Source organism: Glycine max, chromosome 6 (assembly GCF_000004515.6).
Source record: "Glycine max cultivar Williams 82 chromosome 6, Glycine_max_v4.0, whole genome shotgun sequence".
In the NCBI taxonomy this organism is placed as follows: domain Eukaryota; kingdom Viridiplantae; phylum Streptophyta; class Magnoliopsida; order Fabales; family Fabaceae; genus Glycine; species Glycine max.
Window position 1 is genome coordinate 41338053 of NC_038242.2, and position 72089 is coordinate 41410141.

Genomic DNA, 72089 nt, shown 5'->3' on the forward strand with positions numbered 1-72089 from the left:
CTCTTGATTACAACAGACTTTCTGAGATGAACAGAACGATTTCTCTCCTTTAGAGTGGATGATACAAATTGAAGTTCCTGGATGAACTGTCAATAGATTTGCAAGTGTTTGCCTAAGAGTTGTTGAGAGAGTATTTGGCAATAAAGTTCTCTTAGAATATCTCACTCTTGCTTTTCGAAGTTAAACACACACACACACACACACACACACACACACACACACACACACACACACACATATATATATATATATATATATATGCCCTTTGTGCCTTTTCAAAATGGTTTAAAGAGATGCATCTTTTCAAAAAGTTTTTTCTAAAATTCTACACTGGTAATCAATTACAGATTTCTAGTAATTGATTACACAATTATATTTTGAAGGGTCATGACTTTTCAAATTGAATTTCAAGAGTTTCGTTGCTGGTAATCAATTACACATCAATGGTAATCGATTACAGCTTCTAAATTCAAATTTCAAAACCCTTCTAAAAGCTATTTTTTCAAAATTGCCTTTTGGTAATTGATTACACTGCCTAGTAATCGATTACCAGAGCCTTGGATGTCTTGGAAACACTTTGTTTTGAGGCAAAGTTTGTTCTTGAATTAATCTTGAAGCAATGCTTGTTTGTTGAAACAACCTAGTATTAATCTTGAAGCAATGCTTAACCTTTGAATGTTTGTTGAAGTAATCTTGAATGAAACCCTGTTTGATTATTCTTTGGCATCATCAAAATCATGTATTCATACATTCGCATTCTCCCCATTTTTGATGATGACAATCATTATCAAGTGAATTCTTTTCGACATCATCAAAACCTGCATGATTCACATTCTCCCCCTTTTTGATGATGACAATCATTATCAAGCAAATTCTTTTCAACATCATCAAAACCTGCATAATTTACACTTTCCTTTTCTTTAATTCAACAAGATCATCACAACCACATTTAGAAGCACATGTACACATAGGATCGGGTCGATAACTCTCAAGCTCATCCCAAATTGTTCTTAGCTTTGTAAAATAATCAATAATGTTCATGTCTCCTTGTTTAATCGAAGGTAATTTGTTTTGTAAATAAGAAATTCAAAGCAAATCACCTTGTGAGTATCGTGCTTTCAAATCTTTCTAGATATCAACAACGTTGTCCATCCATAAGATGCTTTGACGAATGGAAGTTCCAACTGAGTGTACAAGCCATGAAATCACTAGATTATTTGTTATTTTCCAAGTTGCATACAATCTATTATTTGAGACCGGTCGAGGAAGGGAACTATCAACAAATTCTACTTTGTTGTTCACACTCAAGGCCGTGAGAACTGACCTGCTCCAATAATTGTTTTTTATTTGATCCAAAAGAGGTGATACTAATGCGATTGTTGGATTTTCACTAGGGTGCAAGTAGTAAGGGCCATGAACACTAAGAGATTCATCTTGTTCTTCACTCATCTTGAAGAATCAGCAGAGTACTAACAGGATTGAACAAGCAAACGAGAGAAAGATGAAGGATAGAGTAACATAATAGAGCTATTCAATTTGAAGGAAGAAATGCCATAATAAAGGTATGAAGAAATGCCATGGATGAACTTAAATGAAGAAGAAGAGATATCTTGTGAAGGAAGCTATTGGAATAGAGAGAATATTTGATCATAGAAAATGGATCAGAATTGTGTTTATTATTAATTAATGAATACAAAGTATTTAACATTACTTATATACTCTCTATAACTACCATAACAGAAAACTAACCACCTCTAACTAATTAGAACATACTTAGTTAGTTAGGTAACTAACAAGTAACTCAAGTTACACTAGGATGGTCAATAGTATTAGTATCAATTAGATAGAAAGATCAATATTGATTAGATTTTGAAAATTAAAAAATTAAATTGAACTTTTTAGTAATAAAAAGATTAAATTAAAACAATTAAATAAAAAGGGACTAAAAGAGTAATTTAACATATTATCAATGTAAATATTTATACTATTAAGTAATCATACATCATCTTAAATTAATATTATATTTAAATTAATTATTAAAAAATTATTAATTTTACCACGTATATAGCAATATATGATTCGATGAAAGTGTAAAAAATCTTTACCAACAAAGATTAGTTCAATTGGCAAGGACCAGGCTTATTCTCATAAGGATGTGAGTTTGAATCGTTATGCCACCAATGTGATAATTTTGTTAGTGGATAATATGTAAGTACCTCTAAACATTATTTTAGCCTTGAGGTTTGTGCATGCCTTTGTGAGTGAAACAAAGAAAACACAAAAGAATGTGGGTTGAATTGCGTGTTGTGTACTTTAAAAACTTTTTGCAATAAAAAGTTTTCTTAAGTTTAAAAGCACTTCATAAAAGGATTGTCCACAACAAGATGTTTGAAGGATGAAAGAGACATTATCTTAACCCAACTATTCTTTTTCATCGAGCCTCTAAAAGTTTTCACAGAGATAAGTCTTTGAAAGATTATTGATAAACTACTAATTGACTTTGTTTGAGCCCCAAATTTTGTCCCATTTTCTCTTGTTTTGATTCTATTTTGTTGTCAAAGCTCACAGGTATGTGTCAAGTGTGAACAATTGAGCAGAGAAGCTAAAAAGTTAAGAAAAAGGCCAAAAGAGAGAAGAAAAGAGGCAGTGCCAGGCATCTTCAAAGAGCACGACCAGTGTTGTACTTGTAGGTCATGCCATTCCAGCATGGCCATGTTGATTTTCAAGAAAATATTCATTCAATGTCACAAGTCTAATAACGGTTGTGCTACTAATAATCTATTGAAATTGGTTTATGTGCCTGTTGGGATAGGATCAAGACATTTTGTTTTATAATTTTGAGCCCTTGCGACAAATACCCATTTTTTGTTATCCATTGCATACCCCTTTGAGCCATAAGATGAATTGCTGTCTTTCTTGTTTGAACCCAATAGCCTAATAGAAAAACAATCTACTTACCTCTCCTTAGGTATAAGAAAACATTTATATTTTGTGGGTTTGAAAGCAAGTTCGGGGAGGTGTTTATGGGAACAAGTGGGAATTCAAAATTCTCTTTGTGGGCCACTTTCATGCTAAAAAGAAAGAAAGTATCACACTTTGACACTTTGTATTTAATGTAGTTCTTTGTAAATTATGTTGTATCCTAGAAAAAGAGAGAGAGAGAGAAAAAAAAAGAAGTTAAAGAAATAGAAGTGTGATAGTTGCAATTTGATTGAACATAGTTGGGAATGCATGAAATTTGAGATTTCTCTATTTGCAAGATAAATGAGAGTGAGTGAGTTGATGAATTGAAAGATAAATGCTTTCATTGTACCTTGGTGCTCTTTTGTTATCTAGAAAAACCAAAGTTCTTGCAAAGCCCAATCACATTACAAGCCTTGTAAAGCCCTTTGTGATATTGATTTGCATACATAACATGTGCTTCATTTGAGAATAACTGAAAAACTAAAGTGTGAGGGTTTCATTGTGTGGTTGAGATTTAAATACTCATATGTGCTGTGAGGAATGAGAGAAACTCTTGGTATTGAGAGAGTGAAACATTTTTTGGGATTATGTCAATGAAGGATTGTCATGCTTGTTGTTTTCTTTAAAATCTTAGTGTTTGCATCCTTGTTATGGTCTCATTTTATGGGCATCGTAGTTGATATTTAAATCTCTGGTTTAGCTCTTAACAAGTTTTTTAAATGGAAAGTCTTATATGGATGTGTAGAATAGGATTGATCACAACCTTTGTTGTGTGCTTGTGTTAAGTGTTGTTTGCTTTTAAGTTAGTTTGGTTTAGTTGTTGTTCTTATGTTACTTTTGCTTGAGGACAAACAAAGATGAGTTTGTGGGAGTTTGATAATTTCCTTAAGGGTGTGTTTGGATGAGGCATTTTAAATTCTAAGAATTTCAAATGTTTCAATTTAAATTCTTTCATTTTCAAAATTTTGTGTTTGGATAAAGAAATTGAATATCTTCATTTTCAAAATTTTTTATTTTGATAAAATAGTCAAATGCATTCTTTTAAAAAAAAATCTATTTGAATAAAACAATTTTTTGAATAAAATAATTATTTTTTTCATTAATAAATTCTATGCACTATTTGTCGAGTGTGGTATTCCAATAAATATGTAATATTTTAATCTCTTTCAATTAAAAATATATTAATTCAACTATTGAAATCATTATTTCATTTACAACCCACTACAAAGTTCTTTAAGCTTACAAGATAGAACTATTTAGTAGTTGAAATGACATATACTAAATGTGATTTTAGAACCAACGTAGCATAAAAAATATTCAAATCAAAATTCACAAGATTTTTTTGACAATAAAATCTGAGGTACGAATTTACAGTTTCACATTGGAATGTTATTTAAAAGCCTGCAAATAAAACTTGTTTTTTGCATAAGTCATTGGCCAATAATGCAATTACACATAAAACTTGGACTAAAGCAAAATTTAGTCACAAAATAAGTCCAACTTCCAAAATAATTCCTAATTTTCTAACTGTCTTTGCTTTAGCAAAGGAATGCCTTCACATCTTTCCTGCACAAGAAAACAAGTTACTCGACGTAACTCAAAATTTCCCTTTTTAGTTCAACATTAAAAAATAAAAAATAATGAAAGACATTATACAACATCAATATACTTGTCATGATATCAAATATACCTCAAATGTACCTCCTTCTCATTCAATGGAAGAGCTTTTATAATCACAAATTTAATGGAATTTTCTGTCAACCAATTTTATGTTGAAGTGCACCATTAAAATTAGGCATATTATCTAGCTCATTCATCACTTTATGTATCACTTCTTGAGCTTCTCTTATCTCCGTCTTTTTTTTTTATTCTCCACTCTTACTTAGGTGAATATTTTGCCTTGTGGCAGAACTTGATCCCTCTAAGTCAATACTCACACTGTGAATCACTTCCTCTTCATTTGCTTCTTTGCTCATGATATCATCCACATCTAATGCATTTTCTGCTTTGAGTCCAGTAGCTTTATCCTTTGCACATAGGTCTACAATACCATCCCAATTAGGAATGACTTTGAATTGAAATCGTTTGGCCTCTTCATGTGACTTGAAAAAAAATAGAAACATGTTAATAACAACACAAATAATAACTACAATTTAATAATAAATAAAATTAAAAAGATGATTGACTACCTTAACATATTCATTCCATGCAATTTCATTTTCAACGGTAATCATGTACTTTGTGCTATCCCAGTCAAATTCGCTTTGACTAAGAATATCACTCACAATTCCATACCATGTTCTCCAAAGCTTAAAATGACTCTTAACATTATCTGCTATGAGTGAACTCCAAAACGCTTGGATAAAATTTGAGTTGCAGTACATTATGCTATTGCCTTCCAGTTTACATCACCTTTATTGCCCAAATTTCTTTGATCTCTAAGCACATCAGCAAGCACACACTCCATTTCCAAATTCCATGTCAAGTAACTTCTTTTGTCCTGACTAGATATCTTTCTTTTTCCACTTGACCTGTTCTTCACATTGCTTGATTCCATTTTTCTAGACCAAAAAAATTGCATATATATAAAGGTAAGATATGTCAAATTAGCATTCTATGAAAGTAAAGTTAATTACACATAAAAAGAAAACAAAATCCAAATTATTATGAAATACAAAAATCCAAAGTATCACACATACATGAGTATAGAGTCAATTATGCATAAGAAACAAAATCCAAATCCACTAAAAACATCTCCCAAATCAAAGTTTCTTCTTATTTGATAGGTAGCAAAGATATTCATTGCTAAAGTGTCATGAAATCTTGTCCATTCCTTAGTTGCTTGGATAGTTGTGACTTTATCTCCGTTATTACTTGTGACTCTTTCCATTTGTTAATTATGCATATTACCATTTGGAATACGTAGACAGTTTTGACAATGCAAAGCATCTTGCAATACTCGAGAATCTCCTACTGACCCTTCCCACCAGGCAACACATACATAAATCTTAAATCTAGACTACAAACTCCTAAAACATTTGTAGAGATATCACCCTTTCTATTACGATATCTAGGCCTATCTTTTGCAGCAACTATTACTAGAATATGTATCCCATCAAGTGCTCCAATCGAATTATAAAAACATTTCAAAATAAAAGATAAGTTGTAATCACTTAAAGTACCTTATAATTACTAACAAATGACAAACTAACCTTAAACCATCTCCATTTGTTTTCCACCAAGCCCTCTAGATTATAGTCATGGAACTTCAAATATTCTTTGCTTACTTTCATTATAGTTCACATGACATTCTTGAATTGCCTACTTATTGTTTCCATGGATCTATAATAACTAAAGTGCACAACTCTATACTTTAGGTTGTGAGCAAGGATACGCAAAAAACATTGCCATGACTTTAGTTATAGGAATATTTCTTGTTTTTAGCAATTTCCCTTTCTCTTGTAAAATTCTACAAAGCTTAAAAAATGCCTTTTTACTGACCCTTAATTGTTCAATGCAATCAATTTTTGTTCCCTTGTATAAACGATTGAGGAAGCTATGCCTTCCTAATTTCAAATTTTGGACAGGTTCCTTAACAAAGTACTTGTCATGATACCAAGTCATTGCACCCAAAAGCATAGTGGCAGCACTAACAATAATGAAAAAGCTTGTTCAAGTTCTTCTTCCTCCTTTTCATCTCTTCTACACTTTCTTGAAGCATCAACTATACTACTTTCCATTTCTTGACTATCCACACTATATAACTAAAAGAAAATTAATATAATAACAAAAAGATGTCATTAGCTTTAATAAAAGAAATTGTTCACAAAAGATCTCTGACAAAGGAAGAAAAAAAGGAAATAACAAATAGTATATGTTAGCACAGAATGAAAACATCCTTTCAAAGAATAAAATCTATTTCAATAGAACAAGCTTAAAAGCAAGACATTGCCTCTAGCAACAACTATGTTGAACCAAATCAAAGAGGAATACAAAACACATCAAAGTATGGTGCTCCTATAGACTAAATAAAATGAATGCAATTTTAAAAGGAACTCACGTGAGAGATTTCGTTTTGAAAACAATTGGAGGAGCAACTGCACCAAAAACACAAAAGAGAATGCACACCTATTTGGAAACAATGGGAAAAAAAAGGATAAAAGCACTTAACAATGTTAGCAAATATTGGATGAGAAAAAGTAGAAAGTATGCAAAACTTACCCCATAAGACAAGTATAAATTATTTTACTTCTTTCAAGATACAACCACAGACATCAACATTCATAATGTACAACCAAATCCTTTACAGAGAACATGGAAAAATAATATTTTATAAGCAAAGGCGAGGCACTTGTGAAGGGAGTTGGGACATGGATTTATCAATGTATCCTCCTTTGTATCCTTAAATTGTGCAAGTGCATCTAAGCAATCTTTCCTTGGAGTGATTTTATTGTTGTTGTTGTTAGTGTCTTATTTATTTTTCCTCTCAAGACTCAAGAGAATAAGCAATAAAATGCCAATTATGTCAACCAATTAGAATCTAGTACATCAATAGATTTTTGTAGTTTACTGTCAACTCTTCTTAACAACTGTGGAATTTATCAGCAAGTGCACTGAGTTATACAAGTAGTATAAAACGGTAAGAATCGAGTATTGAATCACATGGAGTTTGTTTCATTCAGAAAAGTGTTCATTCAATAAGTAGACATTTGTGTAACATCATGAAATAGAAATAAAAACAGGATATAATTGTAATTCTAGAGATAACTACAAAATTAACTAAGTAAACGCGAGAATAAACAAATGATTAAAATGTTGGGCCTTTCTACTGAGTGACTTGATGCAATTAAGGATTTTTCTCTATCAAATGTTGTTTCTGTGTTCTATGCTGAGGACAATTATCCCAAATACCGATGTCTCGCGTGAATGGGCTAATTCTAATTAAACTTCGTTCTCGGATCCCTCGTCGAACTTAGCCTAATCGGACAACATTAAGATCACAACATATTAAAAACTAGAGTCCCTGCACTCCATGTCCAAACGATACAGTTATCTAGCCTTGCTTTATCCAGTTCGAAGGATTCAAATCATTTTCCAATGCTAAAAATCATAACTTTACACACAAATGGATGATCAGATCAAAAGCATGCAAGAATTAAGTGCAGATAGAAGCAATGAACACATCAAAACAACATTAAATAGATAGTAAAGAATATTTACATCAAGACTCAGCATAAATTCTCAACAAAAGCTTTAGCCTTCCATGGCAAGTTATCACCTTTCAGTTACAATAGGAGGTTTTGGAAGCAAAATTCAAATTACATAGTGGTAGGGATGTCTCCTCCACCTCTAAGAACCTAAAAGTCACTCTTAAACCTAGAATCCTCTTGAAAGATGGGGTTTTTGCTGCTCCCTTGCCCTGTTACGTCACTCTATTGCCTAGGCTCTCAAGCATATCCCTATTTTTCGCCAACTTCAGCTTTTAAGGGCTTTCTGTCCTCAAAGGCTCGCTTAGTGCCATTTTCGTGCTAAGCGCGAGTAAGTGATTTTCCACTGAGCGAGCTAGGAGCGCTTAGCGTGAGAGAATGCTTGGCAGATTCTCCTCCAGATTCTCCCAACTCGCTAAGCGGGCTGAGTGCCTTGCTTAGCGAATGATTCTCACTAAGCGCACAAGCCTCGCTTAGCGAGACACCAGCCATAGCAACCTTCTTATTCTTCATCTTTTCACCTGAAATTGAAGTTAAAAACACATTAATTCACATTGAAGGGAATATCTCTGCATAAAAATCAAACTAAACCTAAAAATATGTACAAACCTACAAAGAGAACTATAAATTGGGGAAAAGACATAAATTTCATAATGTTTTTTAATACAAAAGTTAGTCGTAAATGACGATTAACATTTACTCTTATGATTGTTTTACTTAACAAAAAAACATTTTTGAATCTATTATGGTTATGCATGTGGTGTGCTAGAGCTAGTAAGAATGAAACAATTTGGATAATGCTTTTCTTTGGATATTGAATTATTTAACTACTACTAGATCAATTAGATATATTTTTTAAACTTGTTTGAACTTCAAGTATTTTTTTTATCAACAACTTTCCTGTTGTGTTCTCTTCTAATCACTTGCTCCAAACCTTAGTGTAGAGTTTGCCAAGGTTGGTCAAGCTTTGTCATTATTAATCCTTTTATTTATTCTAAAAGATAATGTATTTAGTATTAATGCTTTTGGTTCGTATAATTCTTTGTGCTTTGATTTCAAAATGGCTTGAAACAACAAAATCTTTCAATTTCTGCCTGAATTCTGTTGCTCTTTTTAAATATTGCTTATTCAGTGTGACCGATTCTTCAATTGGCTCACTAGGTTTCTTCCTTGTTTAGTAGAAGAGATCCAAATATGATGAAGTGACTTCAAAAAAATGATATCAAGCTCTGATAAGCAAACCCTTGTGCATGTCTAGATACAAAGAAGGTGGGTGCAAGGGAAACAATTGTGACAACTATAGTTTGGCCTAGTGTATGATGTACTTAAATTGTGCAAATTACAAACTCTTTTTCCTTTTGTGTTTTTGCTATCACTTTTGAAGACTAACATGAAATAATTTGATTAGTGAGATGTATAATTAAATTAATTAGGCATTAAATTGCAATGTGTTGGATCGAGTGGCCTCAGAATAATTAAGAAGGGGGGGGGGGGGGTTGAATTAATTATTCCTAAACCTTTACTAATTAAAAATTACTCTTCTAAGGCTTTTACTAAATTGTTAAGAGAACGAGGAGTAGAAGCGAAACTTAACAGAAAGTAAAAGCGGAAATTAAATGCACAACGGAAAGTAAAAGAGTAGGGGAGAAGGAAATGTGGCGTCCCTAAATTAATGACTGGTTTAATAGTAATAATTTAAATAACAAAAACCATGGTAAATTTTTTTTTTCTTTTTCTTTTTCATTTCTTTCTCTTTTCACCATAACTGGGTTTAGAAGGAAAATCCTCACTATAAAGTCCTGAATGGCCAGTTCACAACTCTATTCGGAGTCATTTCTTTCTTACCGCTCATAATCTCTAAACTATTTTGCTTTTTCAAAAGGAAGAATGTACCAGCCATTACTTTAGGTCGTCACATGAAAATAAAAGAATAAAATACGATCGATAAACTCTTTTACAAATAAAGTTGCTAATGCTTTCTTTTCAAATAGCAAGATCGATTATAAATGCATTCATCATTTAAAGCTGTCCAAAATATAGGAGTTTTACAAAATATATAGTGTCATCCAGAGCAAAGGTGTCCACAGTGTTGGCTTCAGCCACATGTATACAATCATCAAATTCCTATACATCAGGTCTACCCATACAAAAACAAAAGAGTAAACCTAACAGTCAGTCCTAGATACCCCCACCCTCAAAAATATATAAAACTAATCCATGGAACTGTCCACTATGATGAAGAGCCTCCGCTGATCGCCATCTCCCCCGGGCCACTATCCTCCGTAGAGTCTGCCTCAGATGCCGACATGACTTCCTCGGGAGAATCCACCTCAAGAAGTGGATCCTCATCACCCTCTAGAAAGTCAAGGGTATCCACGGCAGGCTCAGGAGGTAGCTCCTCAAGATCCTCCTCTGGGTCTTCCTCGGATGACGTCACCTCGATCACTTGGACTGGCTCCACTAGACGGTATGGTGTAGGCGTGGGTAGTATCCACTCCACCGTGCGCTGAAGCGTCCGTGCAGGTTCATCTGGATGCACCAAAGAAGTAGCCGTGAATCGAATGATGCCCCGAAATCGGCATCTCGTGTTGCCTTCGAGGGTCTCCCAAGCTCCCTCTAGGCACTCCATCTCTACTCGATCACGGATTAGCTGCGCCGCCATCACGATCTACAAGAAAGAAAAGAGAGGGGTAGACTCTTTCACAAGAATCTAACTGCGCTGCACACAATTTGTCTCATAACCACTACATGCAAGTAAAAGGGGTATTTTAAGGCTTTCCATCTCTGGTAATCGATTACACAGCCTTGGTAATCGATTACCAGAGGCTAAACTTGAATTACACAGCCTCAGGACATGAAATATGCAAAAATGCACTGTGTAATCGATTACCCATACCTGGTAATCGATTACCAGTGGCCCATCCCTCTGTGTAATCGATTACACAGGCTGGTAATCGATTACCAGAGGCCTCCACAATGTTCCAGTCCCCTTTCTAAGCCTGGTAATCGATTACACCCCCGTGTAATCGATTACCAGAAGCTCCCTTAGCTTCCTGACCTCGTTTTCAAGCCTGGTAATCGATTACACCCCGTGGTAATCGATTACCAGAGACCATCTTAGCCTCCTGTCTTCAATTTTAAGCCTTGTAATCGATTACCCACCCTTGGTAATCGATTACCAGAGGCCATCTCTCACACATCAATCAAGTTCATAGCTGGCCAGCCACCACAAGCCTCCTTGCTTTGTGGTCTTTGTTCCTTTTATCTGTTGACTGCCAGGAGCTCGCCTGCTTAGGTACATCACAGATTCTCACTGACCGACTATGCCCGGGTTGGGTCGGGATTGGTCAAGCTTGGTTTTGGGCAATAGCACCCCACCTGACGTCCCCAAGGTCTCCTGGCCCCCGCGACATATCTCCAGGTACCACTCTGTGTTCAACAATAAAAGCAGGAAGTTCACCCTTCTACACTTCCTCATCTCAAGCTTGTAGGATTATGGGGTATCCATCACATGTGGTACTAGGTGGCGGTCGGGCGATGGTGCACAACAAGTTTTCCACATCTACAATGCGCGCATAAACCCACCATCCCCTGTTGCCCACCTCCAACTGAGCTCACGTACTCCCACGTAGCCCATATCCTCGTTTCTCTCAACACCAGGTCCCCATCAATCCTCCCAAGCTTCCACAACATCCAAGCAAAACAACATTCAAACAGCACAAGCTATCACAGCCAAGCAAAACAGAGCAAAGGCAGAAAACTCTGCTCAAACACCAACCAAAATCACAGCTTTTCTCACTTAAAGACCCCAGTAACAATTCCTTCGATCCAATTCGTTAACCGTTGGATCGACTCCAAAATTTTACTGGAAGTCTATAGTACATAAGCCTACATTGCGACCGTTGGGATCTACTAGCAAACATCCAGAACTCATTCTGCACTAGACTTTCCACAGCCAACCACACACAAGCATTTTTCTGCACAAAGCCAAAATCCTGCTGCACCTATTTTGACAGCAAAATTCTGCATAAGTGCAGATTTCGAAAATCACACTTCCCCTCATCCAATCTTGCCCAAATCAATTCCTACAAGTCTCAAATCATGTATCAATCGTGTCTAAACCAAAGTCAAGCTTTACAGCACAGCCACACAGAATCTAGGTGTCCAACACCCCTCAATTCAATGGGTTTTCTAGGTTTGAAAAGTGAAATTTAGAATGAGGTAAATTTGAAGCAAACTCTCACCTCACACAAGTCCATAACATCAATCTAAACTTGCTCAAACTGAATTTACACCTAAAATTCCACCGAATCAAAATTTGACTCTTCAACACCCAAATTTGCCCTAGAAATGGCTTTTTGTTCACTTTGGTCATTTGTTTTTCTCTCTAGCATAGTCCAAGCTTTCTCATAATTCCTAAATGACATTTCAAGCTAGGATTAACTCACTTTAACCTCCATTTACCACAGAATTCAGACTTAACCTTCCAACTCTCAAAGCCTCACTATTTTTCCACTCATAACATCACATTCTCACTTTCTAACCCTAGGTTAACTCTACCATTCATCTCTAACAGTTTTCCATAAGCAATTTCAGCATATAAACATCACAAACATCATCACAAAAACCCTAAAACAGAATGGGTATGTCTAACTCATCCAAACATGGCAATTTCAACAAGCTTTCAACAAATGTCTTCACAAATAATCATCACACAGCAGAAACCTAGCAAGACTACCCATCATATCTCCCCAAACCCCATACCCACGAAAATTAAAGGAGAAAGAAGTCCACCCAAACCTGAATTTTCGAAGTCCCACTCGTAGCCACGCACTTCACGACCCCGAAAATGCCCTCCTTTCACGATTTGGGGCAGAAATGATGGCCAAAGGTTGAAGCTTTGCTTGGAGCTTCAATGGAGAATGAAGAAGAAGAAAATGGCAACGTGAGGGAGAGAGAGAGCTGTCTGAAAAGTGTGGGGGCTGAGTGAAGAGAGAGAAAAGCTTTTTGGTTTTAAATAAAAGAGTTTTCTCTTTTTCTATTATTTTATTTAAGCAATGCCACATGTCTCCATTTGAGTGGAGCAAAAAGGGTCCACTTTCCCTTTTGACTGTGACCCATACTCAGCCACAAAAGTGGGAAAAATCTGACCTTAGAAACGCTAAAATCCTGCCTCGGTTTTGCGTGTCGTTTCTCTGGTTCCAGTTCCTCGCGTTTCTCTGCGTCCGTCGGGGCAAGTTTTTGAAAGCAAGCAATATATATATCAAAACGCTCAGAATAGAACCCCGAGCATGGTTCAGAGGTTGGTTTCGTTAAATTTTAAGTCGCACGCAAAACGATGATTTTTAGACTAATTACTTAAGAATTAACCCATAACCTCCCAGTTATGGATTTCTCTTCCTTAATTAGCCTAACCCGCGTATCTTTCCCCCACTACTCCTATTTCTACCAAGAACATATATATACATATACACTAAATAATACTTATATATATATAATCATTCAAAATACATCGTTTCCGAAAACTCCGGGTATAAATTTCTAGGATGTTACAGGAAACAAACACACAAGAGTTTTTATACTGGTTCAGCAACAACTCGTGCCTACATCTAGTCCCCAAGCGACCTGCGATCCTTGAGATTTCTTTCAACCTTGTAAAAATCCTTTTACAAGCAAAGATCCACAAGGGATGTACCCTCCCTTGTTCACTTTGAAACCCTAGTGGATGTACTCTCCACTAGAACTAATCCACAAGAGATGTACCCTCTCTTGCTCTCAGTCAAACCCAAGTAGATGTACCCTCTACTTGTACCACAAAGGATGTACCCTCCAATGTGTTAAGACAAAGATCTCAGGCTGTTAAACCTTTGATACTTTGTGAATGGGGATACAAAAGAATTCTCAGGCGATTAGTCTTTTGAATAATTTGGTATTAGGGAATGGGAAGAATCAAAAGAATTCTCAGACTGTGTCGTTTTGAATTATTTGACAAGGGAGAAGGGAGACACAAAAGAATTCAGGCGGTTAGTGCTTTGTTCTTTTGGAAAAGGGAGAAGAGAGACACAAAAAGAATTTAGGCGGTTAGTCCTTGGCGAATTCTTTTTGGCAAAGGGAGAAGAGAATGAAAAGATGAATAGCACAAGTTTTCAAGATTTAGAAAACCAGAAAAATTCAGAAAGCTTTTGGTACAAAGAAGAAGAAGAAGTTCAAAGAGATTCAAGGCTTGTAAAAGATTGATTGAATAAGTGTAAAAAGTGTTCAAGATTGAAAGAATGAATTAATTGAAAATGCAAAACAAAGCCTTGCTTTTATAAACTCTTCATGTCTGGTCAAGAAGACCATTTAGAAGAGTTATAACTTTTAGAAAAACTTAAAACCAATTTGAAAAAGTCAAAAACCTTTTGAAGAGTTACATCTTTTGATTTATTCAGAAACAATCATTGGTAATCGATTACCAAATCAGTGTAATCGATTACAAAAAGCTTTTATGTGAAAAGATGTGACTCTTCACATTTGAATTTGAATTTCAACGTTCAAAGGCACTGGTAATCGATTACCAAAACATTGTAATCGATTACAACTTTTTGAAAATAATTGGAACGTTGTAAATTCAATTTGAAAACTTTTTCAAATCCATTATGCTACTGGTAATCGATTACAACAATCTGGTAATTGATTACCAGAGAGTAAAAACTCTTTGGTAAACATGTTTTGAGAAAAACCATGTGCTATTCAATTTTTGAGAAAACCTTTTCATACTTATCTTGATTAAGCCTTCTCTTGATTCTTGAATCTTGATCTTGATTCTTGAGATCTTGAATCTTGAATCTTAATTCTTGACTCTAAATTTTCTTCTTGAGTCTTGAATTCTTCTTGATTTTTATCTTGAACTGTTCTTGATTCACTTGAGTTGTTCTTTGATTGTTCTTTGAGCTTTTTGTCAATTCTTTTGTCATCATCTTTTGTTATCATCATTGTTATCATCAAAACACCTTTGAATCACCTTTGATTCACCATGAAACTTTGCTTCTACAATCTCCCTCTTTTTGATGATGACAACTTCTGAAATCCAGAAACACACACACACTTTTTCCTAGTCGATCACTCACATAAATTCTCCTCCTTTGTTTTAGAATTTGTGCTTATCTTAAAATTAAATTGGTTACTCATGTGAGTTCTTGATTTAATCCCATTTCTCTCCCCCTTTGGCATCAACAAAAAGCCAAAGTGCGTATCAAAATTTAAGTATGCAAATATAACTAAACATTCATACAATATTCATGAAAAACCATCAACCAAATCATGAAGTAAGAACCATGAAGCAGCAATCATAAATAGATTAACTATGAAATCCACATAGTCAAATAACATACTTGTTCAACCATACCATGCAAATAAGGAAATAGTAAATTGTTCAAATATCATAATAATATAGCCAAAATACAAGGCTGAAAATCAAAGTACTAATAATATTAAAATATAATTCTAAGATGATGGTGGCGGTGGTGGTGGAAGATCAAAGCTTGACCGGATGCAAGATACATCTTCTTCAACCTTTGTCATTCTTGACTCCATTTCATTGAAGCGCATATCCACTTGCAATTCCAAAGTGTCAAACCTCTCACCAACAAAGGTTTGAAGACTGTCAAACTTTTCCAAAATCTTCGAAAGAAGAGATGAATCTTCTCCCTCATGTCCTTCTTCAGCAATATTTCTAGCACCCTTCTTTATCCAAGAGCCATCATGCTCCTTAATATAACCAAAGGATGCTATGACTGAAGCACTTATAAGGAATGATCTCTTGATTGGAACATAGGGTTCAGAATCAAGAGGGATGTTGAAGTGTTGAAGGAAAAGGGTAACAAGATGAGGATAAGGCAATGGGGCATTCAATCGCAATGCCTTATGCATGCGATATCTAACAAGGTGTGCCCAATCAATTTGTAAACCTTTATGAAAGGCCCACATGACAATGAGATCTTCTTCAGAAACCTAGGCAAGGTTTGAAGATCTAGGAAGCAAAATGCGAACAATAAGGTAATGGTCATATCCGCTTGGTTGGTGCAAACCAACGGGCGGGCATCATGCACAAAAAAATCGAATTTCCAATCATTAATCAGTGCACCCTCAAAAGGCACACCTTCACTAGGAAATTTTGTTAAATCATAAAATAGGGATTGGTCAATGACCATCTTAATCCCATAAACCTCAGACATTAGGGTACCTTCATGGATTTCTAAATTAGAATAGAAAGCTTTGACTAGTTCAGAATAAATAGGTAATTTCAGAGACATGAATGGAATAAGATTGGAGTTTTCAAATGCTTGAAAGCATTCAAAATTCTCATTTGAGAAGAACTCCATATCTATGAATTTTGGGTCTATAATGGAACGAGAGGAAAAGAGGTTTGTGTACCGTATACGTTGTTCCTCTTATGAGAACAATGGTCCAGAGGGAATGAAGGGAGGAATTAGGGTTTCCTGTGACCCGGAATGCCACTGACTTCAACTTGAAGTGCTTTTCTGCTTCTTCGATGGTTCTACCATTTGAGGAGTTTTTTCGGGATTTCAATCGGTTCAAATGAAAGAGATTGAAAAAAGATGAAGTTTAGGCTTTTTGGGGAGTGATTTGGACAAGATTTGAGTGAGATATGGTTGGAAGAAAAATTGGGGGCGAGGGTTTTCGAGAGAGAGAGGAGTTGCAGGTTTCAGAATTTGAAATTTGAATATATAGGTGCAGGGACGCGTTCTAATCGATTATAAAAATATGGTAATCGATTTCCAAAGAGCAACATTGCCAGAAATGACTGCTTGTAATCGATTACAATATTATGGTAATCGATTACCAATGGTTATTTTAGCCAGAAAACAAAAACAAAAGGCTTTCTAGGAGAGAAGAAGTTTTGAGTTTTTATCAAAATATTTTTTATGAAAAATATATTTGAAGATACTTTGTGAATAATTCTCAATCATGCAATTCACATATCATGTCATGCAAAAACATTAAAACATGAAGATAATCAATTTTATCAAAACCAATCAAAACACAAGTAAGAAGAATATTGATTTTACTTAAATATATGAATGAATATTTCATGCAAATAAGATGAAATCAATCAAGCAAATATACTCATGATTTCAAACAATCAAAAAACACACAAATAAAGAATTGTTAGTCATCATAATCAAATTGTTTGAATCAAAATTTCAACTTTAAGAGAAATTTTAATAAGATAATGGTTTTGATATTACCTTTTTCAGGATTGAAGTGTCTAGATCTTTAAAGATGAGGATCATGCTCTTTCTCCTTGTTTTTCATCCTTGAGAGATGTTCTCGTCACTTTCATAATCTTTGGTTAGAAGATTAATCTCCTTTTCTGAACCATCGGATGAATCATTGTCATCCCATGCAATGTATGCTTTCTTAGTTCTTCTTTCGTCAAATCTTTTCTTTTCACTTTTCTCCGACCATTCTTCATTTGACGGACAATTGGCCTTGATGTGACCAATTTGGTTTCCTTTGTAACATCTAAGGACTTGAGAATCATCTTGTGATTTTCTTCCATTATTGAAATTCTGACGCCTGTCAATTCTTCTTTTCTTGATGTATTTCTGAAATTTCTTAACAAAGAAGGAAAAATCTTCTTCATCATCTGAATCTTCTTCTTCATTTTCTTCTTGTATTGAAGAAGAGGCTTTAAGGGCCATGCTTCTCTTCTTTTTGTCATTTTCTTCATTCTAATTGAGGCGTTGAAGTTCCATCTCGTGTTCCTGCAATTTACCAAATAGAGTGGCAAGAGACATGGAGGAAAGGTCTTTACTTTCAGAAATAGCAGTTACCTTGGGCTGCCATTCCCTACTTAAACATCTTAAGACTTTATTAATTAAATCTTCATTAGGAAAGAATTTTCCTAATGATGCAAGATGGTTTACTATATGTGTAAATCTTTTTTGCAAACTATGAATATTTTCATTTGGATTCATCCTAAATAATTCATATTCATGGGTAAGGCTATTTATTCTAGACCTTTTTACATCTGTGGTTCCTTCATAGGTTAACTGGAGAGTATCCCACATATCCTTGGCATTAGTACAATTTGACACTCTAAAGTACTCATTTATCCCTAGGGCTGAAGTGATGATGTTTTTGGCCTTTAGATCGTATTGGATTTTTCTCCTATCTTCTTCTGTCCACTGATCTCTAGGTTTTTGGGTTTTAGTGCTTGTGCTTACATCTATTATAGTGGGTATATGTGGTCCTAATTCTAATGCTTCCCAAATATTTAGATCTATGGCTTCAATGAATATCTGCATGCGGGTTTTCCAATGATTGTAACCCTCACCATTGAAAATGGGTGGTCTGTGAATGGAATTTCCTTCAGGAAACAAGGGATTTGAGGAGGCCATTTATCTTGAAGTGGTTAGACTTTCTACAAGAAACCTGCTCTGATACCACTTGTTGGATCGAGTGGCCTCAGAATAATTAAGAAAAGGGGGTTGAATTAATTATTCCTAAACCTTTACTAATTAAAAATTACTCTTCTAAGGCTTTTACTAAATTGTTAAGAGAATGAGGAGTAGAAGAGAAACTTAACAGAAAGTAAAAGCGGAAATTAAATGCACAACGGAAAGTAAAAGAGTAGGGGAGAAGGAAACAAACACACAAGAGTTTTTATACTGATTCAGCAACAACCCGTGCCTACATCTAGTCCCCAAGCGACCTGCGGTCCTTGAGATTTCTTTCAACCTTGTAAAAATCCTTTTACAAGCAAAGATCCACAAGGGATGTACCCTCCCTTGTTCTCTTTGAAACCCTAGTGAATGTACCCTCCACTAGAACTGATCCACAAGAGATGTACCCTCTCTTGTTCTCAGTCAAACCCAAGTAGATGTACCCTCTACTTGTACCACAAAGGATGTACCCTCCAATGTGTTAAGACAAAGATCTCTGGCTATTAAACCTTTGATACTTTGTGAATGGGGATACAAAAGAATTCTCAGGCGGTTAGTCCTTTGAATAATTTGGTATTAGGGAATGGGAAGAATCAAAAGAATTCTTAGACTGTTTCGTTTTGAATTCTTTGACAAGGGAGAAGGGAGACACAAAAGAATTCATGCGGTTAGTCCTTTATTCTTTTGGAAAAGGAAGAAGAGAGACACAAAAAGAATTCAGGCGGTTAGTCCTTGGCGAATTCTTTTTGGCAAAGGGAGAAGAGAATGAAAAGATGAATAGCACAAGTTTTCAAGATTTAGAAAACCAGAAAAATTCAGAAAGCTTTTGGTACAAAGAAGAAGAAGAAGTTCAAAGAGATTCAAGGCTTGTAAAAGATTGATTGAATAAGTGTAAAAAGTGTTCAAGATTGAAAGAATGAATTAATTGAAAATGCAAAACAAAGTCTTGCTTTTATAGACTCTTCATGTCTGGTCAAGAAGACCATTTAGAAGAGTTATAACTTTTAGAAAAACTTAAAACCAATTTGAAAAAGTCAAAAACCTTTTGAAGAGTTACATCTTTTGATTTATTCAGAAACAGTCATTGGTAATCGATTACCAAATCAGTGTAATCGATTACAAAAAGCTTTTATGTGAAAAGATGTGACTCTTCACATTTGAATTTGAATTTCAACATTCAAAGGCACTGGTAATCGATTACCAAAACATTGTAATCGATTACAGCTTTTTGAAAATAATTGGAACGTTGTAAATTCAATTTGAAAACTTTTTCAAATCCATTTTGCTACTGGTAATCGATTACAACAATCTGGTAATCGATTACCAGAGAGTAAAAACTCTTTGGTAAACATGTTTTGAGAAAAACCATGTGCTATTCAATTTTTGAAAAAACCTTTTCATACTTATCTTGATTAAGCCTTCTCTTGATTATTGAATCTTGATCTTGATTCTTGAGATCTTGAATCTTGAATCTTGACTCTAAACTTTCTTCTTGAGTCTTGAATTCTTCTTGATTCTTATCTTGAACTCTTGAACTGTTCTTGATTCACTTGAGTTGTTCTTTGATTGATCTTTGATTCACTTGAGTTGTTCTTTGATTGATCTTTGAGCTTTTTGTCATCTCCTTTGTCATCATCTTTTGTTATCATCATTGTTATAATCAAAACACCTTTGAATCACCTTTGATTCACCATGAAGCTTTGCTTCTACACAATGCAGTACAATTTTATGGAATAATCTCACTTTAGCACAAAGGCTAAAATTGGTTTGGGATAATAAAAGAGGGAGGTGAAGGGGGAAACTGAGGAACTATCCCTTCACCATTATTTCTGATTATTTTTAATTTTATATATTAACAAACACCCTATGTCTGTTAATCTATAGGAAACAAGTCAATATGTGCATTCAAAATAGTAAGATTAGAAAGAGTTCGATGACTAACTTTGGGTGACAGAGACAGAGTAAAGACAAGTTTGGGTACAATAAATTGAAATCTAGTTTGCTTTTAAAAAATACTTGAGTATAAGTAAATAACTACAACTTGTGTTAACTTAGGCTATAAATTTTAGCCTAATACAAGTCTTTTGAAATAAAATTTTATATTCATTGTGCCTTCATTACACCCTAAATTTTCATTAACAATCCAACTAACTATCATGTGCAATCCATCTACTCACTTCTCCAATAGGTTCCCTTCAAGGAGGATTCATTGTTACTACTTTGTCCAATCACTAACAACCCATCTTTGACAACCTCTAAATAATTCTATCTCAAAATTTAACCCTTCTTAAGTGACAAATTTGCTTTAAAGAGTAAAGTGAGGACTTATTATTTGAAAAATAAACATTTGATATTCAAACAATGCATATGCATGTATTTAATCACAAAATCAACCACTCATTTTTTAATCAATGACTATAACTCCTCTCACTCCCAAAATCTTGCTAGTCAGTCTTACATCCAATAGATCGCCTCGATGGGAATAATTGCATACAATAGCCTAAGTTAGTTGTATTACCCTTAAGGGACATATAAACTAAACCATATTGAAGAGAATAAGAACCCATAATTTGAATCATGGGATGATGAGGACTCTTTGTCATAACATAGTATTGGAGTTTCTTCCACCAAGTGGTCAAAAGCTTGGTTATGTGAGACAACTCGAGTTTTTTTTGTTTCGACCAACTAAAGGCATATCTAGGTAGAGCAAGTCAATGTGAGTAAGGGAGGACCAGAAGTAGCTAGACCTATTGCCACATGCAAGCTGAAGAGTAGGGTGTGGATGTTACACAAGACAAAGAAGGTGCATGAGTTTAACATCTCAAGTAATTCCTAATACAATCATATTGAATGGGATGTAAAAACAAAATTGGATGACAAATAGATAGACTTTACATTGACAATTAATAGTATTGCAGGAATTGAATGTATGATCGTGTATGCAAATCAATGTTGCCTAGCCTGATAATGCTTAACATATGCCAAGAGTTTGTGGGTGGAGAGGAATGAGTGAGAGCAAGGAGGTGTAGGTCAAGAGTGACAAGCAAGACCGAGCATAGAGAAGAGAGAGAGGACCGAGTTGCATAAATTGAAATTCTCTCATTTTTACGAGAATTTTAATTTATTTGTTTTCTCCTGATTAAAATTCCTTGTTAAAATGACATAAATTTAATTTCTCTTTAAAATTATTTATCCAAACATGTAATTTCAACTTGAAGTATTTTAATTACATGGTTAAAATGAATTACTTTGTTAAAAGTCACCATTCAAACACACTCTAATTGTTTTTGGATGTGATGTTTTACTCATTTTATCTTAGCTTTGTAAATATTAATTTTTTACTTTCTTAGGTTGTATCTAATATTTTTTGTCTAATTTTTGTAGAAGTGGAGTGGAAAGTGGAAAAGATTTAGAGCCAATTTTAGAAGAAAAAGCAAACTACAATGTAACTAAGCCAAGAAATGGAGTTAAAGCTAAAAAAATTAGTTGCAAACAAAAAGAACTTATACAAGCTCGAGCTAAATTTTGGAGCTTAGCTAGATTCCATTTTCTTAGGATATGTTGCACTTTGGCTAAGCCAAAATTTTGAACTCAACTAAAAGTCACTAGAACTATAACTTTTGGATCTTGTATAAATAGGTTTGACTATCATTTAGAAAATAAGGGTACTTCATTTGGCACAAGTCAATGATTCCATTAACAGGGAAAATTTCCTTTGGGCTCCATTCTTCGTGTTTTTCCTTCCTTCATGTATTTTGAGGCTACCCATGGAAATGTTGGAGTTAGGTGTAACCAAATTCATACTCTATTGTATCTTTGAAAAATATATATAGTGTATTAATGTTAGTATTTGCTTCTTTACTTAATACTTGTTGTGGAATGACCAACCATGACATGTTTTTGAAAAATACTTTCATAGTCTTGAACTAAAATAAAATACCCTATGAACTTTGTGTATGAGAATATAACTTAGTTTATTGGTTATCTTGAGTCACCAAACTTGCTAGTTCCTTTATTAAGTTTGTGAGGAATCAAAACTTAATAACAGAACTAAGGCTTTTTTCACCTAAGGTATTAGGGCAAAGAAAACATTTATTAACTAATTTTAGCATTGATTCACAACGGGTATATGTATTGTGCATTCAAGTAAGAAAAAAAATGTAATTTGGTGAAGTTTAACCCTTAACAATTCATTTTGTTATTTTAAACCCCCCCCCCTTATTTCAAGCTTTGTTTTAACTTTAAAAAATCCACAAAAAAGAGTATTTTATTACTTTGCCTATACTTGTTCTATTTTTAACTTTCTCAAAATCAACTAAAGTTTTTGTTTTTACTGCTTTGATATTTGTATTTTACTACTTGTATAATTTGATATGCATGCCAAAGAGATGACACACTCGTGGCCCCTAAATAGTCCAAAAGCATATCAAACAACTAATAAGCACTTCTATTTCATTTCTAACCAATTTATCTACCCAATAAACCCCTCAATAATAAATTATCAATGCAAATCAAACCTTCAAAAAACCCAAAAACTATAACTAGACAATAGTACATTTTTATGTCTATCCATCATTCACAAACATCCCTAATAAACTTAATATCACAAAAAATGAAGTATATCTTACCTATAGGGTTTTCAAGCTTGGTTCTTAGGGGTGAGAGAAGGGTAGACACCTTAGCTAAAGGAGTGAGCTTTCTCTTTATCAACCACCAACTCACTCTACTACAAGGTCATAATCAGCCAAAACCCCAACTTAGGTTTTTGTATTCAAGATCTTTCAATCCAAGGAGAAGATGAGGAAGGGAGAAAGGAAAAAGAAGACTTACCAAGCATAAAAGGACATCAAATCCTAGGGGAAGAGGAACAATTCTATCTTTAGAAGGAAGCATTCATAACTCCAACCTCTAGAGAAGAGAGAAAATGAGAGAGTGTCTTGGGGAGAAAGTAAAAATGAGAAAGTGTCTTGGGGATGGAGAGAGAAATAGAGAGCATTTTGAGTAAGTGGGAAAAATGAGAGGAATATGGGTTTCTCTTAGGTTTAGGGATTTTTTACAAGCGAGGGAAGGATAAAAGGAATTAGCTTTTCTAACTTAAACCTAAAGGCCCAAACATAAGCCCAAAACCACTTAACCCAGTTATCACAAGCAACATAAAACATCTAATTAATATTTTTTCAATATTATAAACTAAATTTAATTTCTCTTATGATTTAATTAAAATCACTTGATCATACGTTAAAAAAACCCCAATGTTACAAACCTCACCAACTCATTATTATCTAGAAAAGATTAACGATTATCCTACCATAATGTACCCCCTAAATAGACTCTCAAATTCCCTTGTTTTGAAATCCAATTTTAATGATGAAGGTTCCCCTAGGAAGGGAATGAGGATAATCATGAACAACTATCCTACTACAATTATGCTGAGACAAAGAATGACACATCATCCCTACTCAACAACCTTTCCCTTCACAATCCAATTGCAAAATTGAATGGAAAAAAATGGTAAAAAGAAAGAAAATGTACCTGAATAATTTGCAGTAGGAAGAAGAGAAAGAACTAGGGATACAAAAATCATGAAAGCAAAGACAAATAAAAGGAAACCAATAGTAGAAGCAATTGAAGGAAGCCTTACCCCCTTGTATTTATAGAAAAAAGTTAAAGATTAGAAAACAATCATCTTGCACCAAATGATAACCATGTGGAACCTTTTCTCAAAAAGTCCAAATAAGGATGAAAAACAAAAAAAAAAAATTGAGAAGATACAAAATGAGGAAAATACATTTGGACAATGAAAGAGTTAACACACCCCTTCATAGTCGACTCCTCAATCATTCAAGAAGATCGACTTAGGGGATTGTTATAGCAATGAAATGGGACTAAAGTACCCTACTAAGATCCCACTTATCCACCTCCCCTGTGACTAATCACTAGATTAACTTGTCCACAAGTATGATCATCTCCTAACATCAATCACCACCAATCATGCAACCTCAACTTTCATATCAAGCAACCTCTGTGGACCTAGACCCCACACATAAATAAACATCTACTACATACTGATACTTCTATTATGAAATGTGACAGACTCATTGATGTAAGCTCCATTGGAGCTTGTAGGCCTAAGATCTTCTTCATCAATGGATTCCTTTGCTTCTTGGAAGATGAATGGCAGCGGAATGGAGAAGGAAGAGAAAGAGGAGACGCCACTTCAAGGAGAAGATGAGTCTAGAAGTAGCTCACCACCATAGAAGGCCATGGATAAGAGCTTGGAGGAAGAAGCAGATGAATGAAGGGAGAGGGAGAGAAGAGCATGAAATTTTGTGCTCTAAAAGAGCTTTGAAATCTGAAGTTTAATTTTCAAATCATCAAAGTTAAAAAAAAAATGCACACACATGACCTCTATTTATAGCCTAAGTGTCACATAAAATTGGAGGAAAATTTGAATTTCAATTCAAATTTCACTTGAATTTGAAATTGAATTTGTGGAGCCAAACTTTGGAGCCAAAATTTCACTAATTATGATTAGTGAACTTTAGTTATGGTTCAGCCCACTAGTCCAAGATCAATTCCAAGATTCTCCACTAAGTGTGCTTAGGTGTCATGAGGCATGTAAAGCATGAAGGACATGCACAAAGTGTGACTATATGATGTGGCAATGGGGCGTAGTAAGCAAATGCTCACCTCCCCCTCTAAAATTTAATTGGATTGGGCTTCTACCAATTCAATTAAATTTATTTCCAACCACACACATCTAATATTCACTTAGTGCATGTGAAATTACAAAACTACCCCTAATACAAAAACTAGTCTCGGTGCCCTAAAATACAAGGGCTGAAAAATCCTATATTTCTAGGGCACCCTACCTACAATATGGAGCCCTAAATACAAGGACCAAATATAATGACATCCTAGTCTAATATGTATAAAGATAAGTGGGCTCATACTTAGCCCATGGGCCCGAAATCTATCCTAAGGCTTATGAGAACCTTAGGGCCTTCTCTTGCATCATTGGCCCAATCTTCTTGGAGTCTTCTATCCAATGCCCTTGGAGGGTAGGATTGCATCATTGATGAGAGGCCACCAACTCCCAAAGGCTGTAATAATTTTGGTCTAAACGTTTTGGAAATGAAAAGGTCCATCAGTTTTGGAATAGAGAAGCCAAATTAAATGGCTACTAATGGGTGGTAATGACCATTAATGAGTGGTAATGGCTACTAAATGCATTCTTGATGGTAGAATGCCTATATATAGCACATGTATTTGGTAGCTAAGCTTTATCTCTTACAATTCATCTGATACACCATCTAGAGAGAGTGTGAGAGCTTGGAAGAACCAAAACAAGGAAACTCTTTCACGGCAATGGCTGGAGGTATAATTTGATTTTTGTTTTTCCGCATTTTGTTAATGACCTGTGTTTTGTTTTGTAGTTTGTAACATCACAGGATGCTATAGTATGCACAACCCACTGAATCATTAAAGGTTTATTTATATGTAATTGTTTTTCATATCTTATATCCTTATTCTGTTTACCTTTACAATTTATGAAATTTTGATTTATTTTATGCATGAATATATTCTGATAAATTTTATTCTATGCATATATATATGAAATCAAATGCATAATATTATGTTTCAATTATGAAATTATATATGAGAATCTTATTCATAATTATATTATATCTTGATCTTGAAATGCATAATATGATTTATTCTCATATAATTAAGCTTTATGTCTAAGTGATCTTTATAATTTTGATTAATTATGGATTAGCCACAACATCTATATTTTGATTAAAATTATATATTAAGTTGTTTAAAGATCATATAAGGAATTAGACATAATATTGTGATTAATTGTACTTTATATAATGAATTTTATCTCACAAAGTTTTTTATTATATATTGTATAATTAATTGGGATAAAATGATATATTATTTTTCATGGTTTACCCATAGGCATCATGAGGTATGTATAATTTTTTGATTTTATCATAAAGTAAATATTTGTGATAGAAATTAAATTATTTTCATGTTGTACCCGTAAAGCATGAATTTAAGTATGTAATTTGATTATTCTATTATAAGGGTTAATTGTTTCTTATTGAATTAAAAATTTAGCCCACAGGCAATTTTTATGTCACAAGATTCTTTTTTTTTTTTGTATGTTTACATTGGTAAAAGATACAATTAAGATTAGTATGCCTCAAAATTTGACATAAGTCTTTGAACTTTGCAGCTTCTCAAACTGTTAGTTTTTCGGATATTCAATGTAATGTTCTCGAACTCAAAGGAGATAACTATAAGATATGGAAGGAGAGAATTCTTCTACAATTGGGGTGGATGGACATAGACTATGCTATAAGGAAAGACGAACCACTTGCAATCACTGATGAAAGTAGCCCAACTGATGTTGCGCTATATGAGCGGTGGGAGTGATCCAATCGACTCAACGTGATGTTCATTAAGACCAAAATCTAAACTGGGATACGTGGTTCTATTGACCAACATGAAAAGGTTCGAGACTTGCTTAAGGCCATTGATGACCAGTTCATCACTTCAAATAAGGCTTTAACAAACACCCTGATCATGAAGTTTTCATCTCTTCGGCTCACCAGTGTGAAAAGTGTGCATGAGTACATAATGAAAATGTGAGATATTTCAGCTCAACTTCAAAAATTGGAGGTTGATATGTCTCAGTCCTTCCTGGTGCACTTCATTTTGAACACCCTTTTGCAGGAATATGGGCTATTTAAGATTTCCTCCAAAACAAGTAAGAACAAATGATTTATTAATGAATTAATGACCATGTGTGTTCAGGAAGAAGAAAGGCTTGTAATGGAGATGGGTGAGAGTGCATTGCTGACAGCTGCTTGTGGGAAGAACAAAGCAACAATGTCTCAAGCTAATCAGAAGGGGAATGGTAAAATACCACCTCAAGCTGATATTAAGAAGGTGACAAAGTGTTAGAGATACATGAAGAAGAATTGCCTCAAATTCTAGAAATGGCTTGAGAAGAAAGGTAAATCAATCTCATTAGTATGTTATGAATCTAATATGGTTAGTGTTAATATTAACACCTGATAAATTGATTCTGGATCTACTATCCATATTGCAAATTCTTTACAGGGTATGCAAAACCTAAGGAAACCAGTGGGAAGTGAGCAAAACATTTTATCAGGCAATAAGCTAGGTTCACCTATGGAGGCTATTGAAACTTGCATTTTAACTTTAAGTAGTGACTTTATTATAAAATTAGAAAGGACCTTTTATGTACCAAGTTTTTCTTGAAACTTGATTTCTGTTTCTAGACTTGTACCTTTTGGATATTCCTTTAATTTTAAAGACACATCATTTGAGTTATTTTATAATTTTGAATGTGTTTGGAATGGTATCTTGTCTTATGGTCTTTATCTTCTGGGTTTACAAAATTATGTCACTTATAGTTCAATGCATGTTCAAACTGGTATTCAAAGGTATAATATTAATGATAATTCCTCTATGTTATGGAACCAGAGATTAGGACATATCTCCATTGAGAGGATTAAAAGGTTAGTGAAAGATGGGGTACTCAATACTCTAGATTTTGCTGACTTTAAGAATTGTGTGGACTGCATTAAGGGTAAGCAGACCAACATGTCTAAGAAAGGTGCTGATAGGAGTTCAAGCATATTAGAAATAATTCATACTGATATTTGTTGTCCAGATATGGATGCACGTGATCAGAAATATTTTATTACCTTTATAGATGATTATTCACGATATATGAATGTTTATTTGCTTCATAACAAAAATGAAGCATTGGATGCCTTAAAAGTCTTAAGGCTGAAGTTGAGAACCAATGCAACAAGCAAATAAAAATAGTGAGATCAGATAGAGGTGGAGAATTCTATGGCAGATATACTAAGAATAAACAAGCACCTGGTCCTTTTGCAAAGTTTCTTCAAGAACATGGGATTGTTGCCCAATACACTATGCCTGGTTCTCCAAATCAGAATGGTGTGGCAGAAAGAAGGAACCAAACATTATTAGACATGGTACGGAGTATGCTTAGCAACTCCAATCTTCCTAAATCCTTGTGGGATGAAGCACTAAAGACAAAAATGTATATATTAAATAGTGTTCCAACCAAAGTTGTCCCAAAGACACCTTTTGAGTTGTTTAAAGGTTGGAAACCGAGTTTGAAACATATGCACGTTTGGGGTTGTCCATTTGAGGTGAGAATATATAACCCACAAGAGAATAAACTTGACCCGATGACTATTAGTGGGTATTTCATTGGATATGCCGAAAGGTCTAAAGGTTATAAGTTTTATTGTCCATATCATATTACTAGGATTGTGGAATCAAGAAATGTCAAGTTTCTTGAAAATGACTTGATCAGTGCGAGTGATCAATTGAGGGACTTAGGTTCTGAAATTGATTATATAGAGTCTCAACCTTCCACATCAAGTGAAAGATTGGTTGTAATTCATACCCCCTCAAGTTCAAAGGGATGATGAACAACACATGATTGGCATTCCACAACCTATTATTGATAATCCAGTAGATCAAGTTGATCATCAAATTTCTAAAAATGATGAACAACCAATTGAACAACATGACCCTCAAGAAAATGTTGATGCAACATTAAGGATGTATACTAAAGTAAGAAAATCAGCTATTCCTAATTATTATATTGTATATTTGCAAGAATCTGACTATAATATTGGAGCTGAAAATGATCCTGAAACTTTTTTATCATGCCATGAGTTGTAAAGAGTCAAATTTATGATATGACACCATGAAGGATGAGATGAATTCCATGCAGAGTAAAAAAGTTTGGAACCTTGTAAAGTTGCCTAATGGGGCAAAGGCCATTGGCTGTAAATGGGTCTTTAAGACCAAAAATGATTCATTAGGCAACATTAGAGATATAAGGCAAGACTCGTTGCTAAGGGATTTACTCAAAAAGAAGGAATCAATTACATAGACTTTTTCTCTGTTCACCAAAGTGTTGCTCCCATTGTGAAGGGTGATAGGTTTAATTTGAACCCGTTCCCAAAGAATGACTTTAAGAGGGAATAGATGAAAAACATTATACCATGTTAGATTTCATCTTAAAATCAATTGGCATTAAGTGAAGTTGTCCAACAGATATATAAGCTGCACTCTAAGGATTGAGACAGCCGATGTGAGACTTGGATATTTTAAAATAATTATGAATTTTAATTGTGATATAATTTGTATATTTAAAAATATTTATTTACTATCAATTTTAGTTATATAAAATTGACATTTATTCTGTGTAATGTGCATGCTAAAGTATTAGTTAATTTGTGTAAAAATACGTGGATCAGGTCACAATCTCTTGTTATTTTTCGAATTTGTCTCTTGGTTTATTTTGATATTGCTAGGTTTCTTTGATGAATTTGGCACATTAATGAAACTTTTATGATGACTGAAAATCATTAATTAAAACAGTCAAAAGAAGCTCTCAGGTTGTTTTCTCTAGATATATGTTTGACTAATATATATATGCAAGCGCACAACCATATTAAACATGATATATGTTTGACTAATATATTTAAGGAATATTCTTTAAGTAGTATTCACAAAACAGTTAAGGAAAATACAGAAATTATATATGCAAACAACGCGAAAATACTTTGAAATTATACATAAAATGAAGGAGAAAATGTTAAGTGCGTACTACGTAGTTAATTACTTAGATACCTTATTTTTGTCATACTCCTTATTCCAAACCGTACGTCCTGCACACAATTCAGAAAAGTGTTTTTTCTGACGGTCAAACAATCAATTTTAGCTTATACTAATGTGGTTATGGCCACATAATTAACAAAGAAATATAAATCATCAAATACCAACAACAGAAAAAAATATAAAGAAACGGAAATCATGTGTTTGCAAGGTTATCTTAATTATTCAGCATTGCAGAAGAGAGAATCTTCAGTTGTCAAAATCTTCACGTTATGATTAAAATGCTTTTGAGATCCCTAGCGCTTTTTCCATGAACATGCATTCTCGCTTTGAAAAATCAAAACAAATATCGACCGAACAATCCAGGAACACAACAAGAAATTACCAATTGGAAGAAAGAGAATATAAAATTTATTTAAAAACCCTATAAAAGGCAACTCAACCCTACATAAAAATTTTACACTTACCCTTGTACAAAAAAGACAAAAGAAACTGTAGTAGCAAACTTTAGGAATTGAAAGGCAAAATATTAGGCCAAATTCAAAAGGTATATACACATTATTTGGAAGAAAGCAATAGCAGTAACATATCATCATGCATCGTTCCTTGTCCATGAACATCCGATCAAGGTTTCTCAGCCACCAAATGATATCAGAGGTGAATCAAGTGGTGAGAAATGGAGTTATTTTGGATCCATGTGACGTGTTCATAAACCACAGAAGCTTGGACACAAAAACAACAGTAGCCGCTCCTCTTTATGACCATCTCCGCAGGCATGCATGGCTGAATTTATTATATAAGAGTTATTTTTATCATAAGAGTATTGATTTATAGACACTCAAATAATTCAAACACTTAGTTCACATTCTCAATTTTTCTTTCTCTTTATTTTTTCTTATTTCAGCAAAATTAAATTTATTAAAATAAAGATACCAATGGTACCATATACATGAATTACATAAAAAGGCCACCTATTTTTCTGAAATCAAATAACCTAACATTTTAGTTTATTTTTACTTTATTTTTAATTATCTCTCTTCTATTTTTATTTATTCTATTACTCTCCCATAAGCCAACAAAGCGTTAACCTTTATTGGAAAAAGAGAAGCTTGATGGATGGGAGAAGAAATTTTAAGTGATTAAAAAAACATGAAAAATTTTTTTTTTTCCTTGTTTGATACAACTTAAATAGAGAAGAAAAATTAAAATATGAAGTGGGACCTACCACTACTGGAATCCGTAGCTTTTGAGCCGCAAAGGAAGAAATTCAGCTTCGTTGAGGATGCCAAGCTGACTAAAATATTTTTTATTAAGGATATTTGTTTATAATATATATATATATATATATATATATATATATATATATATATATATAATCTTTTTTTCCCTACCAAATAATCTATAAAATTATTTCATTGTTCTTTTTTTTTTATCGAAATCAAATATATACCGTTTAAGAGAAATGTTTATGGATCATATATAATTCTATTATTTATAAAAAAATTATTTATGACAATTTATAATATTATGTTTCTAATCGATCTCTCTTTCATCTATAACTCAATACCTGAATTAAATAAAATATATTTATTTTAATTTAAAGAATAGTCTTTAAGTTTAAGTTTTAGATTTGTAACTGTTGCATCAGCTATCTTATTTTATTTTGTACCTTTTTCTTTATTTAAAAGAGGAGTGTGAACTCTCTTACCCTTCTTCCTCATTTTCTTTTCAAATTACATATATTTGTAAATTCATAGAAATTTTTTTTGCAAGTCATGAGTTTTTAATACTATAAATTATGTTCATGCATCATTTTCATATTAAAAATTAAAAATATGTTTAGAAGTAATTTAATCACTCTATCAACATCTACTATTTCACTCTATTTCTCCTTATTAAGTGTATTAAATTATCTATTACATTTAATTTTTTTTCTCTTTTGGAGTTTTAATAAATGTTAGGTGTAATAAATTAATCATTTTTGGTTAGACTAATTATTCTTGATTTACATATCTTTTGATCAAATTTTAAGTTAGAGTTTCTTTCTACCGTTGAACGGGTTAAGAAAAAAAATTATTTCTTTTCATGGTTAAACCTTCAAATGTTGTTCATATTTCACACGTGTTTGCAGACATGGCTTTCACCCTTTTTTGGACAACAAAACAATGAAACCAGGTGACAAACTGTTTGATAAGATCAACAGGGCAATCTTGGAGTGCAAGATAGGGTTGGCAGTGATGTCACCGCGCTACTGTGACTCATACTTTTGCCTTCATGAGCTTGCCCTTCTCATGGAGTGCAAGAAGAAGGTGATACCAATCTTTGTTGACATTAAGCCATCTCAATTACGCGTCATCAACAACAAAAAATGGACCCTAGAAGATCAACGGCGTTTCAAATTGGCTATTGAAGAAGCAAAGTACACTGTGGGACTCACCTTCAACTCTTTGCAAGGGTATATATAATTAGTAACAAAATAATTTATTCTTCTTTATTTTTTTCCCATGCACCATTTTTATTTATAATATAATTGTGATTGCAACATCAACTTTTTTTAATGATCTCCGCAGTCACACGTTGATCATAGTACGTGGTCAGTCACACGCACACACACAATATATATATGTCCTCAATATCCACATTGTTAAATAATTAACTACAAGTGAAATTGCAATTTAAAATGTTAATTAGTCCCTTTTAGGCAGGATGGATTGGATCTATCTATAAAATATGAGAATAATTAAAGACATTCTATTAAGTATCTTTTTATTCTACTCTACCTATAGCTAGTCGTGATTTACTGCACGTGTTTTTTAAAAAAATTATCTTGTGTTATTTACATGCAAAAGTTTCAAGCAAATACATGTTTTTTCTTTTTTTTATTTGAATTTTACTTTTTTGATGTGGATATGATAATATTTCTGAGTACGGCTGGCTGCTTCTAACATAATTCTTTGTTATAATCATTGTTCACATCAAACCTACACATTAATTTTTGTTTTCTTCTTCTGTCACATTGATCCTTGTACTAAAAGTCAAGTTTTATATATTACGGAGATTAAGACACTCTTGTGGGGAGATTGATTTTACACACAAAAGACAGGGATATATACATCATAGTCTATAGAAAAGAATTAAAGAAGATACGAGTCTAGACATTAGTTAACTTCATTATATTAATTAATTGTTTCATTTCTTCATTTGAATTTTCCATAAGCCGAATTTTATTTTTCCTGTAAAGCGTAGGAACTTCTCCGGTATTGTGACAAGTGCTTCTGATATCATCATTGAGAGCTTGATAGAGTTTGAGGATGAAGAAGCGCAGATGCATCAATATTCGTACTTGCCAATTAGCTAAATTTGCAGAAAAGAAAGACCAATTACTGTCGCTTAATTCTGCTGATTTGTAACTATTCTTCCTTAATTATATGTATGATAGGTTCAAGATCCTTATTGTACATAAATAAGTGCATAATACGTAATTGCATATTATAATTTGTCAATACCTTGAGTTAATTTCTAGGTCAAACCTGCCTTTAAAAAAGGTAGATTATTTGTACAGTGTATGCTATAGCAATGTAAAGATTTCTGTTTCTGTAAGTTGTTGCAATTTGCACTGCTTCTTGTTCTCCGTTGACTTGCTTTTCTTTCTTCTTCTTGATGTTGGAGAAGTCAAGTTTTCATTATAATTTTTCTAGTGTGTTTGCTTTGGTCAATTATATTTGTTCAAGCACCTGATCATATTTAAAACGTTCATATCTCTATGTATGCAGAATATAATTAATAAGAGCATAAAACATATCGAATTTGCCCGTATATGTTTCTTGTTTTTTACTTACATTTTATAAATGTAATTGATTGATTGATTAACTTTTAGTTCATACATCTTACTAATAGGTTTAAGATGGACTGCGAGGAGCAGGGATAACAACTTAACCTTAGCTTTACTTTATAATATTATGGGAAATGCTTGATTATAATATTTCTTGTATGATAAGGCCCTCATGTGTAATTTATTTTTATAATGTTTTTAATTTCCCATCAACTATTCTAACATACCTAATTAATCAATATTCTTACTTGACCATAAGAACTAAATTGTTAACATGAGAAAAAAATATAAAAACAAAAAATACTAAAAGATATTCTAAAGACTAAAAGTGAAATTTTGAAGACAAAAAATATAACTAACCCTTAATTTAAAATGCAAACTATGCAACTCTTTAATTTGTTTTTCTTTTCATAAAATTTTGGTTATTTTGATAGAAAAATTACTTTAAGCTTCTCTAATATATTAGATTGGAAAATGGTCTTAAAGAGTCAAATCTGAAAACAAAACTAAGAGCTTGCAGCATATTCTTCACACAAATATGACTTTTGGACATTGGAAAGAATAAAATAAAAATAAAACAAAAGAAGAAATGAAAGAGGTGGGGCAAAGGAACCATGGGCTTATTAAGCCCAATGATAAAAGATTTGCTATCTGAACATTCATATTTACTGTACACACTCCCCTATTCTTAGTTTTTTTAATCTTTTCTCTAGATTACCCTTTAAACACATTCCCCTCCCTCATCTCTTTCTTCTGTGTTATGGTTTTCGGCATGTGTTTACCCATTGAGTCCTCTGCCAAACACAATTCAAGTATTCCGAAGACTCCTATATCACAAACATCATACCAAATCTCAAACCAATTGAGAGTTGGGTTTGATATACAAATTTTCTATCATCTTTCTTAGTTATTTAAAACTACACAACTACACAACAATATTGCTTCCAAGTTTTGAGGAGTTCATTGTTGGGTTACAGGGAGGAAGAAATTAAGAGATGAGGGAAAGAGAGTGTATAAAGTAGAAAATAGAGATGTAAATAGCAAATGCCCATTGATAAACTCAATCAGAAATTAGACATCTATTTGAATCAGCAGACCCAAACTAATATGATTTGAAAATTAAAGAAAATAAAATAAGAAAGAATTAGGAGTTATGGGTAAAGAAAATTCCTACATAATAGACTTAATTAGAATTATGTCTTATGGGTCTAACTTAACTTACAAAATTTACTTGTAAGATGAGGATTATCATTTATTTATATATTGTTTTCTTAACATTATTTCTAACCACCACGTGAGACTAGTTTTTTCAAATAAATAGTGAGAAAGTTCTACTAAACAAGTTATTATCCGATTAACCAAAGCCTAACTAAACATGCGTGCTATTTTTAAGGGTGTAGAGGTATATTCTTATAGCCTTTGTTTTCAATCCACTCCATGTACGTGGCCAAAATATTGAATCACTGAAGTTATAACCCATTTGCTTTTGGTCTTCTATATTTAACAAACTTTTCTTTTAATAAGTGAGCCATCATCATCAATTCCCCCAAAATGCGATGCATTTGTTTTCTTAATCTTGTTTTGCTGTCACGTCTCCAAAACAAGATGGTTGATTTTTAAAATCTTCTAAACCAATTTTTCTATTAAACTCAAACAATTTGAATAAATGGTTGGAACGCACACTGAGCTCAACTCTAGCACCCCTGATATAAGTACAAATGGACCAGAAATCATGTGAAGATTGAGATAAATCTACCTGAAAATAATTGTAATTCCAATTCACAAAATCATATAAAATCTACTATGATCCTTTCAAGAAATTTCTTTTCGTTATTTCTATGATGATATGAAATTTTTCTCTGTAACCTAAACACTTATCAGTTGATTCAGTTCTAGTCTGATCAAATTTTCTAGTGGCGAACTGGCAATATATTTTAGATGCATTTAAAGAAAGTGAACCCATAACACATAAATGTTTAGTCGTAGTCGAAGGACCTGATGATGACCATGTTTTGTGAAATAGAAAAGTGATGATTTGGTTTCAATTCAATATATAGGACATTGGCATACATGCTTGCACTTAGATACTGTTGTACACTTTCCTAATTTATAAGGTTTTGAATTGGAATCACAATTATTTTCAGGTAGATTTATCTCAATCTTCATAATTTCTCTGGTCCACTTGTATTTATATATATGATGATTCTCTTAAAATGGTGTATACTCTCATAAATGAAAAATCACATGACTTTTGTTTTAGACTGGACTCAGGCAAACCGCTGCATGACCAGAACTAGGATGCATGTTGGTTGAGTAAAATGGATAAATCCTGTTTATATTGGATTTGAACAGTTTAACGGATACCTGCATAAACAAATGTCTCTAATTATATATAAATAAGTTGGTTTAATTAATTTTTAGTATGAATATATATATTTTCAAATTATTCATTTTAAATATAAATATATGTTAAAAATATTATTTATTTATTTATTATCGATTAAGAAAATGTATTTTAACAAATATTATTCTTAAATATCTATGGTTACTTGCATATATTTGTGTTCGCGTCCGGATTCCAAAGACCTTAAAATTAGAAGTTCTGATCTAAAATTTGTGTGAACTTAAGGTGACAAAATTAAGAAACATTATAAGTTTATTATAAGCTTATAATGTTATTGAACCAAAAGTCTAGAGCCTAATCATCCTAGGTTGAAAAAATATCATTAGACCAAATTATCCTATCATTAACAACCTACTTATGATTGATACTCAGTCGACTTACCTTCTGATCAGATGGTCTAATTTGTAAAATCTATAGATATACCCGCTTAATAACATATACCTCTACGGGTATTTGTGGTGGGTTGGTGTATATTTTCATCCAAGCAATGAGGGATATTGCATGCTTTGCCCAATCCTCATTTTCCACCATTTGCCAGGCCTATATATACCTTAATTAGATTCAACATTGTGAGCTTTATATTCATTTTAGTTTTCATCTTTGGAATGTGCTCTCTTTCTGACTTTTTAATTAAAGTCTTTACAAGTGAATTCTTTACCGCTCCCTTCATTGGAAATCCTACGGTTGCTATGGATCGCTTCTCCAAGTCCACCATGATGTAAAACATCTCTTTCAATATCCCTCCCTCAAGATGGATCCTCTATGCTCCACCATTGGTTCCATCTCACCAAAGCACACGATCAAAGTTCATGTATATATTAATATATAGGTGAAACTTTATTTTTCCCTTCCATTTTCAGCAAACCACACTATCAATAGCTCAATTCATGCATGCAGCAAATTAATTAGATCTCATTAATATTGTGCACACCAAAAGGTTAAGAATTTATTTTTCACCATCCATTTTCTGATGGCATGATTTAAGGAGTAGTAACTTGTTAGGCACGTAACATAAAATATAAAAACCTAGGCTTTCATGATCAAGTGGTTTAAAGTTCAATTCTTTCTGACCTCATTTTTTCTAATAAAGGGAGTTGAACTCCAACACGAAGTAAGTTAATCAGTGCATGATCTACACATCCAAAGCACGTACGTACATATATGGTTGCGTGTTATGAAGAGAATATGATAAAATTATCTTAAAGTATCAACTAAATCGATCCTCTTCACAAGACAATTGCAACACCCAATCATCCCATTCAAAAAAAATATTTATTAATGCTTCAACTATCAGACCTTGTGATGTATGGGAGATTTTGAGAAACGATCGAGTTTGGCAAGTGTGGAGACATGCATGCTGTTGTTGTAAGGATCTTAGGGTGGAAGAAGAAAGATATTAGAAATGTTATTTTGTATATAAAAAAAGAAGGAATTCTGAGTAAGGGTACTTTTTATCTTTTATGCTAATTGTTTTTTAAAAATTAAAAATAATTTTAAAAGGGTAGAGTTGCATATTCAATGTTAAAGTATGGTGTTTTGTGCTCAATTACCAAAGTTAAGACTAGACCAAAAATGCAAAAGAAATTAAAAAAATGTTAATGATGAAAAATGTGTTGAGAAACACTAGCACTATTTTCTTCTATGTAGACTCTAAATAGGCATTTAGAAGAAACGAAAAAACAAGAATAGAGACTATAAGAATGACACCAAGAATTTTTAACGTGAAAAATTATTTCAATGTGAAAAACAAAAATCATGAGATCAAGCCAGTAAATATCTTCACTATTAAAAGTAGCATTATAATGACTCTATCAATAGAAAAGAATATCTCTTATGTTGGACAAGTGACCGCAATAACTTAAGAGGGAGGTGAATTAAGTTTCAAAACTTTTCCACTAACAAACTTTAATCCCCTTTTAAATGATAGGCTTAGCATGCAAAAGAAGAAGAAGAAGAAGAAGCAATTAATTTAATAATGTTCTTTTAACTGCGTGAGATAAAATAATCTGCAATAAAATAACTGAGATAAGGAAAGAGAGAAATGCAAACTTAATTTATACTGGTTCGGCCACTTCTTATGCCTACATCCAGTCCTCAAGCAACCCACTTAATATTTTTCACTGTCTCTGTAAATCCTTTACAACTTTGAACACACATTGAGATCCCTCACCCTTATGTTCAATATCCTCACAATCCAAGACACAACCAGTCTCTTGATTACTACTGAGTTTATGAGATGAATAGAAAGATTTCTCTCCTTTAGAGTAGATGATACAAATTGAAGATCCTAGAAGAATTTTCAATAGATTTGCAAGTGTTTGCCCAATATTTGTTGAGAGAGCATTTGACAATTAAGTTCTCTTAGAACATCTCTCTCCTTCTTTTTGAAGTTAGACACACACACACACACACACACACACACACACACACATATATATATATATGTCCATCGTGTCTTTTCAAAATGGTTTGAAGAGATGTGTCTTTTCAAAAAGCTTTTCTAAAATTTTCTCACTGATAATCGATTACACAAATATTTTGAAGGGTCATGACTTTTCAAAGTGTTTTCTGAAGTGTCGTTACTGGTAATCGATTACAAACATCTGATAATCGATTACAAGATTCAAAATTCAAATTTCAAAACCCTTTTTAAAAGCTTTTTTGCAAACTTATCTTCTGGTAATCGATTACACTGCCTGGTAATTGATTATCAGTACCTTGATTTGTTGGAAACAATGTGTTTGAGGCAAAAGTTGATCAACCAGTGAGATTCTTTTAACAAATATTCTAATGCCTTATCTTTTTCTTGATCTTGTTTATTTGACCTTGAATTAATCTTTGAAGCAATCTCTGTTTGCTTAACCTTGAATGTTTGTTGATGCAATCTTGTTTGATTATACTTTTGGCATCATCAAAACCTATATTCATACATTTACATTCTCCCTCTTTTTGATGATGACAATCATTATCAAGTGAATTCTTTTCGGCATCATCAAAACCTGCATGTTTCAAATTCTCCCTCTTTTTGATGATGACAATCATTATCAAGCAAATTCTTTTTGACATCATGAAAACCTGCATGATTCACATTCCCCCCCCCCCTTTTTGATGATGACAACCATCTGTAGGTTATGAGTAAAAAGAATATATATTTGTGTTGTTCACTCCCCCTTGATTTTACAATGATTGCTTATATGAAACAGTTGAAGATTTCATTGAAAAGAAAACTGTCTCAATAAAAATGGATAATTCCCCTTATTGTCTTATCTTTTATCTATCTCTTCCCCTTTGTTAACATCAAAAACAAATCATGAGCAAAGAGAAGAAAAACATTCAGTAATTTATAATAAATTAAGAGAGTAGAGCATGCCATACCGTTCAAAGTATCATTTCTTGGCCTAATAGATTTAGTCTCATCAAAAGCAAATATGAGAATCAAATGATAACAAACAGCCTTTATCACATAATTGATGAATACTTAATAAACTATGCTTAAAACCATCAATAAGTAAAACATTTTCTATGGAGGTAGAGGGATTCGTACCTATTTTTCCAACTCCAACAATTTTACCTTTGTTATTGTCTCCATAGGTCACATGTACACTATTGTTGGGAGAAATATGAATAAACTTTGATGCATCTCCCGCCATGTGTTTGGAGCAACCGCTATCAATGTACCAACTTTGCTTCAAGGAGTCCATCATTCATATAATCATATTTTGATTTTGGTACCCAAATTCTCTTGGATCCTTAAATGTTAGTTGTGACTAAGGATCCTTTTGGAACCCATACCATTTTTCCAATGCTACTACTATTCTTTCTAATATAACATGTTGATGCACTATGACTTTTCTTACTACAGTAAAAGCATGTTAAGAAGGGAGAACTAGTCTTTTGAGTGGAGGCAAATAAATTTTTATACATCTTTTGTTGATTTTCAAGATTATATCATAATCTAGCCTTATCAAAAACACATCTTTTTTGTCTAATATAATATCTAAATTATTTTTACCAAGAGTAAATTTGGCAAGAGCAATTTTTAAATCTAAAATTTCTTCTTTGAATTTATCACAACATTCACATGAATGAGATGCTTTATTGTTTTCTTTATTAAGCATTTTGTAGAAGATTGGTTTTTATCTACTTATTTAAAAATTTTAACTTCAAATTTAAGATTTTCTAACTCTATATTTAATTTCAAATTTTCCTTTTCTAAACTTGAAATGGTTTTCTTAGAATATGAAAATAATTTGGCAAGTTTGACATATACTTTATGCAAATCATTGAATGCATCTTGGAGTTCATCAAAAGAAATAGATAAGTCATAGTTAAAAAGTATTACCTCTTCTCCGCTTTCATAGTCTTTGGCCATGAGGCCCAGATTTATGATTTCATTTTCTGAATCACTTGATGAATCCATGTCATTATCTTCTTAAGTGATGTATGCGTTCTTTTCTTTCTTATCTTTGAAAGTTTTCTTGTCGAATTTTTTCATTCTTCTTTTAAAGACAGGATAATCAAATCTCAAGTGCCTAGGTTGATCGCATTCATAACATTTTGGAACTAAGGAGGAATCTTCTCCTTTCTTCTTTGGATTGAAGTTTGATCTCCTTTAATTTCCTTTGTTTCTCAGAAATTTATTGAATCTCTTCACAAAGAGACTGAAATAATCATCTTCTTCTAAGTTCTTTTCATTTGAGTTTTCTTTGTCATTTTCCTCATAAATAGAAGAAAATGAAGCTTTGAGTGCAATTCCTTTCTTCCTTCTGTCATTCTCTTCATGTTGATAGAGTCTCATAAGTTTCGTTTCATGTTCTTGAAGTTTCCCAAAGAGAATGACAAGAGACATGTTGATGAGATCTTTTGATTCTGCAATTACTGTTACTTTTGGTTGTCATTGCCTGCTTAAACATCTCACACTTTGCTAATGAGATCTTCATTAGGAAATATTTTTCCCAATGATGCAAAATGCTTAACTATACGTGTAAATCTCCTTTGCATATCTTGTATAGTCTCATTTTGATTCATTCTAAACAGTTCATATTCATGTTTGAGAGTGTTTATTCTAGATCTCTTAACATCAATTGTGTCTTCATGGGTTACTTGTAATGTATCCCATATTTCTTTTGCATTTTTACAATTTGAGACTCTAAAATACTCACTCATGCCCAATGCAGAAGTAATTATATTCTTGGCTTTTAAATTATATTGAACTCTTCTTCTTTCATCTTCATCCCATTTTTTTCTATATTTTTCTATAGTTGCATTTCCCACTACCATTGTAGGAATGAAGGGACCAATTTCAATGGCTTTCCATATATTTAAATGTATGGTTTCTATAAAGATCTGCATTTGGGTTTTCCAATAGTGATAACCCTCACTATTGAAAATAAGATGCCTATTAATAGAATTCCCTTCAGGAAATGGAAAGTTAGATAAAACCATAATTATTCTTGAATTTTTAAACATTAGACAAGAATCCTACTTTGATACCACTTATTGGACAAGTGGCCTCAATAACTTAAGAGGGGGAGAATTAAGTTTCAAAATTTTCCCACTAACAAACTTTAACCCCCTTTTAAATGATAGGCTCAAAATGCAGAAAAAGAAGAAGAAGAAGAAGAAGCAATTCATTTAATAATGTTCTCTTAACTGCGCAAGACAAAATAATCTGCAATAAAATAACTGAGATAAGGGAAGAGAGAAATGTAAACTCAATTTATACTGGTTTGGCCACTTCCCGTGCCTACATTCAGTCCTCAAACAACTTACTTGAGATTTTCAACTATCTCTATAAATCCTTTACTGACATTGAACACACCTTGGGATCCCTCACCCTTTTGTTCAATATCCTCACAATCCAAGAGACAACCAGTCTCTTGATTACAATTGAGTTTATGAGATGAATAAAAAGATTTCTCTCCTTTAGAGTAGATGATACAAATTGAAGATCCTAGAAGAATTCTCGATAGATTTGCAAGTGTTTGCCCAATATTTGTTGAGACAACATTTGACAATTAAGTTCTCTTAAAACATCTATCTCCTTCTTTTTAAAGTCAGACACACATATATATAGGTCCATCGTGCCTTTTCAAAATGGTTTGAAGAGATGTGTCTTTTCAAAAAGCTTTTCTGAAATTTTCTCATTGGTAATCAATTACAGGATTCTGGTAATCGATTACACAGTTATATTTTGAAGGGTCAAGACTTTTCAAAGTGTTTTCTGAAGTGTCGTTATTGGTAATTGATTACAAACATCTGACAATCGATTACAAGATTCAAAATTCAAATTTTAAAACCTTTTTTAAAAGATTGTTTGCAAACTTATTTTCTGGTAATCGATTACACTGCCTTGTAATTGATTACTAGTGCCTTGATTTGTTGGAAACAATGTGTTTGAGGCAAAAGATGATCAACCAGTGAGATTCTTTTAACAAATATTCTAAGGCCTTATCTTTTTCTTGATCTTGTTTGCTTGACCTTGAATTAATCTTTGATGCAATCTTTGTTTGCTTAACCTTGAATGTTTGTTGAAGCAATCTTGTTTGATTATACTTTTGGCATCATCAAAACCTGTATTCATACATTTAAATCTTAACCTCATCCAACAAGGATGGTCTACAATTTCTCTCAACTCTCACTATGTATGATGGAAAATAAAACTCTCTTTCTCACTATCACTCTTGCTTTGCTTCTCTTTGGATGGGATAAGATGGGATACTCCAACTCTTCGCAAGCCTCCCTATTTATAGGAGAGGGGTGTGGCTTCCTTCAAGAGTGAGTGATGGATGCCAATAAATGAGTTACATTCAGAAAGATCCTTGTAACTTCAATTTTCACTTTCCTAAGTTAAGTGTGTAAGTCTCAAGGTCAAAGAAACCAATTCCAAGCCTTTGGAAATTGCTTCACAACTTTCTATGCATGCCTTGGAATGTTCTCCTCAATTTCCTATGTATTTGAATTTGCATGTTCACTTGAATGTGAATCAACCTTAATTATGGAGGAATTTCCAACAAATCTCCCTCTTTCGAAATAATTGGTGTGCACCACTATACCAGCACCTTGACAATGGTCTTTAACCCTCTTGGTTGGTATTGTCTTTGTCATTATATCTGACAACTTAAAGTCTGTATGGATTTTCTTTAACTTCAGTTTACAAATGTACATGTGTCTAAAGCGTGAATGGAACATAGGGTTCTTGGCTAAGTGGATGACACTTTGATTATCACAGTTTACCAAATAATCGTCTACATCATGTCCCAAGTCATTTAAGAATTTCTTCATCCATAACCTTTCTTTGAATGCTTCAGCTGCTGTAATATATTCTACTTCAATGATTGATAATGCAATATACTTTTGAAGTTTTGATTGCCAAGACACAGCTCCCCCTACAAAAGTAATCAGATATCCAGATGTAGACTTTCTAGAATTCACATCTCCTGCCATATTTTCATCTGCATATCCAAGAAGCATTGAATCTCCATTGACAAAGCATAAGCACCATTTGGCAGTTTCTCTGAGGTACCTTAGTATCCACTTCACAACGTTCCAATGCTCCTTTCCTGGATTTGATAGGAATCTACTCACAACTCCTACAACATAGGCAATGTCTAGTCTTGTGCAAATCATTGTATACATAAGGCTACCCACAGGAAACGAATAGAGCACCTTGCTCATCTATTTTTTTTCTTCTTTAGTTTTTGGACATTGCATCTTGCTTAACTTGAAATGTAAAGGAAAAAGAACATGCACTGGTTTGACATTATGCATGTTGAACCTTTCAAGAACCTTCTCAATTTAGTCTTCTGGAGATATCCAGAGCATTCTTCTAGATTGAACTCTAGTGGTCTTCATTCCAAGGATCTTCTTTAATGGACCCAGATCATTCATGGCAAAAGATTTGTTCAATACCTTCTTGAGAGCATCAATCTTCATTTTATTTTTTCTAGCAATCAATATATCATCAACATACAACAAGAGTATGATGGAGTCACCATTCTTGTAGTTCTTCATAAACACACAATGGTTTGCGGAGGACTTTCTGAAATTATGTTAGGCCATAAAGAGATCAAACTTTTTGTACCATTGTCTTGGAGCTTTTTTTAAACCATAGAGACTTTTCTTCAGGCAGCACACTAAGTGTTTTTTCCCTAGTTCTACAAAACCTTCTAGTCGCTCCATATAAATTTCTTCATCTAAGTCTCCATGTAAGAATGCTATTTTGACATCAAGTTGCTCAACCTCCAAGTCTTGTTTTGCAGCTAGACCAAGAATTGCTCTAATAGAGGTCATCTTCACCATTGGTGAGAAAATTTCTTCACAATCTATGCCTTTCTTCTGGTTACATCCTTTCACCACAATATGAGCTTTGTACCTTGGGTTTGGGTTGTTCTCTTCATTCTTGAGTTTGAACACCCACTTGTTTCTTAATGCTTCCCTTCCTTTTGGTAACTCCACTAGATCATATGTTTGATTTTCAATTAGGGACTATATTTCTTCTTTCATGGCTTGCATCCATTTCTCCTTATCATCTATCTAAATGGCTTCCTAGAAACTTTAAGGTTCCCCATCATCAGTGAAATTGACATATTCAACAGAGAAATACCTCCTTGATGGTTGTTTGACTCTTGTTTATCACCTTAGTTGGGATTCATCTTCCGTCTAGACAGTCTCCATTGTTGATTCTTCCATCATTTGAGTTGGATGCTCCCTTTAACTCTGCTCCATCTGGTCAAGTTGTTCTATCTGAGAAGGTTGCTCCACCTGATTGGTTTCTATCATCTGAGTGAGTTCTACCTCTCTTAGAAGAGTCTCTCCCCTTAAGTTTCTCAGTATGGGCTTTGGCTTCTCAAATCGTTGGATATCATGTATTGTCTGATCTTTGAAGAACATCACATCTCTACTTCAAACAATTTTCTTATTTATAGGATCCCATAGTCTGAATCCAAGTTCATCTCTTCGTGAACCAAGGTATATGCACTCATTTGCCTTAGCATCAAGCTTTGCTCTTTCATCTTTCATAATATCGACAAAAGCCTTGCACCCAAAGACTCTCAAGTAACCGTGGGAGGATTTCTTTCCAGGCCAAACTTCTTTTGGTATCTCTCCATTTAAAGGTCTTGAAGGAGACAAACTGACCAAATCAACTACAGTCTTCACTGCCTCACCCCAGAATGTCTTAGGGAGTTTTGAATGTCAAAGCATACATGTAACTTTCTTTGCAATTGTTCTATTCATCCTTTCAGCTAATCCATTCAACTGAGGAATTTTGGGAGGTACCTTCTCATGTCGTATCCCATGAGCCTTGCAGTATGCCTTGAATGAGCCTCTATATTCTCCACCACTGTCTGATCTCAAGCATTTCAGTTTTCTTCTAGTCTCTTGTTCTACTGAGGAATGAAACTCCTTGAAAGTTCAAAGAACTTGATCTTTCATGTTCAATGGATACACCCACATCTGTCTGGAGTAATCGTCAATGAATGTAACAAAGTATTGGGCACCACCAAGGGACTTTTCAGACATTGAGCAAACATATGAGTGGGCAATATCCAAGATTTGCTTTCTCCTTATAGCCTTATCCGATCTTTGGAAAGACACTATGCGTTGTTTACCTGCAAGACAGTCTTTACAGGATTCAAGTGGCTGCCCCTTTATGTTTGGAAAGTGATCATTTGCTAGAAACTCCAAACCTTTCTCACTTATGCGACCCAATCTCTTGTGCTACAATTCTTTGATTGCATCTTTAGCAACATTCATCCCCCCTTTACATATCCTTCCCTGCATAATGTACAAGGAGCCTTCCTTCTTACCTCGAGCAACGACCATGCTTCCTCTACTAAGCTTCCATCTATCGGCATCGAATTGCTATAGCATCCCAGCTTCATCTAGCTTTCCTGCTGAGATAAGGTTTAAACGCATCTTAGACACATATCTTACTTCCTTCAGCACAAGCTCGCTTCCATTTTCAATCATCAAAGTCACCCCCCTATGTCAACAATCTTATTTGTGACATAGTTGTCCATCTTCACCGTACCAAAATCCTTTTATTGATATGTCGAGAAAAATCCAGCATAAGGACTAACATGGAATGATGCTCCAGAATCGATTATCCATATACAATCATCATATGAAATATTTAATTAATTTTCATTATCGATGAGAACAACATTCTCATCGTCTAATGCCCCAACAATAATGGTTCCACCTTCATTCTTCTTTGGGTCAATTTGAGTAGCATGGACAGTTCCAGCCTTTTGATCTCTCTTCAAGAATCTGTACTTAGACTTCTTATGGCCTGATTTTCTGCTATAGTAGCAACTCAAGCCTCTGGGGGAAAGACTTGGATCTTCCTCATGATTTCCCATGGCCTCATTTACCATGGTGCTCACTCCTTCCTTTATTTTCAATAACATTTGCTTCAGAGTGACTACTCAAGCCTCTTTCTCGTTTCGTCTAGACTCTTCATTCAACAAACTGTTTGTGACATTATACATGCTAAACTTTCCATCTAATGCAAAGTTGCTGACAATGACAGTCAATGTGTCCCAACTTTCAAGCAGAGAACTGAGGAGTAGAAGAGTTTGTAATTCATCATATATATTCATATCTACCTTCTTCAATTAATTAATAATACCTTTGAAGGTGTTTAGAAGTTTAATCATTTTTTTACCATCCATATACTCTAGCTTGACCAAGCGTCTGACAAGATGAGCATTGTTCCTTGGCGTCTTCTTTTGAATCAAAGATTCAAGCTTTGTCCATAACTCATACGCATTGGTATAAGTTGATACATGCTTGAATAAGCTTCAGACAATATACTTACGAATCATAGCTACAACCTTTCGATTAAAGAGCTCCCATTTGTTGTCCTTCTTCCCCTCTGGCTTATTCTCGTGGATCATTGGCTCGTGCAAATCCTTGCAGTACAGATGGTCTTCCATCATCAGCTTCCAATAGGAATAATTATCTGTGGTTAGCTTGAACATATCTCCATCATGAGTGACAGCTTCCTCCATCTTGAATCAAACAGGATAATAGCTCCCCTCGAACAAGGCGAACTCTGATACCGTTGTTGGGAAACACCAACATTATTTCCCTCTCTGTAGACACAAAATAGGCACTTAGTGGAAACCGAAAAAACAAGAATAGAGAGTAGAAGAATGACACCAAGAACTTTTAACGTGGAAAACCCTTTCAATGTGAAAGGTAAAAATCATGGGACCAAGCCAGTAAATATCTCCACTATTAAAAGTAGGATTACAATGACTCTTTTAATATAAGAAAATATCTCTCAACCTCACCCAACAAGGATGGTTTATAATTTCTCTCGACTCTCACCAAGTGTGGTGCAAATTAGAACTCTCTTTCTCACAATCACTCTTGCTTTGCTTCTTTTTGGATATGATGAGATGGGATGCTCCAACTCTTCACAAGCTTCCCTATTTATAGGAGATGGGTGTGGCTTCCTTCAAGAGTAAGTGGTGGATGCCAATAAATGAGTTACATTCAGAAAACTCCTTGTAACTTCAATCTTCACTTTCCTAAGTGGAGTGTGTAAGTCTCAAGACCAAAGAAACCAATTTCAACCCCTTGGAAAGTGCTCCACAAATTCCTATGCATGCCTTGGAATGTGCTCCTCAATTTCCTATGTATTTGAATTTGCATGTTTACTTAAATGTGAACCAACCTTAATTATGGAGGAATTTCCAACAAAATGCAATTAACTACAAATTAAGAATGGACAAAAAAAATGTGTTGCTCCTTTTCCTGTAAAAATAGAATTTGGTGGACAATCACTATCCGAAATAAATTCTTTACGCACTCTCAAAATAATGTAGTCCATCAATTTGAACATCATATATCTTATAAACTTTATCCCAAAATCTAAACCACTATTAGAAAAAAAGGATGGAGCATCAAAAGTAGAAGTATATATCGAATTAGAATTTGAAACCAATTAAACGATTATGAGTTGAGGTGTAAATGAAATTAGCTATTCAACTTGAGATTTGACTCAATTATTTAATTGAGTTAAACCTAAATTTTATAAGCTTATATTGACATCTCTTTAATAGCCCACTTATTTAAATTGATGAGGAGGACTTTAGTATTATTTGTTTTTATAATGGCATTTTACTATTAACAAATTTTACTTTTATTTGTTAATTTCTATTATGAGTGGAGGGCTGTTAGAGTTATGGGGCCAATGCAAAATGATGAGCATGCGAAGGAAAGGACCAAAAGAATGAGAAAAGCCCCAAGTTGGTTGAAGGATTATGTGTGAATATTCCTTATTGTTGTTGATGCGTTTGTTAGGATTTTGGATAATTACTTTATATGGTAGTATCTTTTTGTTATTTCCTTTTGTTAGGATTATGCCATCTGTCAATGGATTAGTGTAATTTCTAATTACTATAGTGGTTATATTGCATGGTGAAATGAATGAGAAGGGTAGAAAGAAAAGTTAAGAAAATTTTGTTTCCTCTTCCTTTATCTCTTTGGAGCCCACCCAGCTCAAATAGGGTAACATTCCTTTTGCAACTCTGTCAATTTCTATCATTGGTGCTTTCATCCAGTCTTAATTCTTCCAAAACCTGAGAAAGCTGCCAATTAGGAGCTCATCAATCAGTGTATGTCACAGATACATGAGCTGCTTGTTTAAATGTCACGAATCCTTTGGATTGGATATTCAAAGCTTAAAAATATTTTGAACACATCCAAACACCACCCTATTAATGCCTTCTCTTCCTTCCCTTCTTTATGTAAGGAGCTGCTCTTGGATGCTACAAATGGATGCATTCAAACCATCAATTGACTACGTGGGAAGCATTCACCTTAGACTTAGAGTTGCGATTCATACCATGAACCTTTACTAACCATCAAGCTACATTGTTTAAATTGAAGCAATCAGGACCTGTAATGGATTACCAAGTGCAATTTGAAATGTTATGCAACAGGGTCGAAGGATTCCTAAAGCAATCCTTAATTGCTTCATTTCAGGCCTGTGAAAGGACATCCAATTTGAGCTTGTTGTGCTCCAAGCCACATCGCTACCCCAAGTCATTTGCATGGTCATACTCATTGAAGAAAAATTTGTTGATTCCAAACCATTTCCCTCATGTTACCCAAAGCAAGTTGTTAACTCGTTGGAAAGTATACCAATTTTGTACAAGTAGTAAAGTTAAAATGGAAGCCCAAGTGTCGAGTGCACATGGACTTTGTTTGTACTTGAATTGATGTATACCCAATTTGCAAGCAAAAGATAAGGAATTGCAATAGAGAAGAAGAAAGAAATAATTTGAAATTAAAAAGACAAGAGTAATGAAATAAACAAGAGTTAATGCAAAAGATAATTTCTGAATTTAAATATGTTGTGGCCTAGCATGCCTAACCACCCTTGATGCAATATTAATATTTTTCTCTATTAAATGTTTTCCCAATTTCCACCTACAACTGCTAAGACACTCAACCCTGATCCCTTACGATGAAGAGCCTAATTTATTTATTCTCTCACCCAAATTCCTTTGCAAAGATTGAATAGTAAATCGCATGAAGCATGATGATGTATGCAGAGGCAAAACAAAGTCACACTATCCCTAGCAATGAATTGTTTAGATGTCATTTCCTAGTTCTTTTGAAATTATCATTTCCCAATGTATAACCCCTAAAACTAATGCATGGATGATCAAACCATACAATAAAGATGAAGAGCAGAAAAGCAACAATAGAAATAGAAATTACATTTAATAGATAATAAAAGTAGTTACATTGCAGGGGTGTTGGCTGCTAGGCTTCCAACAGAGGGGTTTTAGGCTCCCAACAAAGGCTTTACACTTCAAGGGTTAATATGGACGGAAGAAGTGGTTGGATGAATAGAAGAGAATAAGGGAGGAATGGCTAGAGAAGGAGGGTTTCTCCTATGAGATAGGCTCAGGCTTTGGATAGCTTCAATAGAGAGCTCTGAGACTTGGTGTGTCTTTCCCTTCTACTTCCTCCTCCTTTTATAGGCCCAATGTAGCTTACTTTTCATGTTGACTTTGTGCTAAGCGTGTATCTTCTGGGCTTAGTGAAGTGGTAACGCGCTTAGCTCTGATGTCACGCTAAGCGTGCCTTTGGACTTCTTCGTGAGCCTTCTTCGCACTAAGCATGAACTTGCCCGCTAAGCGAGGGTGTGTGCTAAGCCTGGTCTATGCGCTAAGCAAGCTATCTAATTCTTCCAACTTTTCTTTAAGGTTTTTTCTTCCATTTTTTGTATCAATTTTCCTCTAAAGCACTTGAAGTCTCTTTCTTTTGAATTATGCTAATAAAAAACTGCAAAGAAATTAATTTCTTTCTTATTTCATTAAAAACAATAGTAAAGTAAAGAAATTACAATCATTCTTAGCCAAAATTGACTATTAAATTTCACAGTTATCATCATCGCATAATAACCCAACAAACCCACCCATTCTAGGTAATTCTCCGGTGACCACCCTTTCTATCTGTCATTTATCCCCAACAGAAATGGAGGCACGATAGGCTAAGGGGCTTTATTTTAATTGTGACAATAAGTTTAGTCATGGACATCATTGTAAAACAAAGAAATTTCTCTAGTTGTTCTTGGAAAAAGACCCGCCACCTGAACTGGAGTTGGTGATTTTAGACCCCGATCTCAAAGAACCAGACCCGTCAGAGACACCTGGATTTTGCTCGGTTGCATCTGCCCTTCTCTATGAGTATTTCCTGTTATGAATTTTATAATTCCTAATTAATTAATATGGGCTACATATTATATTATAACATTTATATTAGTTATTTACATTTAGATGGGTTCAATATAAAGTGATCTAATTCAATGAGCCCATTAGACTGCCAACAGAAAATTGATATGGGCTTAATGAACGGAAATCAGTTTGGCCCATTAGGAGATAATGGGAACCCTAATAGGTTAAAACCTAAGGCATGGTTATGGTCCCCAACATACCAAATCAAGAAACAGTTTCTTCTCTCCCCATCTAAAGAGAAAACGAAGGTCCCATAAGGAAGAAGGTGATTTGGTTGAGGAAGGTCATTAAACCAATTGTTCGTGACCGCTATAAGATTCCGCTGCTTGTTAATCAAGCTCTATGAATCCAGGTATTCCTTAAAACCTCTTGATAATCTGACGTAATGTGTTTTGGTGCTCATTTGGTATTTTATAATGTTTATTAAAAATTGTCAACAAGTGGTATCAGAGCCACCATTACTATTAGATTATTGGGATTTAAAGTTGTTTGATATGTATTATATCTGAATCGTTTTAGTTATATGAACCCTAATTTTATTTTGGGGAGAAACTATTTCGATCAATAAAATTGTAAAAACCGTAAATTTTTGTGTTATGGTCGTAAAGTTTTTCTTTTTTTTTCAAATGAATAAAAGGCCTATGCATTTGATTTACGGGTTTGTACACAGTTTTTGTTTGTGCCACGTGTGCTTACATATTATTCTATTTGGGATAAAGGTTCTACGTATCCGATGTTGGTTTTCTTGAACAATATATATTTCGTGAGCAAGAAATTTTTTTTTTGTTTTATACATATAAGGTTTTCAAAAACTCTTTACGTCGAATATAAAGCCACAGGGACTTACATTTTTATATGTATGCCATTACCATGATGTTTTGTACGTGGCACAATTTCATATATATATATATATATATAGTTTATGATATTCTTGTGGTTAGTATAAATTTGTGATAGTATCGTGGTATGTTCATTTCAAATGCGTAATTAGTTTACCATGATGTTGTTTTCAAATATTTACTGCTATCATAATTGGGTGTAAATTTAACCATTACGGATCCTTTCCATTTATTTGCATGTCTGGTAATTCAATTAAATTGATTGAACCATTATGTTGTCAAAGTAACCTCTATTATGTAAATTGATTTAATGAAATTGCATGGATTTTAGTATGGAATTATTTATGTGAATTGTGCTCGGCCCAAAGGAAGACACAATTTGGCCAAATAATAACATACCTGCGATGATAAATATGTGATAATTATAAAGTTTTTTTTTCATGAGAATAATAGTCGGTCCAAAGAAAGACTATTATTTGACAGAACTAATTGTCAATATTTGATCATTGCGTTGAGAGTACCAATTATAAATTAATTTCTCTGTCCAAAGACTAGAACTAATGTTGTGTTGGGTATCTTGTGATGGATCTGTCATGGAAAATATTTGCATGTCTTGTTATATATACTTTATATGACTTGCTTGATTATTTTTGAACATGTTATTAATTTTTGTTCTCTCTTTAGTTAATATTGTCAGTGCTGCATATGTTACTGCCCAAGTGAATTCTATCCCAATGCTGAATGGGACAAATTTTAAGGTCTGGAAAGAAGCTGTAGAAATTGTTCTTGGCTGTATGGATTTGGACTTGGCACTGAGGACGGAACGACCCATTTCCACTCCGGAAACCTCTAATGAGGTACAAATTGAGAAGTAGGATCGGTCCAACTGAATGTGCCTTGTGATCATGAAGCGCTCTATTCCAGAGGCGTTTTGAGGCTCTATTTCTGAGGGTCAAAGTGCAAAGAAATTTCTTGAGGAAATTGAGCAATACTTTGCCAAAAATGAAATAGCGGAGATGAGTAACCTTTTGGCTAAACTCATCTCCATGAAATATAAAGTCAAAGGGAACATAAGGGAGTACATTATGGAGATGTCCAATCTCGCATTGAAACTAAAGTCACTTAAGTTAGAACTTGGTGAAGACATGCTCGTGCACTTGGTTTTGATCTCGCTTTCTGCACACTTTGGACAATTCAAAGTGAGCTATAACACTCAGAAGGACAAATGGTCCCTCAATGAGCTTATATCTCACTGTGTGCAAGAGGAGGAGAAGCTGCAGAGAGATAGGACTAAAAGTGCTCACTTGACTTTGACCTCTCAGAATAAGAAAAAAGAGAAGACTAAGGGTGCTGCGGAAGGGACTTCTCAGCAAAAGAAACAAAAGAAGGATGAAGAATTTACCTATTACTTCTGCAAGAGTCGAGACACATGAAGAAGGAGTGTCCCAAGTATGTCGCATAGCGTGTGAAGAAAGGTAAATTTCTTACTCTAGTTTGTTCTGAAGTTAATTTGGCTTTTGTACCTAAAGATACTTGGTGGGTAGATTTTGGTGCTACAACTCACATAAGTATGACTATGCAGGGTTGCCTGTGGAGCCGACCACCAAGTGATGATGAAAGGTTCATCTTTGTGGGTGATGGCAAGAAGGTTGCAGTGGAAGCTATTGGAACTTTTAGATTACAGTTAAAAACTGGATTTTATTTGGATTTATTTGAGACTTTGGTTGTACCTTCTTTTAGACGGAATTTGATTTCTATTTTTAGTTTGGACAAATTTGGATTTTCTAGTTCATTTAGAAATAATAAAGTTAGTCTCTACCAAAATTCAAATATCGTTGGTTCTAGTTCTTTAATTAATAATTTTTACATGCTTGATGTTGTTAGTTCCTATAATGAAATACTGCAAAATAAGTTCACATGGTACAAAACAAAAGTTGAATGAGAATTCAGCCACCTTATGGCATAAGCATTTAGGCCATATCTCTAAACAGATAATTCAGAGACTTGTGTTGGATGAAATTCTTGACCCTTTGGATTTATTGGACTTTGAGGTCTGTGTTGAATGCATAAAGGGAAAATGAACAAACATAAGGAAATTAGGTGTCGAAAGAGCTAAAGACATCTTAGAACTAGTGCATACAGACATTTGTGGTCCTTTTCCTATAACTTCTTGGAATGGAAAACAATATTTCATTACGTTCATAGATGACTACTCTAGATACGATTACCTTTATTTCATACATGAGAAGTCCTAATCCCTAGATGTTTTTTAGACTTTCAAGGCTGAGGTTGAACTTCAACTTAGAAAGAAAATTAAGGCTATTAAATTTGAGCGTGGTGGTGAGTACTATGGAAGATATGATGGATCAGGAGAACAACGTCCATGACCTTTTGCGCTTTTCCTCAAAGAGTGTGGAATTGTTCTGCAATACACTATGTCGGGCAAACCTAGCATGAATGGTGTAGCAGAATGAAGAAACCAAACTCTTAAGGATATGGTGAGAAGTATGATTAGTCATTCTTCTTTGCCAGAGTCACTTTAGGGAGAAGCCTTAAAGACCGCAGTTTACATCCTTAATAGGGTGCCCAGTAAAGCAGTTAACAAAACCCTTTATGAACTTTGAACTAGTAAAAGGCCAAGCATTAAACATTTACACATTTGGGGTTGTTCGGTTGAGGCATGGCCTTATAGGCCACATGAAAGAAAGATGGACTCAAGAACAATTAACTGTTATTTTGTTGGCTATACTAAATACTCTCGGGGCTATAAATTTTATAATCCCACCTTAAGATCCTTTTTCAAGATGGGAAATGTGAGATTTCTTGAGGAAGTTGAGTTTGGGAAGGAAGAGAACATAATGAATGTTGTCTTTGAGAAAGAACCTATTATTTACAGTGATCAAGTCCTAGTACCTATTACTGTTCAAGACACAACTCCAATAATAGAAGACAATGTTCAAACTATTGACATTGTTCCAGAACAAGACAACAATGAGGTTCTCCCTCAAATACCTTTAAAGCAACCTCAACAACCTCAAGAAGTTCCATTAAGGAGATCCATTAGAGAGAGGAGAAGTGCAATCTCAAATGATTATATTATATTTCTCCAAGAACATGAGGATGGTGTTGGTTTAACAGAGGATGATCCAATCAACTTCTGTCAAGCTAGGCGTAGTTCTAACTCTAAAAAATGGATTTACGACATGAGGATGAGATGAAGTCTATGAAAGACAATGAAGTTTGGGATCTAGTCGAATTGCCTGAAGGTGTGGCACCTATTGGTTGTAAATGGACATTTAAAACCAAGAAGGATTCAAAGGATAATATCAAGAGATATAAGGCTCGTCTAATTGCTAAAGGCTTTACTCAGAAGGAAGGCATTGACTATAAAGAAACCTTTTCTCCAGTATCTTCAAAGGATTCTTTTAGAACTATAATGGCACTGGTAGCTCATTTTGACTTAGAGCTACATCAGATGGATGTCAAGACTGTGTTTCTAAATGGTGACATTGAAGAAACGATTTATATGGTGCAACCAAAAAACTTTGTGTTAGGTGACTCAAAGTCCATGGTATGCAAACTAAAGAAATTCATCTATGGTCTCAAACAGGCTTCCCATCAATGGTATTACAAGTTCCATCAAGTCATTACCTCATATGGTTTCGAGGCAAATGTAGTTGATGATTGTGTATGTCATAAGTTCAGTGGAAGTAAATACATATTCTTGGTATTATATGTTAAAAATATACTGCTTGCTAGCAGAGATATAGACTTCTTACAGGCGACCAAGAGATTTCTAGCGAAAAATTTTGAAATGAAACATCTTGGAGAAGCTTATTTTGTTTTAGGTTTTAAGATACTACGAGATCGCTCTCAAGGTATCCTAAGGTTCTCACAAGAGAGCTATATCGGTAAAGTACTTGATAGATTTAACATGAAAGATAGTAAACCAGGAGATACCCCAATAGCTAAAGGAGACAAATTCAATCTCAAACAATGCCCCAATAATGACCTTGAAAGAACTGAGATGTAGAAGATTCCCTATGCGTCAGCAGTAGAAAGTCTGATGTATGCTCAAGTTTGTACTCATCCTGACATAGCATTTGTCGTAGGAGTTCTGGGAAGATACTTGAGTAATCCTGGATTGCAGCATTGGAAGGCAGTGAAACGCGTAATGCGTTACTTGAAGAGAACAAAAGGCTACATGCTTACTTATCAGAAGTTTGACAATTTGGAGATCATCGGGTACTTGGACTCTAATTTCGTTGGATGTCAAGACAACAAACGCTCCACTTCTGGATACATATATATGTTGGCTAGAGGAGCTATCTCTTGGAAGTCTACTAAGTAGACTCTTGTAGCTTCTTTAACCATGGTTGCGGAGTTCATTGCTTGTTTTTAGGCATCTAATCTTAAGATATGGCTGCGAAACTTTGTCACTAGTTTGCGTGTGATCGATGGCATTGAAAGACCATTAAAAATTTATTGTGACAATAACTCTGCAGTTCTTTACTCCAACAACAATAGGAGTACAACCAAGTCAAAATTCATTGACATCAAGTTTCTGGTTGTGAAGGAAAGAGTTTAGAATAGGCAGATTTTCATAGAACATATAGGGACTAATTCCATTCTTGCTGACCCACTTACTAAAGGTTTGGTACCTAGAGTTTTTCATGAGCACACTGCTCATATGGGTGTAGTTCCTAACAGTACCTTAGTTTAATGGGAGCCTCATTTATGTTTTATATCTTATGTTTTTCAGATATTTGTATTGTTTGGATTTTCTACAGAAATAAAGTTGATGTTTATCATTCTATTCTGAGCTTGTTTTGTGTGCAATATTTGTATTGCACTTTGGATTGATCTCTATAAAGAATAAAGTTTGGACTAGTTGGAAATAAACATGATTAAGATCATATTGTATGTAATTTTTATGCCGCTTATCCATATTTGATCTATGTCGTTGAGTATGAGTAACAGTGGTGATCATTGTGGCTTAGTCATGCTGAATTGTGACGAAAACTACAGTGGTTTCCTGTTGTTATATGAGATAGACCAGATTGTATAAAAGGAGTCTAAAAGTAAATAACATATGGTTGCACGCCTAAAGAATTTTGTGATATAAATGTCTAAGGTTAATATAAAGCCCAAGTGGGAGATTCTTAGGAGTTTTATAATTCCTAATTAATTAATATGAGTTACATATTATACTATAGCATTTATATTAGTTATTTACATTTAGATGAGTTCAATATAAAGTGATCTAATTCAATGAGCCCATTAGACTGTCAACAGAAAATTGATATGGGCTTAATGAGCGGAAATCAGTTTGACCCATTAGGAGATAATGGAAATCCTAATAGGTTATAACCTAAGGCATGACTATGGTCCCCAATACACCAAATTAAGAAATAGTTTCTCTTCTCCCCATCTGAAGAAAAAACGAAAGTCCCATAAGAAAGAATGTGATTTGGTTGAGGAAGGTCATTAAACCAATTGTTCATGACCGCTATAAGATTCCGCTGCATGTTGATCAAGCTCTATGGATCCAGGTATTCCTTAAAACCTCTTGATAATCTGACGTAATGTATTTTGATTTTGGTGCTCATTTGATATTTTATAATGTTTATTAAAAATTGTCAACATTTCCACCTCTCATGCGCAGCTCTCACTGCCTCCCAGCCCCCTCTTGTCCTCACACCGTGTGTGTACAAGGTCTTGTTAAGGAATTATTCGTCACAATCCTTATCGACTCGGGTAGCTCACATAACATTATGCAACCACAAATTGCTAAGTTTCTACACTTCCCTATTTAGGCTCTGACCTTGTACTTTGTAATTGTCAGCAATAGTGAGTCCATTCAATGCTCCGGTAGTTGCTCAGATGTATTGGTGACGCTTGTGGGTGAGACCTTCTCTATTCCATTTTATGTCCTACCTATTCATGGGGTCGATTTGGTGCTAGGTGTTCAATGGTTACAAACTCTTGGTGCTTTCTTATCTGATTACAACATTCCATCCATCCAATTCTAGTACATTGGAAAAGCAATTACTATATCAGGTCCTAGTTCCCATTTGCCTGCACCTGCAACTTTTTCTCAGTTTTGCCGATTTATTTTTACTAACTCAATAGCCTCATGTCATGCTATTTTCTGTGAATTGTGTGGAGGACAAGCTGAGTGTGCGGGGAAATTCCACGAAACTTGTGGAAGCTGCTAAATTGCAACCTGACATCGCCCAACTTATTCACTATCATGCATCGGTTTTCAGCATCCCAGAAGGCCTTCCTCCTCATCGCTTACAAGATCATCACATTCACTTAAATCTCGAGTCTCAACCGGTGAATGTCTGACCCTTCAGATATCAATATTTTTAGAAGGAAGTCATTACAAAATGATTCAAGACATGTGTTTTCTAGTATGATGAGCCTGTTAGAGTTATTGGGGCAGTGCAGAATGATGAGCCTGCGAAGGAAAGGACCAAAAGAATGAGGAAAACCCCAAGTTGGCTGAAGGATTATGTGTGAATATTCCTTATTGTTGTTGCTGCGTTTGTTAGGATTTTCAATGATTACTTTATATTGTAGTATATTTCTATTATTTCCTTCTGTTAGTATTATGCCATCTGTCAGTGGATCCGTGTAATTTCTAATTATTATAGTGGTTATATTGCATGGTGAAATGAATGAGAAGGGTAGAAAGAAAAGTTAAGAAAATTTTATTTCCTCTTCCTCTATCTCTCTGGATCCCACACAGCTCGAATAGGGTATCATTCCTTGTGCAACTCTGTCAATTGCTATCAATTTCTTTTTCACTGAACTTTTATTTGTTATTTAAATTTTCATTACAGAAATTTGTAAGACTTTATTAAGAGCGTTAAAACTAATTTTAAAATTTCTATTTTGTAGTAATTATGCATGAAGCTATGAATTATTTTATCTATTGACATTGTGAAAACACATATTTCTATTTGTAGATTTTTTTACAATTAAATGAGTTAAACAAGTCAAATTCAATTTTTTTTTTTTTAAACAAGCTCAAGTTTTTAGTTAAACTCATCAAATGAGCTAAGCTTGAACAACCGATCTAAGTTTGAACAGCCAAGTCTAAACTTTAATGCCCTATTTGGTTCGACTCGATTACAATCCTACTAATGAGGGAAGATTTTCCTCTAAAAGTTAGAATATTCTCCTTCTCGATCCCCACTTTCATATTATGTCTCAATGAGTAATATTTTTGGACATCCCAACCATAATTACAAAATTATCTCCATAACTTTGCATGTTGACATATTGTGTACTAAATTCACCACACCAAATACTGCATGCAAGTTCTCCTTAAAGAAAAGTCTTGTACCTATACCACAGTAGAAATACCTCATTGATACTCATCACCCATCACATTTATACTTATCTCTCCTGTTTCTGATTCTCTCTAATTGTCTACCGGCATAAGCATGGTTTTCCCAAAAGAATACACTCATTTCTTTGCCCACAATCATCATTAATGTGCTACAACTGCATGACAAGTGTAGTGTACTAATTACTCATTACTAAATACTAATACTAGCATCGTAGACAAGGAACATGTACATGCAATTTTGAGAAGATAATAGTACTTAAAGAAGTTATAGTTGCAAGCACAATTACACTTGGACAGACAGAGAAGTTATCTCATTGAGGTATTTTATCTCATTTTGGAAATGTTTTATGCTTATATAGAGAGGGAAACAGGTTTGAAGCATTATTCTCATATGAAAGTTGCAAGTGAATATATAGATTGGATCAGGAGATGGAAAACATGGAGTCTCAAACTTCTTACAAAGCAACAGTGCAGGAGGAAGAATCTGACATCTTTCTCACGAGAAATTCTCCAGTAACTCTCAAGGTTCTGTGATTTTACAGTAGGGCTTACCTTATAATAATAATCACTATCTTCCTTTGTGAAAAGATTTCCTCTGTTCTCAAAATTAAAATCTTGACACATGTATATTAATTACTGTTTTGTGGCTCCTATCTATATGTATTCATAATCATGTTATTTCTCTAAGACTTATATAGGCCAAAATCATGATATAGAAAATTATGATGATTTTGTTCTCATTCTTTGACCCTCCTATAATTGTGCTTTAGCTTCAGTCTCACATTTTTTAATAGGACTAATGCTGAATTTTTTTATTATTACTTATTGCATATAGTTCCATGATGTTATCTATAAAATTAAGACCACAAAGTGGGGATTTCTTAAGAACACCAAGGCAGAAGAGAAAGTAATATTGAATGGAGTGACAGGCATGGCTCAATCTGGTGAAATTCTTGCCATGTTAGGTCCCTCAGGAAGTGGCAAAACAACTTTGCTAGCAGCACTGGGAGGCCGGCTCGGAGGGAAACTCCATGGAAGCATAACATACAACGGCAAAGCCTTCTCAAATGTAATGAAGAGGAACACAGGCTTTGTCACACAAGATGATATCCTCTATCCCCACTTGACTGTGGTCGAAACTGTAGTGTTCACTGCTCTTCTGAGATTGCCAAAGAGTTTCACCACAAAGGAGAAAATTGTGCATGCAAAATCTGTGATGGCTCAACTTGGTTTAACCAAGTGCAAGGATAGCATCATTGGTGGACCACTTCTGAGAGGGATTTCGGGAGGGGAGAGAAAAAGGGTTAGCATTGGACAAGAAATGCTCATAAATCCAAGCTTGTTGTTTCTTGATGAGCCAACCTCTGGCTTAGACTCAACAATAGCTAAGAGAATTGTCTCAACTTTGTGGGAGCTTGCAAATGGAGGGAGAACTGTTGTCATGACCATTCACCAACCTTCAAGTAGGATGTACTGCATGTTTCACAAGGTGTTGCTGCTTTCAGAAGGGAACCTTTTGTATTTTGGAAAAGGGTCTAAAGCTATGGAATATTTTTCTAGCATTGGATATGCACCAATGACTATGGCCATGAACCCCTCAGACTTCCTTTTGGATCTTTCAAATGGTAAGTTGCTACTTGTTTGCTCTATATTGTTTTACAAAGTGTCAAGTTTCCTTTGTTATTTGTGAACCTTTTATACTCCACTATTGCATAGACAAAAGTTCAAAATCTCATTTATCTATTAGAACCTACATGTATTTGGATAAATTCACTTATTCTAACTTTCAAGATTGAGTAAATCTCTAAATTAGTCCATAAGATTATAACTACAGTATGTAACAAGTCATTCATTTAAGTTCTTTTTCATCTCATTTTTTGGCCTACATTAAGGACTAAAATGAATGGCTTTTACAGAAGTCATACTAAATGGGAAATTTAGAAAGTAATGCACTAAAGTGAAGTTACCAATGCTTCCAATCTCATGGACTAATCTAGGGGATCAAACTTAGAAATGAACTTTTCTCGTTAATTAGTATTTTATATACTCATGCTGCAAATATGGTAAAGAACATGGGGATAAAGATGAGTTTTTCAGGCTCTGAGCCAGTGATTTTCTTTTTTTATTTAAAAGAAAATACTTGGGTTTAATTTAACTTTCTCAGTTGGCCAAATGGGAAAATTTCTTGCAGGTGTCTACACTGATCAATCGAATGAGGACCATGCCTTAAATAAGCGCAAGTTGATTTCTGCATATAGGAACTACTTCGACGCAAAACTGCAGCCAGTGCTTCATGAAATAACTGAATATGATAAATGTAAGGGTAGAATTGAAGACAATGGCTTTGGGGAATGGCCTACCAGTTGGCCACAGCAATTCCTTGTGCTGCTAAAAAGAGATGTCAAAGAGAGAAAGTACGCATCATTCTCTGGCATGCGGATCTGTCAGGTCCTTATGGTTGCTCTTATTGCAGGACTACTATGGTATAAGTCTGACATTTCACACTTGCAGGATCAGGTAACATCTTTCAATAAATAAATCAAAGTTCCACTTAGAAAATAAATTCTATGAATATAGTTTCCCTGAAGATTTGTAATTATACTACTGAATTATTGCCTTGTTTTAACAAAGAAATATTTTTGTAATAATATGGTTAATCAGAGAAATGAATTAAGTCTTGAATGACTAAAGTTATAAACTAATTTGTAAGCTTATAACAATGATTCAATTGACATATCGTGATCGAGGATCTGGATGGATGTAGATTTGATTCCCCTTATGTCACTAAAACCCTGCTTGATGAGCAACTTTCTTCACTCCTCAGGGAGCTCCCTTGATACCTAGGCACTAGTTGAGTAGCTATGATTGGATAAAATTGTTTGTGGTTTAGGTCTGAGCAGTAATCTTTTGGTTGGGTATATGCTAATAGCCCTAGGATGCCTTTGGTTCCCTATCTAGTAGTATTGGAGGTTTCTCCCCATTTTACATTTTTTCTCAATAAAATAATAATAATTCAGTTGCTATGTACTTGCAGATTGGGATTCTATTCTTCATTTCTAGCTTCTGGAGCAGCATGGCTCTCTTCCAAGCAATATTCACCTTCCCCCAAGAGCTAACAATTCTTAAGAAGGAACGATCCTCTGGAATGTACAGGCTCTCCTCATATTTCATGTCAAGAATGGTTGGTGACCTTCCAATGGAGCTTGGGCTTCCTACCATATTTCTTGCCATAGTCTATTGGATGGCTGGGCTGAAACCTAATGTGGCAAACTTCATATACACAATGCTCAGTGTCTTTCTCAATGTGCTAGTTTCACAAGGGCTAGGCCTTGCCATTAGTGCTATTGTAATGGAACAGAAATCTGCATCCACACTGGCCTCGGTGATCATGCCAACTTCCATTCTGCTTGGTGGATACTATAATCAACATGTGCCAAAATTTATAGCATGGCTGAAATACTTCTCCACCCACTACTACGTGTACCATCTTGTGATAGGGTCTCAGTATGGCACTAGTGACACATACCCTTGTTCTAATGGCCAGTGTTTGGTTGCAGAACATCCTGTGATTAAGCAAGTGGGGCTACATTTGCAAGGGAAAATCACGGCTGCATTGGCTCTGTTCATAATGCTAATAGGCTTCAGACTTGTGGCTTATCTTGCTCTGATGAGGATTGGGGTGACAAAGAAGGCTTAGGAGATTTGTCGTTAGTTCTAAATTCTAATATAGTAGTACTTGGTCTTTTTTAGTCATTTAATGGTGTAGTATCATACCATCTAGCAAATCCATACAACTTTTTAATTGCTTAGCAAGAAAACCTGGGAAAGCTTGTATGCTTAATATTGATGATGATTGTGAAAACTTTTATCACTTTATGTCTATTTATCTCTTATTATCTGTCTGTCTGTCTATCTAAGACTAAGACATGTCATGCATACACAAAAAACTTCTTTTGTTTTTTGCATTATGATAAATTTTTAAATGAACTCTCTCTTTTTCTTCAGAAAATAAAAATGCATTCAATACTATCGTACTGTCACCCGATGGGGGAAATAGGCCAACACAATAACAAAATTTATAACAAAGTAATAAGCAGTGGAAATAAATTCCCCCAAACTTGCAAAAATCTGTGAGGAGCACCAATGAAATATAGAGCGCAAAATAGAAATTAAGGAAAAAACAAAGACACAATTTGTTTAACGTGCAAAACTCATCAATGCAAGGATAAAAATCATGGGTCGTCCAGACCAAAGAAATAACTCCACTATAATCAATGAAGATACAAGAGAACCTCCAAAGAGTGCACTAAAATGTACTACAAACAATCAAATCAAAACAAACCCACAATTGATACAATAGAGACAAGAAGATAAAACCCCAAAATATATAACAGATAATGCGAAATACTCATCTCTCTATACAGATATCTTTTCTCAATCCAACCGAACAATTTGAAGTATCACACGCATAGAACTTGCTGTTCAAAAATCAGCCCGATCCAACGGTGAACGAATCCCCAGTTGCAATTAGAAAAATATTCTCTAGTGGGTGTGCAAAAATCACAATAATTTTTCCTCTCCTTCTTTCTCTCTCATTGATTTGTAATTATTTTCCCCTCTCAAATGAGTCTCTCTCACTATATCTCATTCTCTAATCTGACCTCTCTCCACTTAAATACAGTAAGTGAGACATAATGGCCTTCTCATTTGGGCCTTTACTCCACATAGAAATGGAGCCCAGAAAATCCAACAAATCTCCCCTTCATAACTATGTGGAGGTGACCGCCAAACCAAAAATCTTAGAGCAAGCTTCAAACTTCCCTCTTAGTAATGTCTTAATCATCGTATCAGCACCACTAAAGGATTTCACCTTCAAAGGGCCACAAACATCTAAATGTACCAATTCAAGCAACTCAGATTTTCTGGAGGGAGGATGCTTCTTGAAGGATACTTTGGTTTGCCTACCAACCATGCAATGATAACATTTCTCCAAATCTGCATTCTTTAATCCTAGAAGCATATCCTTCTTGGCTAAACAATTTAACCTCTTCTTACTGATATGACTAAGCCTTCGGTGCCACAAAGATGCCTCCATATCCATAGCATTTACATTGTCTCTAGCAACCAAAGCTTTCGTCCAATACAACTTTGAAATTTTCTCCCCCTTGGCCACAACCAGTTTACCCTTGGTGAATTTCCACTTTCCATAACCAAAGTGGTTATCATAACCAACATCATCAACTAACTGCACAGAGATCAAATTAAAGCGGACATATGAAATATGTTTCACTCCTCTAAGTAGTAACTGCATTCCCATGTTGGTTTGCAAACAAACATCACCAACACCAATCACCTTGGACACGCCATCATTACCCATCTTCAAGACTCCAAAATCACATAGAGTGTAAAATGTGAAGAACTTCTTCCTGGTTGTAACATGCAGTGTAGCACCACTATCGATTATCCACATGTTCTCATCAGATATAAGATTAAGCGAATTAGGATCATAGAGATAACAAGATCATCACTGGTAGCAGTAGTCACACGGTCATCATCATGATCCTTCTCCTTTTGCTTACCCTTCTTGTCTTTACTCTCCTTCTTCCATAGAAAACAATTCCTCTGGATATGCCCTGTTCTGTGACAATAATGACACTCAACATTCTTATACCGAGACCTAGAGTTGCTCCTGCTCTCGTCTCTATCACCCTTCATCATCTTCTTCTAGCTTCTCCCCCTATTTTCAGTAACAAGCACCTCTGACTGAGAAGAAGGACCTTGCACCTTCCTTCTCATCTGTTTATTAAGAGCACTAGTCTTTTCCATTTGCAAAGGAACAATACCATTGGGGGCAGCACTAATCATGGAGACCCAGAATGTCTCCCACAAATCAGGTAGAGTTATTAATAAGAACAATCCTAACATGTCATCATCAAAGTTGATACCTACAGTTGACAACTGATCACATCGTCCTTGAAATTCACTCAAGTGCTCAGTAAATGGAGCCTCGTCCTTGTACTTCAATTCAACAAAGTTCTTCAATAAATACAATTTGTTGTTCCCTGATTTAGAAGCATACAAGGACTCAAGAGTTTGCCACAGAGTTCGTGCATGTGTATCATGAGAAATAAGATTATAAATAGGTTCATCTACAAAATGTCTAATAAAACCGCATACACGTCCATGTTCAAAACCCCACTCTTCATCAAACATAGAATCTGCCTTTTGTGTGCCAAAGACTAGAAGATGCAAATTCTTCACAAATAGCAAGTCCTTCATCTTGCCCTTCCAAAAGTGATAGTTTGCTCCACTCAAGGATACCATCTTCATATGTGCCTCCATCGTTCAAACAAGTAGAAAAATAGTCTCTTAACCAAGAGCTCTGATACTACTCTGATGGGAGAAATAGGCCAACACAATAACAAACTCTATAACAGAGTAATAAGCAGCAGAAATAAATTCTCCCAAACTTGCAAGAACCTGTGAGGAGCATCTATAGAACACAAAATAGAAATTAAGGAAAAAACAGAGACACAATTTGTCTAACGTGGAAAATCCCTCAATTTAAGGGTAAAATTTCACGAGTCGTTCAGACTAAAGAAATAATTCCACTATAATCAATAAAGATACAAAAGCACCTCCAACAAGTACACTAAAATATGCTACAAACAGTCAAATTAAAACAAATCCCCAATTGATACAATAGAGACAAGAAGATAAAATCCCAAAATATAGAGCAGATAATGCGAAACACTCATCTCTCTCTGCAAATATCTTTTCCCTATCTAACCGTACAATTTGAAGTATCACGCGCGTAGAACCTACTGTCCAAAAATCAGTCCAATCCAACGGTGAACGAATCCACAATTGCAATTTAAAAAACGCTCTCTAATAGGTATGCGAAAATTACAATGATTTTCTCTATCAATGATTTGTAACTGTTTTCCCCTCTTAAATGAGTCTCTGTCATTGTATCTCACTATGTAATCTGACCCCCTTGAACCTTTACTCTACATAGAAAGGGAGTCTAAAAAATCCAACACCACCTACTAGACAAAATTAAGGCTTTTGTCTAAGGACAGTTTCAGACATTCATCAAATGGAGGGCTAAACTTTTTATTTTATTATAATTATTTAAATATCTAACTTCTAATCTCAAATAAATAAATATTTAATAAATAAAATTTTTTATAAATTATTTATTAGTTTTACACAAATTTAAAATTAATTTTTATTTCAATGATAATGAAAGAAGTACGTGTATATTTATACTAATTTTTTATTTTTATTTTAAATTTTGGGAGATTTTTTTATTTTACAAGCCAATAACAATTAAACAAAACGCACAACAATACTTTTGTAATTAAAAAAAGAAACAAACTCATTAAATATAATAATAATTAAAAGTCATTAAATTTTATAACAACTATATATAATATATATAAATATGTTTATAATATAACGTTATAATAATTAATTTTACTAATTAGATATATAAATAGATAAATGAAACTTATAATACTACAAAAAACATATGTAAAGTCATAGAAATACAACTTTTATCATATTTATTAATTACTAGTATATATATCTCTTTGTATTAGAATATAATTAGTTACAAGATATATTATTAAAAATAGAATAAATTTAGTGGTAAGTGATAACATATATTATCATATTTATTAATTCATATTTTTTTAACTAATACTAATATATATTAATTATTAATTAGTATGGGGCTAAAGCCCCTGCATGCCCCACCCACAAATTCGTCCCTACTTTTGTCATCTCTACCACGACACTCAGGCTAAGTTTAAGGCTTTGAGCTATCAAGTCGTAGAAGTGGAGAACAACACCAAAACCATGGAACTTGTTCTTAATTTATTTTATAATGATGACGAGTCTAATATAGACCCCGACTATTTTTGTTTTGGTCATTTGGATTAAAGAAGCCAATCTAACTGCTACTTATTCTTAGTCTTTGTTGTCTTTTCTAGGGCTATTGGTTCCCTTACCTTCCAATTGTTTCCTGCACTTTATTTTTGTCTTATGGAATGATCAATTCAAAATGTAAGATTACATTTCAAAATGTAAGATTACATTTCAAAATGCACTACCTTTTCGGCTTTCAGAATGACCAAACCAAAAGAAAAAAAAATATATTCCAGCAAGAGGGCAGGAAACCACTTGGGAAGTGTAGGAAACAACAACCTTGTTCTAGCACCATTAACTTTCTCAACCAACATGCAATGGGCTCTTATTTCCTACACCCCCCAAAGGACCTGAACAGACACAAATACCCCTCCCTAGCAAGCCCCGCCTCCACCCAATACCAACGACATCCACCTTACACCATTGTCGAACCACACTAGTGCAATAGAAAGTAAAGAGTCACGGATGGAGTCAGGAACCAAAGAGAGGTGTAAAAGTTGTCTTATTCTAAAAAGGCCTTTCCATAATACACTTCTAGGGGTGTATTCAATTAGAATTTGAAAGAACAAAAGAAATCAATAATATCAGATTTTTTTAAATGAAAAACAAAGAAATAAGTTACACGAATCAAAATTAAAACTCACTAATCATTTTTATATTTATAAATAATACTACGTACTGTGGTAAGCTTGGAAGAAAAACATAGATAATATGTCTTCCGGTCTTCCTGGATAAGATGGGAAGAAAAACATCATTATTGAAAAAAGTTAGCGGTACGGATCCATGTCCGGTACACATTGGTAAGCTGAAAACAATATTGTTTATAATTATAGACCAATGTTTACTAATAATAATGTTTATAAACCAGTCAATTAATTATTGGGGCCGTACGTGCGTTCATCTTCAAAACTAGAATTTAATTAATCAGCAGATATTGGATTCACAATGGATCAGGCTTTAGTTGAATCAAAAAGTTACACGCAAGTAGAAAACGCTGATGTGATCATTTGGGTTGCATCTTACATTTTCAAGGATTTTTGCAGAAAACCTAGAGATATCCACACTTTAACCCGTTTCATGGCAATTTGTTACAGTTGACTATTACACTTGATCAAACGTGTGGGCTGTGGAAATAGCAGATTGTGTCGTGAAGTCAATGTTAATTTGTTGTAGTAGCTGAAAATTTGGAGTTGGTTGGTTTACGCTGGTCTTACTTTATACACTCTTCCCCGTATCATAAATCATAGTAATTTATATACAAGTTCGTGTTTCATATGACAATTAAATATCATTTTTACGTAAGAAAATGCTCTATATAAGTCACCTAAAAGCAAGAAAAGTCACACCAATGTAAACCAACCAACTCCAAATCTGGCTTAACTAATTAATTAAACCTAATTGAACTCGATTCTTCACATTTCAAATACATAAAATTATCCAAATTACCTGTCCAATGAAAGCAATTTTTTTTTATCTATAAATGTTAGTTTTTGTTTGTTCATTTTTTTTAGTGGATAAATTCAAACCCATTACATATTTCTGTCTCCCTTCAACTTTTACCACCTAGTTAATGTGTATAGGAAAAGAATAAAGTTTTACAAGTGGAGTAGTATAGTACTCTGGATGGGATAAGGGAGACCAAAGAGAGTTTCACACAATCATGATTTGTGCACTCCAGTTCATAAACCCGCTAGATTAATCTTTGTAGTCCAAGGCACGTACTAAACTAATTAATATGAGCTAGTATATCTTTTCCACTTTTTTTTTTTTTTGGTACGGAGCCAAACATAAGCCTCTTTTATTGCATCAATAACTAGATCAACTAAAAAGCTAAGAAAAAATTAATGTTATGTACGAAAGTCCAAATTCAAGAGAGGGTTTCGCAAGGATGGTATGGTCGACGACGTTGTTTTCATGCCCATGAGTATCATCACTGGTAACAGGACTAAAAGCACGAGTATGAAACTCATCATAAAGTCATAAACATGCAAAATACCGACATAAGTGACAACAAGTTGAAGAATAGCTTGAGGCTTATAAGAAAAAGATTTTGAATATTAAAACTTTCAAGCAACCCTCATGAAGAAATCACGTTAACAACAAACAAAAAGATATGCCCGAATTCATACGGCAAATTAATATTCAAAGTTTAACATTTAGATGTCATTTGCTGCGGCAAAATTAAAAATTTAATAAAGTAGGTGTTGAAAATCTTCATTTCTCCAAGTAATGTGATTGAGGCAACTACTTTAGAAATCCACCCCTCCCAGTTTTTCGCTAAACCAGTGAGATAAAGTCATCTCGTGTATTTTTATTTTATTATCTAATTAGTTTGGTTCTAAATTTAAATTTATCCAATCTATTATAATATATAAGGGTTTAGATTAAACTGATTAATTTTTGGTTTGTTGATTTTTATTTTACTTATCTTTTTTAAAAAAAAAACTTTGAAATACAAAAGTAAAAAAATATATAATATTTAATGACATTTTTAACAATATCTATTCTAATTTTTTCCTTTTACCCATTCCTTAATAATTACATATATTGCTTCAAAAAAAAATTACATATCATTTTCCATCTCTTTATGTCTACGAATTACAAAGTCAAATATTCACTGTTACCTGTGCAGACTCATCATAAAATTTAACATGAACATTGTTTCTTCTTTCTCAAACTATCACTTAATTGGGTATATCTTGGTTCTTCAACTACTCCTCCAATGAGCAAAGATGATGATATAGGAAACAAGTTATATATTTAATTCTGACAGGCCTGGAAATCCTAACCACACACTCCTTTGACGATAAGACCTCAAGATCCAAAGTCCTCGTGATAATAACCAAAGTCAATGATAAAAGGCCTTTAACTCACCCGCAGGAGCCCTTCAAACGCACCTGAGCTGATATGTTGGAAATTTAGGACCGTGCTTCATCATAATTTTAAATTATGGTACTGTTAATTTATTTAAAAAGTGGAAGCATATCTCTAATAGCTAATACTATCGAGCTCTATTCTAAATAGTCTTGTATGGCCAAAATATTGAGTATCTTACACTAATAATAAAAAACTTAGTACTTAGAAAGAAAGAGAGTTCTTTTTCTTAAGTTATATGATAAATGGGGATTCAATAATTTTGATTTGATAATATAAATAAATATTAAATTTAAAAGTTACGTCTAAAAAGTTAACATACGAAAACGTTAAATCTAATGAAACAGATGATAATAGGCGGGCGCTAATTCCGTGAAGCATTTAAGATATAATTAATGTTCTATTCTTATGATCCGTTGTGTAGAAAATGTCTAAATATCCTTCTAGCTAGCCAGGATTTGAAGATAAAATAAAATAAAAATTGAAAATTATAATTAGTGATTCAAAATTAATTTATTTGAAGACAAATGAGTTAAAAATTATAATTAGTGATTCAAAATTCCCTAAAAAAATTTAAAATTAGATATCTAGGGAATTATCATACATTTTTTTTTCCTTTTGAAGAAGGTAAATCAATATTGACAAGCTCAAGCAAGTTCAAAACACTTGAGAAACCATTTAAATTTCGGTCCATATTGTTATAGATACTTTGAGTTGCTAATTTGAAGAAGGATTCCTGAACTTTGTCTTCTCAGACATTATTCAATTAATGCCAAACAAAGGATATATTTTTTAACAAGTTGTTTTAGAAATTTCAAAACCAAACATTTTTTTAACAGCAAATCAATTTATAATAATCAAAAGGAATTGTGCTTGACACAAGAAGTGGCAATAACAACCCCAGAGGTTTAAAATTACAAACAAAAGCTTAAGGAATGGAATGAATTCTCCCTCAGCTGAATAAATTTGCGTTCAAAAGAAAACAACCCTACTGCATAAAATAAGGAAACCAAATTGGCGATAGACAATGATAATTGCTGCAAGTACTCCTTGGGTTGTAGATTCCAAACATATAATGAAGCATCAAAGTTACATAAGCTCTTGCCCAGCTCCACGATCGGTACTTGATAGCTTCCAAAGTGGCTTCAAAATCTGCTTGTTTATCATTGAATCTAATGGCATTTCTTAGCGTCCTTATCCCCCACAATATCGATGTGATTTCAAAACCAAACATTAGTTGTAAGCTTAAATTAATATATATTTTTCTTCTCTAATCATTTAATTGTTTATCATCATCTTATAAATACAAACTATCCACTAAGTTTACTAACGATTAATTCTCATATAAAATTAATCGAACTAGTCTTTTTAGTAAAACTTCTCTTTTTAATCACATTTTTTATTTAGTGAAATTCAAGTTTAATTTAACTTAGACCAACAATTAATATTTTTGTAATTGTTTTGTTTATATAAGTTGAAATAAATGTATAATACTCACATTTTTCATAAGTTTATGTACATTTTTAATTGTGTTAAATTAAATATACTAAATTATATTATATATTTTAACATAAAAAGGAAGATAATATAAATTTAAATATATAATGTCACATCTCTTTATTGAGAAGAATGAAATTTATTTTCAATTATTATACGACATAATGTTAATATAAATTATTTGATATTAAAATTATTCATTTCATGAGATGGAGATCCGATTCAAGGAGAGATCTTGATCTAGGAATGTATCGCAATTGT

The 72089-nt window shown here is 33.9% G+C and overlaps 2 protein-coding genes across 2 annotated transcripts; both read left to right on the plus strand.

The window, feature by feature from the left end:
* The first annotated feature begins 30787 nt into the window (after positions 1-30787).
* Positions 30788-33763, plus strand: LOC100526930 (uncharacterized). The gene is given in 3 exon segments (NM_001249220.2): positions 30788-31101; positions 32460-32783; positions 33575-33763. Coding segments are annotated over 3 exon segments (615 nt in total). The 5' UTR covers positions 30788-30922; the 3' UTR covers positions 33687-33763.
* A 26160-nt stretch (positions 33764-59923) lies between these two features.
* On the plus strand, positions 59924-63379 carry LOC100812397 (ABC transporter G family member 9). The gene is made up of 4 exons (XM_003526033.4): positions 59924-60050; positions 60361-61150; positions 61717-62042; positions 62560-63379. Exons 1-4 carry the CDS (start codon positions 59955-59957, stop codon positions 63220-63222), a joined length of 1875 nt encoding a protein of 624 aa, XP_003526081.1. The 5' UTR covers positions 59924-59954; the 3' UTR covers positions 63223-63379.
* The last annotated feature ends 8710 nt before the right edge of the window (positions 63380-72089 follow it).

What these genes read in the sequence shown, in the direction of transcription:
- LOC100812397 (XM_003526033.4), top strand. Translation starts at nt 59,955, where the DNA reads ATGGAAAACATGGAGTCTCAAACTTCTTACAAAGCAACAGTGCAGGAG. An exon ending in ATTCTCCAGTAACTCTCAAG is followed by an intron (nt 60,051 to 60,360) that starts GTTCTGTGATTT and finishes TATTGCATATAG; the next exon opens with TTCCATGATGTTATCTATAA. An exon ending in CCTTTTGGATCTTTCAAATG is followed by an intron (nt 61,151 to 61,716) that starts GTAAGTTGCTAC and finishes AATTTCTTGCAG; the next exon opens with GTGTCTACACTGATCAATCG.